Here is a 57,009-nt window from a genome sequence, read left to right as displayed (position 1 = left end):
TTAGACTTCCTTTTGTATTTTAGGTGAGATAGTAACCTCTCTACAGAATGGAGTATATTTCTCTTAATTTGACTGCAATTTAGTTTAATTTTTCTAAATAGTTTGCTTGCTATGGAATGGGAAAATGGGGTGCAAGCCTATACCATTGACTAAATAGGATAGGGCACAATGGGTCCAATTATCTTTTATGATGCTACTTTTCATTCTCCCACTCATAATGGATCTTTTTCCTGTTATCCTTTTCTCTCAGGGCTAGATAGTTTCATGTTCAACAGAAGCATAGGTTTTTCATTTCACACCCTTGTCTTCACACACCTGCATGGTCCCATCTCTGACTTCGTTCTACATTTCAAAAGTTGAAATCTCAAAAGTTTAAAGTGATTTTATTATCAGAGTACATATATGTCACTATATACCACCCTGAGATTCGATTTCTTATGGGCATACTCTATAAATCCAATAATCATCATAAAATAAATGAAAAACCACACCCAACAGGGTGGACAACAATTTGTGCAAATACAAAAGAATTCATAATAATAATAAAATATCCAGACAAGTCTGTAAGCAGATTGGGCGATGCTCTGGCCAGCGTCTGTTCTCCACGTTAGGGGCAGCTGAACCTAAAACCTGGCAGTAGGTATTAAAAGCAATACCTTTTCACTTTAGAAATGGAGAGAAGTCTTTGGAATAGTGATACAGCCGCTGCCTGGAGCTAGCGCTGGGCATAACAGTAAGTGATCTGCAAGTGGTGCACTGCTGAATGGGCAGGCAGGCACTGGGAAGCACGAAAAAAGATACTGCCAGCACTCATAGTAACCCCCAATCCCACAGGCTACAACTGCTGCAAGAGTTTCTCAGGGGAGAAGTGCACTTACAACTGAGACCACTCAAGCAGTTAAGAGAAAAATGACATGCATGGAGTGGTCATTAGAAGTAAACACATTCACAATGCAGGTATACTACAGAGTAATGGAACCTGAGACTGACATGACATGATACAGGGACAAACTTCATCAACAGTTACATAGTGATATCAACGCAATTCTTCACTGTACTAAACACCACTAGAATAGTCTGAAAGTTCTTGGCAATTGACAAATGAGCGTGCTTGGCTATGCTTATACCTCAAGTTTTACCAGTTTGAACTGAGAAAATAAATAAATAAATAATAATAAAATCAATAAACAATAATTATTGAGAACATGTAGGTGAAGAATCCTTGAAAGTGAGTTCATAGGTTGTGGGAACAGTTTAGATATGGGGCAAGTGAAATTGAGTGAAGTTATGAAGTTATCCACTCTGATTGAAGCGATTGATGGTTGAAGGGTAATAACTGTTCCTGAATCTGGTGGTGTGAAGTTTGAGGCTGCTGTACCCTTTTCCTGATGGCAGCACCGAGAAGAGAGCTTGACTTGGTTGGTGGTGGTTCCAGATGATAGATGCTGCTTTCCTGCAACAACGCTCTGTGTAGATGTGCTCAATGGTGCGGAGAACTTTACCACTGATGGACTGGGCAGAATCCACTACTTTTTGTAGGATTTTCCGTTCAAGGGCATTAATGTTTCCATAATAGGCTGTAACACGGCCAGTCAATATACTCTCCACCACATATCTATAAAATTTTTTCGAAGTTTTAGATGTCATGCGGAATTTTCTTACTGTGGAAGTAGAAGCGCTGCCATGCTTTCTTTGTAATTGCCCAGGACAGGTCCTCTGAAATAATAACACTGAGGAATTTAATGTTGTTGACCCTCTCCACCTCTGATACTCTGATGAAGATTGGCTGAAGGACCTCTGGTTTCCTCGTCCCAAAGTTAATAACCAGCTCCTTTGTCTTGCTGACAGAGTGAGAGGTTGTTGTCGTGGCACCACTCAGCTAGATTTTCAATCTCCCTCTTATATACTGATTCATCACCACCTTTGATTCGGTCAATGATAGTGTTGTCATCAGCAAATATATATGGCATTGGAGCTGTGCTTAGCCACACAGTCATAAGTGTAAAACAAGTAGAGCAGGGCACTCAGTACACAGCCTTGTGGTGCAGCTGTGCTGATGGAGCCCATGGGGGAGATGTTGTTACGAATCCAAACTGACTGGGGTCTGCAAGTGAGGAAATCAAAGATCCAGTTGCACAAGGAGGTACTTGGGCCAAGGATTTGAAGCTCATTGATTAGTTTTGAGGGGATGATAGTATTGAATGCAAAGCTGTGGTCATTAAAGAGCATCCTGATTGTAGACTTCAGGAAAGAGAAACCAGAGGACCATGAGTCAGTCCTCATCGGAGGATCAGGGGTGGAGAGGGTCAACAACTTTAAATTCCTCAGTGTCATCAGCTGTCCTGGGCCCAGCATTTAAGTGCAATTGCTTAGAAAACACAGCAATGCCTCTACTTCCTTAGGAGTCTGCAGAGGTTCGGCATAACATCTAAAACTTTGACAAACTTCTATAGATTTGTAGTAGAGAGTGTATTGACTGGCTACATCACATTCTGGTATGGAAACACCAATGCCTCTGAATAGAAAATCCTACAAGAGGTGGTGGATTTGGCCCAGTACATCACAGGCAAAATTTTAGCTCAAATGAGAACTATTACAGAATATCTTCTCACTTCTTGGCCCACATGATCCCTTGAGCTTACTTGTCCACAATTTCCATTTGCATATGGCCCCACTTCCAAATTTCTTATTTTCACACTTAGAAAACAGTTGAGATAAATCACAATAAGAACTAAAGACATATCTGTTACTATGATCATCTCATCCAAGCACACGAGGAGTTTCATGAAAGATTCAAGTGGCAATGCTTTATTTGTGTTAAAGAAAATGCATTTTAGTTTTCACAGACAAAACACGTTAAAACTGTAGGTTATAAGAAATATATTTACAAAATTCTGTCAGTGGTTTTGCATATCTAACCAGTGAACATTACATCAAATACTTAGTTTTCTAACAGTTTAAGAGGGCCGACAGAAAAACCAGGAAGCCTAACAATGAGGAGCAGCACACCAATGCCACTTGTCTTCCCTATATTTCCACAGTTTCTGGAAGGATTGCCAGGATCCTGAATTCAGATTAATACCACCTGCAAACCTGTAAGGAACCTCAAATCTCAGATTATGTGGGTGAAAGATGAACTGGGATTCAGGACGGCTAGCATTTACAGGATTACTTGTGAATGCAGAGCAACGTATATCAGCCACGTAAGAAAACTGCATCAAGGAGCATAGGAGGTGTATCCGTTTGGGATACCCAGATAAATCGGTGTTAGGGGAACACTGCATATGCAATAACCACAGGATTGACTTCAACTGCACAAAACTACAGTGCCACATCAATGGCTTTTGGGAGTGCCTAGTGAAGGAGGCCACTGAAATAAGATGAGAGAATAAGAATTTTAAGAAAGACAAAGATCCCGTTCTAAGAAAGAACCGGAATACAATTTTTAGCAAGGTGGGATAGTGGAAACCTGATTGGTTGAGGACTAATCTATCAGGAGGGATGGACGATGGGAGTTGAGTATATACACCACTGGGCTAGACGTGCCTAGGCATCATCCCTGATGAAGATGGTTGAATTTGTCATCAAAACATTGGTTAAGAACAACGCCTGTACCCAGCTGGAACTCAAGAACAGTTTATGCATCGTATATGCCAGGGAAGAACTAAATCCTTTCTCTAATAGCTAGTTTGAAATTAAATCTGCTGTCCCTTGATGAATCATCACTGGAATCATTTCCTATGTGAATATGAAGCTAATATAAAAAGTCAAAAATTGCTTCAATTTGTAATTTACAAATTATCTTTCAATGAAGTTAGCAGTTAAACCAATCCCCAGAAAATACCTTGATCTGAATTATACCTGTTTCTTTGTAACCTTGGCTTAACTGTAGTCCAACTCAAACACGAGGAATTCTGCAGATGCTGGAAATTCAAGCAACACACATCAAAGTTGCTGGTGAACGCAGCAGGCCAGGCAGCATCTCTAGGAAGAGGTACAGTCGACGTTTCAGGCTGAGACCCTTCGTCAGGACTAACTGAAGGAAGAACTAGTAAGAGATTTGAAAGTGGGAGGGGAAGGGGGAGATCCAAAATGATAGGAAAAGACAGGAGGGGGAGGGATGGCTCCAACCTGATGGCATGAACATTGACTTCTCCAACTTCCGCTAATGCCCCACCTCCCCCTTGTACCCCATCCGTTATTTATATACACACTTTCTTTCTCTCACTCTCCTTTTTCTCCCTCTGTCCCTCTGACTATACCCCTTGCCCATCCTCTGGGTTTTCTCCCCCCCCTCCCCCTTTTCCTTTTCCCTGGGCCTCCTGTCCCATGATCCTCTCATATCCCTTTTGCCAATCACCTGTCCAGCTCTTGCCTCCATCCCTCCCCCTCCTGTCTTTTCCTATCATTTTGGATCTCCCCCTCCCACTTTCAAATCTCTTATTAGTTCTTCCTTCAGTTAGTCCTGACGAAGGGTCTCGGCCTGAAACGTTGACTGTACCTCTTCCTAGAGATGCTGCCTGGCCTGCTGCGTTCACCAGCAACTTTGATGTGTGTTGCTTGTAGTCCAACTTTTGCCTTGGTTGAAATTATAGCTTGGATGTTGGTGACACCCAGGTTTAGTTCACATCTTCAACCCTGAACTACCTCTAAATTGTTAGATTGTTTGCTAGAATATAGCACTGGATGGCCTACAGTTTTCTCCAACATAACTTTAAAAAGAGCATCATCTTCAATTCCCATCACAATCTCCGATCCCTAGCCTCTGATTCTATCATTCACCCTCATGTATGACTGAAACTAAACCAGACAAAACGATACTTGACTCTAAGATGAGCTCCAGACCACATATCCATACTGTCACGAAAATCACCTATTCTACTTCCAAACTCCGCCCTATCCTTATTTCACCTCATTCTGAAACTCCCATGCTGCCTTTATTCCCTCTTGATTCTGACTGTTTCAAAGTCTTCCTGCCAATCTTCCTCATTCCACCCACTAATCAAAACTTTGTGTGCCTATCTGAATGTCTTGTTCATGTGTCACTCCTGTGCTTGCTGACTTAAACTGGGATACCATTTAAATATTACCTCAATTTTGATAAGGGACCATTGACTATGTTCTCTGCTGGCTGGAATATGAATTCAACATAAGTACACTCTCCACTATAACTTCGGATTTAGTTGGCAGAACAACATTAATATGACACACATTAGTGAAATATACTTTTCCATGCTCATTCTGAAAATATGACCATTCACCTCAAATATAAGGTTTCTGTTTGGCATTTGATCAAAATAAATTAGTTCTAAATTGAAATGCATATTATATTATTAATAAATGAGAAAGTAACACAGCCTGCATTTAACAGATAATGGTCTGGAGTAACTAAGAGAACTGAAACATGGATCAATGCCGCTTTTTTGAGGCTACTGAGTAACAAAATAGATTAGTACACTATCTATTCCCCTCTCAAAATTGGAATTTAATACAGCGCATAAGATTTTGTTTTCCTAATTTTGAAGGACCTAAATTAAATAAAGTTGTAATATGCAAGTTGAGTTTCCCATAAATATATATCCATTAATTTCAAGTTTAACATATTTTAGCCTAAAAGCAGTAGCTTTCTTAGAGGTTACAACAATAATTTAATGCACATAATTTTAGATATATTTATGTGTAATCATAAATGGTATTGTTCATCTGTTTACCATAACTATTACGTTACAGAGAGAACTGAAAAAGTGCTTTGCCTGACTATTCAAATACTATAACCAAATTTAGTGAAACACTGCATAAAATACAATTATATCTAAATACTTCAGAATTTTGAAAATCAAGACATTTATGTTAATCATGCCTAAAAAAAAAAACCTGTACTGATTTGGCAGTTTAAACTATGTGAAATATTCCAAGGCAATGAAATGAGGTTAAAGAAAATATTAGAATTGCTGATTAAAAGCTTAGACAAAGAGGATCTTTGAAGAAGAGAAGAACATTTATACTCACCAAGGGTAGCATAATTTGAAACAGTAACGTAGATAAGGAAAAATTGAGCTGTGTAATACATTCTCTGAAAAAATGTTATCTTATTTTCCCCATTGACTACAGCCATGTTAGCTTATGTAATTTATCAACTCGTTGTGAGTGAGGCAATATATCTACCCCACATAGGACAAGGGGATTACTCAAGACACATTGTTGCACCCATCAGTAGCAAACACAACTGATGTATTATTTAAAAATATTGTATCTTTAAATCTATTTGGATAGTGTAAGTCAAGTAATGTAATGACATTTTATCATAGCTACATTAAAAGTACTATATACATTACCTGCAAGTACTGCAGTGCTTCACCACTATCTCAGAGACAATTAAGCATTGGGACAGCCTGTGAAACCACATCACTCGAATGAATAATAACAAATAATAAAAGAAATTATAATTTTGAATAATCTTGAGAGAAATTCAAGGCAGGTCACACAAACTATGAATAAGTTAATCTTAACATAGCAAGTTCTTACTTAAGAGCAAAATGCAAACGATCTGCTTCAGTGATGTTGATCTTGAGACATAGAGTTGTACAGCACAAAAAAAGCCCTTTGGCCCATATTTGTCTGTGCTGACCATGATGTATATTCAAGCTAATCCACTTACTCACTTGGCCCACCTTCCTCTGAACTCTTGTCATTGATACACTTGCCAACGTACTTCTTCAATAATCTATTGTACCTGGCATAACAACTCTCTCTAGCAGTTGGTTCCATATACAAAATTGCCTCTCAGGCTTCTGTTAACCCTGCCACCTCCAGCCTAAAAACCATGTCTTTCAAATCTCTTACTATCTCTTCTTTCAGTTAGTCCTGACGAAGGGTCTCGGCCCAAAACATCGACTGTACCTCTTCCTAGAGATGCTGCGTAGCCTGCTGCGTTCACCAGCAATTTTTATGTGTGTTCCTATTTATTTTGATTCCCCAATCTTGGAAAATCTGCCCCTCATGATTTTATATATCTCCATGAGATCATTGCTTTGACTTCTGAACTCTAATGAACAAAGAGCCAGCCTGTCTAACCTCTCCCTATAACCCAGTCGCCTAAATCCTGCTAACATCCTTGTAAATCTTTACTCTAAATACTTGTTAGGATTCTGGAGATAACCATTCTGCTCATCAGCAAAACAGTATTAAGATATTTTAATATCCACTTGTAAGGGATTCAGGACTTCAGTTTGACATCTCACCCAAACATTAGTTGTACTGTCAGTTTGATTCAACTTTCAGCATCTGCAGTCTTTTGGTTTTCACTTACTGAAGCTGAATATCTGTGGTAGTGTTTTCTAGGCAGCTTGGCATGAAATTTAACATTCTAGTACTTCTTGAAATGAAAAGGGTAACTTCAAGATATATGGCTGCTTGCACAGGAATTAATTCCAGTAAGGGAATAGAGCTGATCGGGTTGTTAAGAAAGCATATGGTATGTTGGCCTTCATTAATCAAAGGATTGAGTTCAACATCTACAAGCGAATGTTGCAGCTCTGTAGAACCTCAGTTAGACCACATTGAAATATTGTGTTCAGTTCTGGTCACCTTATAGGAATTATGTACAAGAATTAGACAGGGTGCAAAAGAAATTTACCAGGATACTGCCTTGATTAGAGAGCATGTCTTAGGTTAAGTGAGCTAGGGCCTTCCCCTTTGGAGCAAAGAAGGATGAGAGGCAACTTGATAGAAGTGCACAAGATAATAAGAGGCATAGATCAAGTGGATAGCCAGAGACTTTTTCCCAGACAGAAATGGCTAATATGAGGGGACATAAATTTAAGTCGATTGGAGGAAAGTAAAGGGTCAGAGGTAAGTTTTGTTTTACACAAAGAGTGCTGGGTGCCAGGGTGTGGTGGAGACAGATACATTAGGGACATTTAGGAGACTCTTACATAGACACATGGAAGATAGAAAAATGGAAGGCTACGTAGGTGGGAAGGGTTAGATTGAGCTTTGAATATGCTAAAAGGTTGGCACAACATAAGGGCCTGTACTGTGCTGTATATTTCTATGTTATTTGTTCTAAATGATCTCTGCAGGGATGGAAAAGAGGAATGGCAGCTTTGAGAGAAAGCATAATGAAGTCATTTTACTTTCAATATTTATTCAATTTAAAGAGAAATGCCAAGGATAAAAGCTGCATACAGAACTAATAGCCTACTTTCAAGTTGTCTTTGAGCCTAAGAATAGAATCAGAGGCAGTATAAAGCTATTTAAATAGTCTGAGGCAAATCTGTAATATGCAAAAGTTCAAAATATTTTGAATTAGATTTGGCTATGAGCTCCTCCTAATGGAATGTTATATAAGCTAAAACACTTAAATGGCATATCTTAAGGTGCATTTAATTTGTTACATGTTGAGTCTTATGAATATTAAACAGTTGTAACACATGAGCAAATAGAGACCATAATTCCTTTCTGCTATTTTATCTAACATAAAGTGTAATTTAAACTTGTAAGGCTGCTTTTCCAATATCAAAAATTGGATGAAATAAAATTTTTTCCAGCCTAATAAACTTGAGATCATCCAAATTTCTGATGATTTTCTAACTTATTCTGCTCGCTTATCACTCCCATGCTTTCTGACCTACACAAAGGCTTTTGGTTAAATAATGCCACAATCTTAAAATTCCTGTCTTTACAAACTCTGTCACCCCTACATTCTTTAACAATCACCAGCCAATAACTGCCCATACATTTAGATATCAAAACCAGAATTTCTGAAATACCTTTTTCAAAATTTCTCTTTCTGCAAATATTAAAGTCTATCATTTTAACCAAACTTCTTGTTGGAATATCTACTTAGGAGGCTTGTCCACTTTCTATTGGAAAAACCCTCCCAAGTACTTTGGAGCAATATTTATCATAGCAAAGGCCTTTATAAATACAAGTTATTGATGTAATATCTCAGTAAGTGGATGAAGTACAGTAATTTCTATGTGAAATATCCACTGGATTCTTTATTAAAAGACACTGCATCAGGAAACAGAAAGTAACAGTCAACAGCAATTTATGAAAGAGACATCATTTCTGGCAATGAGAATGTATTAAGTACAGTGGATGAATGGGAATGAGTGCATGTGCTTTATATGGAATTTCAGAAGGCTTTCAATCAAGCCTTATCTGAAAGACTCATGAACAAAGTTAGAACATGTGGAATTGGGAAAATATGTTGGTGTGAATTTAGTGTTGGAAAACAAAGATTAGGATTAAATGTGTCCTTGTTAAATTGAAAGGCTGTGACTAGTGTGGGCTAAATGCAATATTTCCAGGCTTGTTGCTAATATGAAATGAAATGAGAATGTGACACATGATGAGGATATACTGACTTCAAGATGATATAGAAAAGCTAATGGGCAACAACGTGGCAGGAGCACAAAGTGAAAAAGCACCAAGTTATGTATCCACTTGAATAGAAAAAAAAGTACAGGAACACTGAGTATTTTTAAGTGGTGAGAAATTGTAAGATAGCTTGGTGTTCTTGCACAAAACTCATTGGAAGCCAGTGCATAGTTGTAGCAGGCGATTAGGAAGGTCTCTATTGCAAAAGGATTTCATTACGAGTCTAAAGGTATCTTACTATTAACCTTAAGCAATGCCAAGACTACTCTTGGAAAATATGTAAAATTTTTATCTTCTTACTTAGAAGATACTTCTTATAGGAGTGCAGCAAAGAGTCCTAAGACTAGTTCTGGGAATTACATCTGTCACACTAGAAGATGTCTAACGAGGTAATGTTGCTATGCTTTAGATCTCAGTAGAACGAGAAGTGACCTCCTGGAAACATGCAAACTTGACAAAGTAGATGCAGAAAGAATACTTCCCCAGGCTAACAAGTCTTAAACTTAGGTCACGGTTACCAAGGGGTAGATCAACGAGAAATTTCTTTACCCAAAAGAGATCTTTGAACTCTTTTTTCCCTGAAGAATTGTGGGGATTGTGCATAAAACTGGTATCAATAGATTTCTAGATATTAAATACATCAAGAGAACCGGAGAGGGCAGAAAATGGAGTTTGGAGTCAAAGGTCATCCACGATCCTATTGACTAGCAGAGTATGGTCAAAGAGGCGAATAGTTCCGATATTCTATTGTTTTAATGGGATATAACATTTTGTATTCCAATTCGTTTACCCGGTGACTCCTACAAGGCCGAAGAACTAGTGTGTGGAGTTTACGTGATTTACCCTTCAATTTTAGTAAGTTGTTTCCTGTCTGAAGGACTGCAGTGTGTATAAAATGACATACTGTACATAAAACTCGCACTGAAACTGGGGAAGGTCCAGGCTTGCGCACACTTCTGCACACCGAGCCCTGAACCTCCAGCGGAAAAAAAACTTAAGCTTTTAGATTGCGCCCGTAAGAGGCCAGATGCCCACGAAACAATAAAATGACCACTAAAACCTCACTCCGTTTTAATTCTCTTCCGTTTCTTGCACCCCCGCGACAATACCGCTGATTCTTCAAAATCTATCTAACGGGATAGGCACTCAACAGTTTTAGCGGCGAGGTCATGCACCCAGGGTGTTACCGCGGGCCTCTCTGGTTAATGTAGTTCCGAGCGCCAGAAGGGCGCGCAGAGTCGGTGGTCGGTGAAACTACAGTTCCCACGGCGCTGTGCCTGCCGATCGCACAGGCGCAGAAGCCGCCGTTTATCTCCAGTCTATCACGTAAGCGTACGTCAGCCCTTTCGGGATACACACGAGGACCGAGCTGAGTTGAGGCGGCTCTCGGCTTGTTACCGGCGGAGCCATATCCCTGGTCTGAGGCCTCCTTCAGACGCGCGTCAACGGTGTCGGAGGGGGGAGAGAGAGTTGAAGGGAAGAGGGGAAAAGACACGTTATTTTTAAATCTAGCAACATTTCTCAGTACAGCCATGGATTCGAAAGACGTGGCGGATTACGCCCCTGATTCCTGGGAGCTGGCGGCCGACACGGATGTCGAGGCCCAGATGAACTCCTCTTTTTCTAAGCTCAACGTGAACGCCAAACCTTTCGTTCCCAATGTCCACGCAGCAGAATTCGTTCCCTCGTTCCTGAGGGGCTCGGATGAGGCCGCCGAGTCGCCAGAAGGTAATAAATTTTATTTTTTATCCGGGGGAGTGGGGGGGGGGGAGAGAAGGGAGAGCACTGGGAGAAAAGTGAGTGCGGCAGCGGTAGGGCAACTTGGGGCCTTTGTTCATTTGTCCATAACAGCAGGGTTATGGCGATAGGGTGGGTAAAGGTGGCTCCGAGGCGGAAAGAGGCTGATCGCTTGAGTTCCATCGTTTGTCCAAAATACCGCTGCATTTATCTTCGGCTAATCGTGTCGACCAAGAAAAGGTAAAAAGCTGTTTTGCAACCCATGTCAACTTTAGGCCTCATTACTTTAAACGTAGTTGGCTTTCAACGCCAGTTTTTTAAGCATAATTCTCTCAAGGTGTGTGTGTATATATTTTTTTATATTCTTGCGAAACGTTCCATATGTTGGTCGGGGAACTTGTTACAGAAAGGCTCGAGGCCCATATGTGGAAACCGACGTCAATCTGAATGTGTCGTCAGTTTGCACTTCATCTAGATGTGAAGCTCCTGTTCTTTTTTTGAGATAATGACGGAGTGATATATTCATAGAAAGGAGAGCTAAAGTACTGAATTACAGAATAAAACTTATGAATTCGTTTATTTTATGTAAATTCTTTACTCTTTGAAGATTCAAATCAGAATAAACTTTGTTCAGCTTTTGTCGAGTAATGGCTTAACTTCGTGGGTGCACATTTCAGAAACCTTTAGTTCAAATTCGCATGGGGTGAAATTATTAGCTGTTGAATCAGCACTTTAATATGCAACCACAGCTAAGATGCATGCTGGTATGCTGTTTAGGAGTACTGTACGGTAATTGTCATGTTGGCTACTTTCAGCACATTTTGAAGACATCATGCTACAAACAGCTTGCATTTAATGCACATGGATTTATTAGACGGTATGTATTTGTGCTACAGTTAATGACGATTCTAGTGGTTAGTCTGTTATAGTAATTAAAGTAGCAATGTAATAGCCAAAACTGAATCTAAAGGTTGGATTTTATTTCGCCAGAAACAATACTCCAACAGTATCCTGTGTTCGTATAATAATACTCAGAAACTTGTTCACACAAATGAACTGCTAGTGAGTTTCAAAATGCTAAGGTAGTTAATAAAAAATGGTCAGAAGAGATGATTATAAGGAGGGACAGGCACAGAAGAGTTAGAAAGGATTCCAGGACTTTGGCAGTTGAAGACATGCCACCAATACTGGAATGACATTTCATGATTACGTGAAATTTCAGTGTCAGGGAAGTTTTAGAGCCGGGGGGGGGTGGGGGGGGGGGGGCCAAGTGTGAATTTCATGATCATGGAATTTGAAATTGAGTAATTGATTAACCAGGAGTCAGTTTGTCAGCCAGTAGGGATCACAATGGTAAATGTAAGTTGATGCATTTTGAGAAATGGGTAGTAGTTTTAGATGATTTGGGATTAAATAAGGGATCAAGAAAAATCAACCAGTAGAGTGCTGTGTTTCAGGACCAAATGTGCAAAAAAAAAAAAGGACATTTCTAGAATAGAAGGAAATGGGTGTTCTTTATCGAGGCATAGATCTGAGGCTCTACAGCGTGATTGCATATGGTCTGGGGGAGGGAGGCAGCACCTTGCTTGAGGTGGAGTTAAATAGAATTGTTTGATCTACTGAATGTGGGCCAGTTAGATCATGTTCAGTGAAGTAGCAAATAGTGGGTATTGTCAGTGAACATTTAGAATGAAAGCTTAATGATTGTTTTTGGACTAAGGCAAAACCTTGGACTCATGATCTGGATATCAGCGTTGAAATCTCACCATGACAACATGATTTAAAGCTAATTAAGGAAAATAGAAGAGAGAAAAAAAACATAACAATGGTGATCATTAAACTGCCATATTAATTAAAAGGAATTCATTGGATCTTGGAGGTTCTTAACCTGGGGTCTGTAGATAGATTCCAGGAAGTCTGTGAACTTGGATGGGAAAATATTGACGAGGTTACATTACCAACCTCTATCTGAAATTTAGGATTTCCTTCAATTATGGACGTAGGCAACAAACCACAGTAATATTAGCAGTACCTTTGACTTTGTCACCAATAGAATTCCCAGATATTTTCATATCACATTACCTCTGTTACAAATATCTCAATGTTGTTTACAGCAGTCATCACTACTTGTTATTTAATGCGTTAATAAAGAGGCGCATACATTACCACATCACAAATTTGTTTTTAAAATATTTTGAACTGTTATGTCAATGTAATTAGTTTCTTTTGTAACCCAATGTATTTTATTTTGTGTATTTAAATACATTATTCTGAGAAAAGGTCCATAAGCTTCACTGGACTGCCAAAGTGGTCCATGGCATTAAAAAAATTAAGGGCCCCTGTCTTAAAGGATGAATTCTTTGCCTAACCTGTCTTCAAGAGCTTAGTCCCACATCAACATAGTTAACTTGTAACAATTGCTGAAAGTGTCAATTGTTTGTTTCAAGACAACTATGACAATATATAGGAACTAGTAGACCATGTGACTGAGCTCTTGGCATCAAATTTAGACGTGTATGTGCCCTTAAATAATGTGAAGCCCTGCTTTTGGGTTTCCAGTGGTTTACATCTGATGGAGGTGTCCAACAAAGTTGTCTGGGAATTATTTGACAGATTTACAGAAACTTTTCTGTCACCTTGAATCCCAGACTATGTGATCAATGAAGTGCACACACGCATACCCCGCAGGGGAACTTAGCAGATCAGGCAGCATCCATGGAGGGAAGCAAACAGTCAGTGTTTCAAACAAGAGAAAATCTGCAGATGTTGGAAACCCAGGGAACGTACACAAAATACTGGAGGAGCTCAGCAGGCCAGGCACCACCTATGGAAAAAGAGTACAGTTGATGTTTCAGGCCGAGACTCTTCATCGGGACATTTCATACTGAGGCCCTTCATCAGGACTGAAAAGGAAGGGACAGGGGCCAAAATGAGAGGTGGAAGGGAGGGAGAGGATTACAAGCTGGCAGGTGGTAGGTAAGATCAGCTGAGAGGGGAAGATGGGGGGAGAGTGAATGATATGAGAAGCTGACAGGACAGATGAGTGGAAATAGTAGTGAGCTAATGGAGGAGGAATCCAGTAATAGAGGACAGTGGAATAAAGGATATGCTTACCAACAAGGTGAATAAGAGAAATAGCAGCACAGTTCTTGAAACTTGCTAGATCACTTTGGATCTTGTACTGACTGATAATGTCTGGTCAGATACAGCATTGAATTCTCCTGATTACCATCTTCTGAATTATTATTGCTCTATGTAAATGCCTTTTGAAGTAATGCTGGGAGATGCAAGCAACAAGTGAGAATTCGTTGTCTATCAGGAGTTGGTGATGCAGTTCCCAAATGTTGTCAGGTGGATCTGCTGTAGAATTTGGAAGGGAGAACACTTCTCCCAAACTCACTTCAATATTACCTTTTAAGTCGTATGTTTCAGTCTCTGGCACATTGGGCAAGAGCAATGCTAGCATAGTCCCTGCTGTGACAAAGTTAGAGCACATCTCATTGTGTTGTCTCAAGCTGTATTAATTCATGAAATCTTAAATAGCTTTAAACTGAAAGCACATTTGTGGACAACCAGAACTATAAACCATGATGGATATATTTACCTGGTGAAGCTACAATGCAGAAACCCAAGGATCAAAACTTTTCTGTGACATATTGTCATGGGTAATCATTTTAAACAACCCTTGGGAGTAGGATGCTCATGAAGAATATTGCTATCCTCTGTGGTGCTGGTATCCAGCATTAAGTGTAAAAGCTAGTCTGGAGCATTTATTGTCTTCAGAGACATGTCCCCCGCTACTACAGAGGTAAGCATTTGGTTGCTTTGTCTTGAATTACCAAGAAATTGCCATCTCCAACTGGATAGTCTTGACTCTCTAACTTCAGAGCTCTTTGACGTACTGGAAAGGTTCATCTACATGGAAAAAGTCACAAATATAGTGAAATACACTTCTCTTTAGAGTGATTGCATTTTCCACTACGGATGAATGTCATGACAATATTCAGTGTGATAGTTACTCAATCCTCTGGCTCTATATTCACTCTCTGTGCCATATACCAAACTTTGGCAAGTTTGTTTGTGCATGTGCGCTCCCTTAATTCCTGGTGGAGATGTCGGGCGCTGTCGTGACAAGCTTTTTGCACCGATCTTTTTGGTATGCTTGTCATACGGCGTGTCTTGGCCATCTGAAACCTGGCGGTGGCTGTCCCTCTCCAGGTTTTTTTTTACAAGGTCAAGTTGTTAGCTTGACACTCAACCCAGGCACGGATGGAGAGTGCAAGGGAATTGGCCAGATTCGAACTCGGGACCTCTCGCCCCGAAGTCCAGCGCTGATGCCACTACACCACCAGCCATAAAGTTTAGCATTTCACAATTGGACAACTCCCAACTCTTCACCACCATCGATGGAAAAAGATGGTGGAAGGAAGCACTTGCAAAATTTCAAGCATGTTAACACCTACATTTTCATAATTTCCTTCATTAACACAAGATCAAAGTTCAACACAAAGTTAAATATTCAAAGGTCCAAATTAATGTCAGAGAAATGTGTACAATATAAATCCTGAAATGCTTTTTCTTCACAAACATCCACGAAAACAGAAGTGCCCCAAAGAATGAATGACAGTTAAATGTAAGAACCCCAAAGTCCTCCCAGCTCCCCTCTCTCCTGCACATAAGTGTCAGCAAGCAACAATCCCTCCTCCCTCCACTGACCAAAAAGAAGCAAGCATCGGTACCGCCACCGAGCACTCAAGCGTGAGCAAAGCAGTAGCAAAGCCGCAGACTTACAGTTATCCCAAAGACTTCGCATTTCACCCAGCATTTGACATACCACAGGTTCTTTCTCTCCCACGTAAGGGAGAAGGAGGTGTCCCTCTTTTCCCAGGGAGTGGGGAGACATAACAAACAACTCGCTGGTTTACGATGTTAAAAGTCATTACGTCGCTTTTTTTTGAGTTCTGTTCCCAAAGATTGCAAAGATCCCGGGTCCTTGGGCATATGGCAGTAGATTTTCTGACTCCCCTGACGACACACGGGTCTCCTGCCTTTACACCAATCCTCTCCAGAGCCCCGAGATCTTAGGCTTCCAGTTCCGAGCTGAGTTCTCAGGCTGAACAGTGGCTAGTCTTGAAACCCCGAGAATGGGTCCCGTTCCCGCAAAGAACCAAAGTCAGCGTGTAAATCCAGGTCAGGGTCTTCAAAAGAACCCTGAAAGGGGAAAATAAAGATATTAAAGATGGAAATAGAGCTGTTTCTGAAGATGCAAGCAAAGGAGGTGCTGTTAAGTGCCATCTTAACTTCACTCCACCTCCACCTGTCATACCTTAAAATATTCTTGGGCAGAGGATTTCTGCATTGAACTTCGGTTATGATTCTTGGTAATTATACCAGAAAACATGGTATAAGGTAGCTTTATACTGGGAATAGCTTTATAGAACTCCTAGCCAACAAATACTTGTAAAACATTAATTGTCTTTTTCAATCTTAAAAGGTTGAATTACAAAGGTAAGGGATCAACTAGCCAACTTTTGCCATTTAGTTTCACTATTCCCTTCACATCTCATACAAAATCTTTACAGGTGAAATGTGTATTTTGCAAATAATGTATCAAGCACAGAGACATGGGTATTTGCCAGACTTTTGTACCTCTGTTTGCTAAAATGCTAACTTTGGAGAACCACATCTGGAGTGTCAGTTCCCTGTCTACTTCAGCAATTGAAAGCTGCACTGGATGGTAGCAATCTTTCAAAAGTGGTCTCTCTCTTCAAATAAGTGAACATATTGTAGTCAACCTATTTTACAATTTCAGTGTGATTCCATGTAAGTTCATGGTGAAAGCTAAATAATACAATAGTTTGTAAAGTTATTCAGTGATCTGAAGCCCAAATTGTTAACTTCAGCTACCTTGTAACAAGTCTAAGAAGTGAGGTCACTTTAAACAGTTCTTCAAATTTGCATTTACGAAGGTTTTTGAACTTCTGAAGAGATGATGAATTGAAATGAGGCTATCAGATTTCAGTGGAGATATTGCTGGTAGTGCAAATAATATGGTTACAATAGTCGCCATAAAGGTGAAACAGAAATTTGAAAATAGCCTGGCATAAGTAATAGGATTCCACCCCACACCCCCACTATCACCACTTTTATAGTTGTATTTCACTGGACATCACAGAATCCATTTATCTATTACATACTGCAAAATGTGCATTCCTGGCATGTTGTGTCAATCTGTGCTTGTTTATAGACAGATATGATAAACCCCATTTGAGATCAGTTCCTGGAAGGTGGCGCAAGCTCACAGTTGAGTTGTGCATGGTAAAGGGTAAGTCACTGGTTTTTAGATGTTAAGTTGTGTGGTCTAACATACCCACTGTTTAGGGGGGTGCTCACTGAAAGCCCAGATTGGCATGTTTTTAAATAGGGATGTGAAATTGAGATGGAGGTAGGAAGCAGTTAAATTCTTGAGTTTATATCTTGGCTTCAAATAGTTTAAATAAAGGTAACATTGAAAGCTAATGGTGCCAACTTTATGATGGAAATGGCTGTTCCATTGTGGGGGGGTGGGGATATCTGGCTCATTTATCGCAATGTCTTGGGCACAGCTAGAATAACAGTGGTCACCTCGCTTGAATTTTAGCCGTTGACACGGAATTTGTTGGTACGGAGTTTAAAACTATTCTGATTTTCAAACATGCTTAACATCAGGAAGGAGACTAGTTACTGATATCTTCCAGTATTAGCCTTGGTAGCCTTATTATCAAAAGACATACTGGAATGGAAGCAAAATTATATTTAAATCCCATTTAAATGTGTGGTCCCAGCCATGTTTGAAGCATTTTTTTTTTGGACAAGCTAAATTCAGGTTATGAGTAAAAATGTCTTTATTCCCTGGAATGATTTTTGCAATTTTGAGTGAGATATTTCTGATTTGAAGTTGTGGGTTGGAAGTGCAGGTAGCGCAAGATATAACTTCAATGAATTATGTGAAAATGTAATTTTTATAAAATAAGTTTGTTCTTTAAGGTTGACATTGCCAGGGGAGGGGCTGTAGTGGGGATAAGCTCTCACTACTTATCAAATGCTCCCGATGGTGTGTGTCTCAAATAGCCTCTAACAGCCAAGTTCTGCTCTTGGCATTCATGTGTGCCTTAGCTGCTAAGTCCAGTAGAACTGTTTCGACTGACAGGAGAAGGGGCAAAGCCGGGTTACTGGCACCTGTAAAACCAGTCCCTTAGGGCAGATGGGGTTCATCAGCTGTGGTTGACAGCTCATCCAGAAGGAAAACTCTGACCTTAAACCTCGGCTGCCTTTCAACTGCACCCACTCAAGGGGAAGGCTTCTGGAGTAAACCCTGAGGAAAAATCCAGAGCTTGAGTCTCTGAGGCAGTCATATGTTGAGTTCATTGCTGACTGGCAACTCCTGTGACACCGCTGGTGCCAAACTGTATCAGTCTCTGTCATTCCTTTGGATTCATCAGCTGTGTAGAGAGGCGGAGCCTGCTGCATGGGCAACAGCTTGCTCTCCATATCGTAAGTGTCCTAGCTTGAGTATCAACTTCGACAGTTAGGATGCCATATCCGGGTCAGATCCATTTCCTGACCAACAAGAGGCCATCATTATGTGAAAGTGTTCTCAGAGTATCAACCGGTCTTTTCTATGACAGTGATGTCATGTTATCATATATGATGAGTCAGAAAATATAGTACAATAGTGTGGTGTCAGTAACACTATAGTGTAATTAAATGTCTCAGTGCATCACAGGAAAGTTAGTGCAAATTTTTCCATCTCTTTAGATATAACTTTTGTTTTTCTTAGCAAAACTGATTTTTATTTTGAATACATTTAAGAGCTGAAGTGCATTACAAACATGTGCATGAATATTGAGACTTTGAAGAATAAGCTTGGAAAACAAGTTGAAGCACGTGTGCTTGTGCAACATTGAAATATGCCTGGGCTAGCATTGAGTCTCTTTTATACCATTGTCACTGGTCTTGATTATATGGTTTCAAAAGTCATATACATCCAGCTTGTAAGCTGTGGCACTTTTAATTTACTTTCAAAATGAGGTTACTGCCATGAATTTAGGCATTTTATTTGGCTGTTAATATATAATGTACTGGTGCTAAATCTTTTGATTTTAGCTTTAAATATTGGATTGGAAGCTAAACATCGATTTTAACTTGCTGTATTTGTAGTTCTTAGAGTTGCTGTTGTTTGTTTTTGATCCATTACCTGCATAGTGAAGCTATTTTAGTTTCAGGATAGACTTCTAAGCTTAGCCAACTCTGTTCGTAAATTAAAAGCACAAAAATGCATTCAGCCCATTATGTCCTGTGGGAGACAAAAACGAAACTATCAGTGTTACTCCCACTTCACAGCTCTTTGCAGCCTTGTAGGTTAAGTCTCAAGTGTTCACTGGGTAGCTTTTAAATTTCAAGAGGGCTTTGCCTCCACTTGAGGCTTATTATGTACCAAGCCTGATGAGATCTGATTAGGTTGCTGATTCAGATCTTCAGTGATAAATTTAAATCAAACTGTCTTCCCATCTAGTCAGATTGTGCTGGGAAGGGTCCGTACATGTATGTAGAGCTGTGATGGTGGTCACATGGAGTTTTGTAAGACATCTGACAAGGTCCCACATAAGGGTCTTGTCCAAAAGATTTATATGTATGGGATCCAAGGTGAGTTGGCTATTCAGATTCGAAATTGGCTTTCCATGGAAAGTGGTCGAAGGGACCTATTCTTGTTTGAGGTCTATGACTAGTGATATTCCACATGAATCCTTACTGGAACCTCTGCTCTTTGTAATGTATATAAATGACCTAGATCCTAGATGAAAACATAGATGGGTGGTTTAGTAAGTTTGCAGCTGAAATATGGATTGGTGGCATTGTGGATAACGTAGAAGACTGGCAGGGGATACAGTAGGCTATATTGTAGATAAGTTACAGATGGCGGGGGGCAGGGTAGAGCTTAACCCAGCTAAATGTATAGTGTTGCAATTCAGGACTTCAAATGTAAAAAGACAGAATACTGTTAATGGCAAGAACCTTAATAGTGATGAGCAGAGGGATCTTGAGGTCTTAACTCACAGCTCCCTGAAAAATGGTTACACGGCTTGTTGAGAAATTGAATTCAAGATTCTGGAAGTTATGTTGTAGCTTTATGAAACTCTAGTTAGGTCACTTCTGTAGTATTGCACTGAATTGAATTCTGGTGTACCCATTATAGGAATGACGATGAGGCTTTGGAGTGGATGCAGAGAGCTTTGCCAGGATGCTCCCTGGATTGGAGGGCATGTTCTTTGAGGAGAGATTGGATAAACCAGAGTAGGTTTTTCTGAAGTGGCAGTGGTTATGGGGAGATGTGATGGAGTTGTATAATATGAGAGGTATTGGTAGAGTAAACAGCAAGTATATTTTACCCCAAGGTTGAAATATATAATCTGAGATGGCATGCAGTTGAAGTGAGAGAGGGTAAGTTTAAAGAAGATGTGTGGGCAAGTTTTTTTTTAAGAGTTGTGGGTGCCTGGAGTGTGCTGCCTGGGGTGGTGCTAAAAACAAATATGATAGAGGCATTTAAGAAGCTGTTAGTTGGGTTTATGAATGCACAGGTCTAAGGTCTATAGGCAAAAGGGGCATTTGTTTGCTAATTAGTTCAGCCAAAACATTGTGTGCCAAATTGCCTGTGCTGTACAATTCTATGTTCTATAACAATAAAAAAAAACAAATTGCGGCATTTGTCATCTTTTGCTGGATGGTGGTGTGTGTGTTGTACCCTGGCTTGGGAGTTCTGTTCATTGGTGAGTCAGGAAGGAACACAAAGGAACCGTGGTTAGTAGGTGGCTGCAAGTTGGGGGACACCACGATAAAATGTGTTGGGGTCACCTGTCCCAAGATAGTAGTGGCAGCCCAGAGAAAGCTGCTGAACTGGCAAGGTCACGAAGAGGACTGTAAAATGAAGGTCCCAAGGTTTTCTTGTGTTTGTAAAATTATAATACTTGGATCAATTTTAATTTTAATCTGGCCATATTTGGGTTTTGTTTTGAAATTTAGTTGGACTTCTAGTCTCCAACATATCAGTCAATGAATTTAGGCCCCAATTATTTGATGGAACAAAATTTTCATTCAGCTTTTTCCTTTTACCAATTTTAATCATTCTCTCTTAATCAACTTTTCTACCAAAGCAGCAATGTCCTTTTATAATTTTGTGTACACAGCCTCACTCATCTCAATATTTTATTTCTTCTGTCTTGGCAACATCCTTTATAAATCGCTTCTATGTCCTCTGATGCTACACGGCCTTCTTGTATTGTTCGAATAAAATTGTACATAGTTCTCTGGATGTGATTTTTACCATTTTTGTATAGTTTTAGCATGATCCCCTGGCAAGAAAACCAAGTTTCATAAAGATCATCTTAGCCACTTTATCCACTTATCTTGCTGTATTCATTGATCTGTGGATATTAACTCCAAAAACCATCTTTTCTGCCATTCAAATAACATTGCACCTATGTGCTGCCTTTTCCACAATTCATGTGTTCAATTAAATATGACTTTAGTGCTTGGAAAAGGTGTGTGCTCAATGCAGATAGATTTATTTCATCAATAAATGCCAAGTTATGCATTAAAAATTGTTAATAGCATCAGTTTCTCTACTTTGCTGTTCCACAGATAATCTGCCCAAAATCATTTTAGGTAAAGTTATTTCCTCCCATTGAACTTAGAATTTGGGTTCACCTCAGCAAACTTTGCACTTGCTGGCAAATACATTTCTTTTCGGAGGTTGCTGCTTCAGAATTCAATTCAGCTCTGAGCTGAGTTTATATTCTCTCCATGTTGTACTTTGTCAGTTGAATACATTTCCTGGTTGTTGGTGGAACATCTGCCCTCTGCATAGTTCTGCACATTAAATGTTTTATTCTATCCCACATTAAGATCTATTCAGCCCTGTTTTTGGTGAAGTACAATGGTTTCTGTTCTATGGTTGCTCATTTTAAAAACAAAATCATCCATTTGATTGTCTTGACAGCTCCTACATAAACTCTTTTAGTCCTTTAAACTATTGGCTCAACTCTGTCTTTATGTTCTACTCTGTTATACCCTTTGGTCTGCTATTAGATTCCATGTGTTAAACTGCCAAGGCCTGATTGTTTGACATTATCTCCCAAAACTGCATCTCCATTTTGAAGATTCATTTTGATCATGCTTTTTTAATCCCATCTTCTCCAGCTTTTTCTCCACTTGGCTTGCACTCCGAATACCTCAAAGAACTTCACCAAATTTCTTCGGGAGATTTGTAAATTCATGTCATTTGTAGGATTGTACAAATGAATCAATTTTCAGAACATTTTTCCTTTCACCTTTGTTACACTGACCTTGGTGGAATTGGCGCTGAATTTATCTCTAATGAAGGCATTAATTCTTTCTCTGTTTTAATCTCTTAGTATTATATTCCTAGTTTTTAGCTACAACTGCATTTATTACCTGTCAGATAATTGCTGGGTGGTCTTTCCCTTTAATTAGTCAGTTCAATACTACACAAGAATCGTAAACTGGTGTTTTCCACCTTCCTTTCCAGTCCTGAAGAAGGATCATCTTGTACATTATGGAGCTAACTTCAAATCTAAATTTGAAGCAGGTTCTTCAGTGTTATAGTTTAAAATGTTCCAATATCAACAGTTTAAGCAATGAGTGGTTTTGATTATTGATTCATGGATGAACAAATGGAGTAGAAAGGAAAAGTTATTTTGGGATTAGTAAGGATATATAGACTGGAAGTGACACCAAATGAATTGAGAAGGTCATGCTGTTTCTTGTGGATTATGTTAAGACATTGGACTGGAAGAACTATAAAATTTAAGAAGCATGCAAAGCATACGTCAGTGCGACAGTGAAAATGGCAGGATTGGCTTCAGTGAGTATAGTGAATAGACCCATAAATGCTTAATAAATATAACTGGTTATACATGTCTACTTGTCAATGGGGAAAACTGAATAAAGAAAAATGACAAAGTTAAAATGCCATTTGGAGAAAGTTACAAAGCATATCTTTCCCTCCCGCTGCCCCCACACCTTCTGCTTTGCACAGGGATCGCTCTCTACGTGACTCCCTTGTCCATTCATCGCTCCCCACTGATCTCCCTCCTGGCACTTATCCTTGCAAGTGGAACAAGTGCTACAACTGCATCTACAGCACCTCCCTGGCCACTATTCAGGGTCCAAACAGTCCTTCCAGGTGAGGTGACACTTCACCTGTGGGTCTTTGGGGTCATCTATTGTATCGAGTGCTCCCAATGTGGCCTCTTGTATATCGATAAGACCCGATGTAGGTTGGGAGACCGTTTTCCCCAAGCACCTACACTCCACCCACCAGAAAAAGAGGGATCTCCCAGTGGCCACCCATTTTAATTCCTCTTCCCATTCCCATTCTGATATGTCCATCCATGGCTTCCTCTACTCAGTAGAGTCTACTGTAACAATGAGGCCACACTTGGGTTGGAGGAACAACACCTTGTATTCCGTTGGGTAGCCTCCAACCTGATGGCATGAACATCAATTTCTTGAACTTCTGGTATGGACCCTCCCCTACCCCCCCACTCTATACTCCTCATTCCCCTTCCCTCTATCAGGTACTGTCCTTGCCTGCCCATCGCTTCCCTCTGGTGCTTCTTCCCCTTTTTCTTTCTTCCATGGCCCTCTGTCCTCTCCTATTAGACTTCCTCTTCTCCAGCCCTATATCTCTTTCACCTATCACCCTGTGTTTCTCTGTCCCCTCCCCCCACCTTCTGACTCCTCATCATTTTTTTTTCTCCAGCTCTGCTGTGTTTCTCCAGCATTTTCTTGTGTGTTATTTGGATTTCCAGCATCTGTGGATTTTCTCTTGTTTGTAAATGTAATATTACTTTCAAGTAAAGACAAAGTAATAGATGGACAAATCTCAAGGAGCTAATGTTTTCTACCCTTATCAAGCAATAGGTAAGAAGAGTGCAGGTAACTTTCCATTGTGTTCCAAATTCAGGAATTACACTTTTATGGATGAGAAAATGTGAATTATTTCATTACTAGTTGGAAAGAATTGGTGTTTTCTATGATGAACTGTAAAAATTGGTTTTCTCTGGAAAACAACATCAGATTATGAGGACACTCAGTCCTCGTTTATTGTCATTTAGAAATGCATGCATTAAAAAATGATACAATGGTCCTCCAGAATGATATCACAAGAAACACAGGACAAACCAAGACTAAAACTGACAAAACCACATAATTATATCATACAACAGTGCAAAGCAATACCGTAATTTGATAAAGAGCAGGCCATGGGCACGGTAAAAAATAGTCTCAAAGTCCCGATAGCCTCATCATCTCACGCAGACGGTAAAAGGGAGAAACTCTCCCTGCCACCAACCTCCAAGCGCCGCAAACTTGCCAATGCAGCACCATTGGAAGCACCTGACTGCAGCGGACTCTGAGTCCGTCTGAAAACTTAGAGCCTCTGACCAGCCCTTCAACAACAAGCACCATCCTCTGCCGAGCGCTTCGACCCCACCCTGGCTGCTGAGCAACAAATAAAACCAAGGACTCGGTGCCTTCTCCTCCGGAGATTTCAGACCACACAGTAGCAGCAGCAGCGAAGCAGGCGTTTCAGAAGTTTCACCAGATGTTCCTCTGTACTCTCACATCCGTCTCCATCAAATCAGGATTGTGCACGGCACCCTACTTGACAAATAACAGACATCACCACTGGAGTGGCCGCTGCAAGCTGCATCGTGTCGCCATCTTCTCCTCTTTATGCTCAAGTTCTTAACAAATATTTAACTTGTATAAAGCATTAAGTGACACTGTAATTTTTACAGAACAGCCTTTGAGGGCTTAGTGGACATCTTTTTTCTGTTCAGTTTGTCTTAAACTTTGACCCATATTTACCTCTTGTGTTTGGGTTTTCTTGAGTATTTGATTAAGCTAATTAGGGTTTGGGTTGAGCATTTCACATAATATCTTTATAAAATCTGCATTAGTGCTGTATTTCATTCTGTAAAAGTGTTATCTTTTGGGATGAGACAAGAAAATGCTGGAAATGGCAGATCAGGAGCGTGATGAGTTAATGTTTTAATCCACAACTTTTCAAGCTCAGAACTTCACTTCTGGTCATGAGGTTGAAAGATCAGCTGTTTCTCTTGACACAGTTGCTTACCTGAGTATTTTCTATTTTGTTTTTATTTTCAGCATGCGGAGTATTTTTACATTTTTAAGGGATCATTTAATGTTCTCGAAGTTATAAGTATATTGTCTCTCAAAAGGTAATGAGTCTCTGGAATTCTTTGTCCCTGGGGGTGATGGAGGCCAGATCATCAGATACATTTATCTCAACCTTAAATATTCAAAATATCGAGGAATTAAGGCATGTAGGGCTCTGGCACAGAAGAGGAGTAGAGGCCATTGTAAATTGGCTGCCATACTGAATACTAGTGCAGGAATGAGGGACCAATAGTCTATTCCTGCTCCCAGATTATTGTTTTCTTGTGCAGGTTTGTATGGTGAAATCTGCTTTTAAAATCTGTCCTAATGGTCATTTGCATCTTAAAGGTGGTTTTCAAGTTGTAGAAGAATCACTGTTGTGTTATATTTCAAGGGAAATTTAAGCAGCATTGTGATTCAAATGGAAAGTATCTATCCAGGTGAGATCAGCTGACATGTAAGTGAGAGGAATGGGATTGAAGGTTGTAATCATTCATCTGAAAGACATTTGTAGAGTACCCTTTGGCTTCAAGTCTTTTCCAGCCAGTTAGTGCTTTGGAAATCACATTCAATTAAATTCTGTTGGGACTTTGTCAGGTTGCAGATTTTCCGGACTATTAGATGTCATTCTATTGATATTCCAACACAATCTTAATTCACTTTTTGTTTTAAGATTTGGAGTGGAATGAATGTTCCAATGTACTTGAAGTGTGCATAGGAAACAAGAGCCCATGATTTCAGGAAAGCATGGCCAACAGAACTGGTTGCACTTCAAATGAATGCAGGAGTTGTGGCTTGACAATAGATGGGGAATGAAGGAGCCAAGGCTCCAGGGTGTTGATGGGGAGCTCAGCAAATATTTCCTGTTGAGCTCCTTGGCAAGCCATTTGGGATTTTTGAGCAATCAGATAACATTTCCTTTACTGTATTTATGCACATGCCTATTAAATTAGGCTATTAAGATTCTATAATTATATTAAACTTGCCCTTCAGTGAAAAGGTGGGCAATTTTTTTTTGGGTTAGTACAGCAAAAATGTGATTGAGATAACATCTAAAATAATTGAAGTATTTCTGTGCCAAATTGCAGTTAGTTCATCTCAATGGGTTTTAGTTGCACATGGGTCAAGTGAAGAAACTTCACCTGACCAAAGGGGCATGCTTTCCTGGTTTTTGGCTGCAGCCAGAAAAGTATCTCTACAAAATGACTTCAGTTTGAGGAAATACTTAGATTGCTGGCATGTCTGCCAGAGTGAATTTTACTTCCATGCTTCATTGTACGTTATTGTCAAGAAAGGTTAACTTTGAGGCTGCACTAGATCAGCATCATATTAAACCAAAATCTTGAAACGTTGCTGCATGGATTTCTCCAGCATTCCTAAATCTATAGATTAGTAGAATAATTGGTCACATGGGTGTAATTGAGTAGTATGTGCTCATTGGGCTGAAAGGGCCTATTGCTGTGCTGTAAATTTATAAGACTTAAAACATCTAACAAGTTGAACGACAGTAGCCGTGCAGATGAAATATTTTTGACTGTTGCACAAGCTATTGTACTGAGCATAATAGAGTTGTGCAGGTAGTTAGTATAGTATCAACATCCACCTGTGTTTGTATATAACAATCCATTAGAAATATATGAAGCTGAGACCTTTGGAAATGGAAATGTCAAATCCATCATTGGTTGCACATCTTGAAATATGCTTGCCTAGTACTCATCTCAGATCTTGTTAACTTTTATGAGGAAGAAAAAAACTCAAGCTGCTGACAAGAGAAATCGAACAGACAATAGTAAAGAGGCCTGTGTGAAATGAAAAATTGATCACAAGTCAAAAGCTCGGGGGTCAGACTTTGTGGTCAACCTCTTGTTTGTGAATGGAAGAGAGTGGAGAGCTAAAAATGGGATTTTGAAAGGAAGTACACTTGGCTCATCATGTGAACAGTTGTCAGATCCAGTCTACTGCAGGAGTCAATGAACAATCACCTCAAATGATGCAAGTGACTCTGAACTTGAGATTGTTATCATAATTTAAAGTTAACTATAGGTATAAGTTATAGACTTTCTGTCATGGGGGTTTATAAGAATTTGGAATCAAAGGGAGAAATTAACTTGTCAAAGCAAGTAACAGCTGATTTTAACAATTTTCCCACAGTCCTTGAATATCAAATTGACATTGATTAAGCTGAGGGGAATTGGCACCAAAAGGATCTGTAAAGCAAAAGGATCTGCTGCTTTATACCTTTAGAGTCATGCATGTTGTACAGGCTACATTTGATGTGCTATTCCACTCGCATGGACAAATAGCTGTTTCCTATTCATCAGTCAGTAATAAATCAGAATATAGCAACCAGAGGTAGGACTGAAATTACTGAAGGTTATGAAGGGTGTCTGAAGCTGATGGCTTAGCAATACCGATAACAAAGCAAAAAAGATAAGGGCAAACAATAGAGTCAACAAATTTTTGGTCAATTCAATTTTCTTGTGGTAGTGATAGACTCTGTTTAAATTGTCCAAGGATATAAAAATGTCAGACATTTTCAGATGTATTCTCCATGACCCAGTACCTAAATTTTTTATTTCTCCGAGAACTTTGCCAACTTTGAAGGACAAGTTGTTGTATGTACAAAGACAGGTGCATTGTACCATGTGACATCATCATAGCTTGTCACACCAGACAGCCAGCCACTCTAGTGTTGTTTGGTTGATGTTGAGCAGGTCAGTGTCAACTAAACCATGTGACGAACAATATTCTGTGCTGCGAGACGGCTGTGGATAAAGTGCTATTAAATGACAAACTTTTCACTGCACTCTTTCTAACTTGTATTTTCAACTGGGTGATGTCTTGATTCTCTACTGGTTAATATTAAAAGTACCCTGATTTTGTTGCTGTATACTCGGCTTCCATTTCTGCTATATGGTAGCCAGATATTTGCTCCTGATTTTGTTACTTCAGAAGACTCTTACTTCTGGAGTTTGGCTTCATGCTCTCTTAAAGCAGAATCTGAATATTATGTGTTTTGAATATTGAACAACAGTTCAGGTCAGATTTGAAAGAATGCTAACAATGGTTAGGTTAGTTTAGTCATAGGAACCAAGAAGCTTAATGTCATCCACGCAAAAACAGTTTGCTTTGCCCTGTCTCCGTACTACAAAACTTGCTGTCATTTCTCGTATTAACCCAAAAATGAACAGAAGGAAGAGAGTGTCCTGATCAGGATACTGTGAATCTGCTATAGGGTATAGATTGGGTAAGTAGGCAAAAGACTAGCAGATGGAGTTTAATGTAGCAAAGTGTGAGGTCATTCACTTCAGTAAGAGGTATCAAAAAGCAGATTATAATCTAAATGGAGAGAGAGATATCAATTGAGTACAAAAAGCTAGCGGGCAGGTTTAATATTCTTGGCCCTTGTTGCAGAGATTGGGGTTTAAATATAAGGTGTTAGGCTTATCCTGAAATGTGTACAATACTGTTCCCCTTACAAAAGAAAATAATTTAGTAACATTAGAACTGGTTGAAAGAAGATTTACCAGGATAAATCCTTGGATGAGAGGATTTCCTACCAAGAGTTTGGGTTTGTATTTCTTTAAGTTTAGAAGAAGGATAACCTTATTCAAACATATAAGATCATTAAGGGATTTGACAAGGAAGATATTGGAAAGTTTTCACTAGTGGTAGACTCTAGTACAAGGAAACCTAACTATAAGTAAGAGGTCAGTTATTTAAAACTGAGATATATAGAAATTCTTCTCACGGAAAGTGAACCTCTGGAATTTTCTGCCTTGGCTGAAGGTGGGGCTGAATCAATAAAAATATTTAAATAAGACAAATGTTTGATTAGTACTCGGGTATGGAGAACTGTACAAAAGATATGTTGAGCCCAATTTAAATTGTATCATATTAAATGCTGGGGCAGGCTTGAAGAGCTTGATGGTCTGCTCTTATTTTCATGTGTTGTTCTTTAGATAGCAATATGTTAATAACATGGTGATCTATACATTAAAGTCGAATCTGAATAAAACTTGGGAGACCAGCTTCTTATCATCACCACAGTTTATTGTGCACTCTCCTGCAGGAGTTTGAGACCCAGTTGTCAAAAAGGGAAGGCACGTAAGTACTGCCACCATCTGACAAGTGGACTCACTTAGTCAGGTTACAGCCGTATATTTATACATAGGAAGTCCCATACATTACTGTTGCAAGATGTCATTTGAACTGGTATGCCCACCAAGTCTGTTGGTGCAAAACTTACAGATAAGAGAGTCCACTAGATCAAGGTTTAATTACAGATGGATGTGCTGTCCAGTCCTCATCAGTTGTTCCCTTTGCTAGGCCCTGACTTAAATACAGATGGATATTCATTTCTGTCCTTATCGGTGTGTCCCCCTCTCCCCCCCCACTCAAACGAGGGTACAATGTACAATTTATCAAATTCTCAATGCCTCTCTGCAAATTAAGTGAGAACTGATATAAGCCGGGGTTTTTTTTTGCTAACTGCTGAAGACAGTTTACTTCAGTTCAAAAATTCCTGTTCAGTCCCAATTATTCTTTTAGCCAGAGGTTACATAGGTTCAAAATGATTTTTTTATATCCTCAATTGCTCATATATACTCTAAAGAGTTAATTACAAGTGTCTCCCTTCCCTGATATTCCAGTGGGTAAATGGTGAACATCAGCTTTAGCATGTCCTCAGTTTATCTTTGCAGCCGCAAGAGACTGCAGATGTTGGAGTATGAAGCAACCAACAATCTGTGAAAAGAACTTGGTGGGTTGAGCAGCTACTGTGGGGAAGGAGAAGGAATTCTAAATACCGGTTGCAGTCCTGCATCAACACTCAGTGGAGAAGCAGATTACTGGTGTCAAGTGGTGATGTGGGAAGTGGGGGGGTGGGGGGCGTGGAAATGGGTTGTTGATGGGAGAGTATAGTTAAGGTTAGTCAGCAGGTGATTTTTGGTGGGGTAAGGACAGGATAAAGATGAAAAGTAGGTGGAGCAAGTAGGGGAGAGGCAGACTGGACTTGGGACACTTCCAAATTGGGGGAGTATTCCAAGTCTTTCCCCTCATCATTCATACACGTGCTCACAGACACCTGCCTGTCATCAGTCACCCTACCGTCTCATCTCAGGCCTTTCTTTCATTCTTTTACTGACCATCTTCCCTCTGTGCTCACACCTAATGCAGGGTTTTGGCCTGAAAAGCGTTATTTCCTTTCACCCCAATAGATGCTGCTCAACCTGTTGAATTGTTACAGCCAGTTGTTTTTTCTATCACTTTATTGGTGTTGAGTCAGATTGCAGCAGGTCCTGATTTCAAGAAGTCATCATATCATTATACATCAGGCATTGAACTGCAGCAGATCAGGGAGACTGATCACCTCTCCTGTGAAGTTAAGGTTCAACAATAAACTTGGATTTTTCTCTTTTCTTCCAATACACTAGATGCTGCATCTGAAGTGACTATTTAAGAAGTCCCTAAAACTTGAGATTGATTGCTACACTTGCAGGTCTTAATCCTTTTGTTTGTGAAGATGGGTATGAGGCCCACAAGATTTTATAGATCTGTTGAGCACCTACAGGAGTTAGAGCCAGCCCTTCCTCCAATCTGCAATCAAAGGTGAAACCTCCATTAATATCCTGAACTTTTTGCAAAGGGTAGTACAGATGAATATTCTTTATCCAACATGTTTGCTATCATCTGGAAAACTGAATATTCACTGTTAACCATCACGATTTATTTGATAAATTAGTGATACTGGCATAGAGCTCACTCTGCAGGCAAGCTGGTAAATTGCATATATAAGATTTTTTTTTCCATCACTCAAGGGCATTATAAAAACCAATCCTGAAAGATTCCTTAGTTTTGATACTAATGTTGTAGCATTCACTCTGCAAAAGTGGAAGGTTAATATAGCTGATGTTTCTAGTCCACAAAATTGGCAGTAAACTCGTGAAATGCAAGTATAAGGTGGGGTTGCTCTTGTTGGGATTTCAGCTGGTCCCATCTGTGTTGTGTTTTTACTTGGCATTTGGTAGTATAAATGCACATATTCTCTGTATCTCCATGCATGTGAATCTGAGCTCTTTTGTCAAACTAAAAACAAAGTCAATTTTGCTGCAAAGCAAGCATGACATGGAGCTTCCGTTTGTAAGTAATTTTAATTCTCTGATCCTGGGTCCTTGGACTTCAGTTTCTTGCATTATAGGGTGGGGCTCAATATCAACTTCAATAGTGCCTCACTTTTTTAAGGTACATGGCAGCTTTGCAATCTCAACAAAATCTAAATTTTCAGTTAATTCGGCTATTTCCATTTATGTTTGCTAGACCCATTATTACTTATCCATTTAGCACTCCCTTAGTGTTTTGCACAATTTCCCAAATGTCACTAGCTCCTTGCATTTCACGACTGGCACTTTCTTTTTGCTCTTTCTACCCTGTTTTCTTCTCTTTTTCCTCTTACCTCTCACCCACCTTCATTACTTCTGCCACTTTGAACTCATTTAAACTAATCAAAACTCAGAGTTCTTCAATAGGAAATGTTAGCACTTCCTCCTCTATCACTCTCTACTGAAGCTTTCTAACCCTAACTGTAGTTTCCAATCTTATTGCATCATGGCTGTCTGTCTGAAAATTTGTGAGTGTGTGCATAACCTTGATGTTTATAAGCAGTGGACGAAGACTAGAAATTAATTGGTCTATTTGCATATTTTAAAAGATCAGAAATGGTGGGGAGGTCTGAAGCACTGTTGGGTCTGTATATGCTACACAATTCAGAGAAATAATTGAACACATCATTAATAAGTTCGATGGGGCAAGGCAGATATTGTGAGGTAGAGTCCAGGGTTGTCCAGAACCAGTTGTCATAGTTTCAACATAAGACATTTAGAACTCAATGAGCAGAAATTTCTTTATGGAGTAATGAGCTGGTGGAATTTGGCACAACAGAAGGCGGAAGGGACAAAGTTTAATGTGTTTTTAGAGAGATTTCTAAATGTACCACGAAGGGATACGAGGAGAAAGTGTGAATATGGTATTGCAATAGTGGCTGATATCAAATGGGAGAATGGCCTTGAAGCATGTTTCTTTTTTCAATATTTCTACATGGATTCTAATGTCTTGGCTGAATATCAATAGTTTCACATTGGGAAGTAGTGCATTAAAGCTCATGTTTTATTTTTAATTCTGAAACTGCCAGTTTGTGGTAATAAATTAAGCTTCAAATGAAGTAAATTTGGATTTTTTTGTCTTTATAAAACTTAAGAATATATAGTGAATTTCATATTAGTGCCAAGATTCAATGAGGCCTTGAATTTGAGCTATATATTGAGATATTGTTACACTATATCTGGATCTATGTGAGCAGTCTTGGGTATTGTGCTTTGTACATTTCTTGTGCTTGGATTAGAGTAGGTTGCTAACTCTGCCTCAGATTTAACTTAGTAAGATTATACAAACTGCCTTTGTATTTCTGCGGTATTACGAGAAAGCCTTGGGAATAAAACCCTGAAAGGTCTGAAGGTAGATATGTCACTGTACCAGATGGAATACACTTCACGGTTCTGAAAGAGGTAGATGACAAGATTGCAGAGGCATTAGTAATGATTTTTCAAGAATCAATAGATGTGATTACTCCAGTATGGTTCTGGAGACTGGAAAATTGCAAATGTCTCTCCACTCTTCGAGAAGGGATGGGGGATGGAGGAAGGAAGAAAGGAAATTGCAGCCAGTTAGCCTGGCCTCAGTGGTTGGAAAGATGTTGGAGTCAATTGTTAAGAATGAAGTTTTGGAGTACTTGGAGGCACATGATAAAATAGGCCATAGTCAGCATAGCTTTCTGAAGGGAAGATCTTGCCTCACAAATCTGTTGCAAGTCTTTGAGGAAATAGCAAGCAGGATGGACAAAGGTAAAATGGGTGCATGTTGTGTAGTTGGATTTTCAGAAGGCCTTTGACGAGTTGTGGCACATGAGGCTGCTGAACAAGCTAAGAGCCCATGGTATTACAGGGAAGATACTAGCATTGATTGGCAGAAAGCAAAGAGTGGGAATAAGAGGGCCTTTTTCTGATTGGCTGCCGGTGACCAGTGGTGTTTTATACAAGTCAGTGTTGGGACCGCTTCTTTTTACTTTGTACATCAATGATTCGGGTGATGGAATTGATGGCTTTGTGGCCAAGTGTGCAGACTGTACAAAAATAGGTTGAGGGGCAGGTGATGTTGAGGAAGAAAGAAGGGTGCAGAAGGACTGAGACATTAGGAGAATGGGCAAAGAAGTGGCAGATGGGAAAGTGTTGGGAAGTGTGTGGTCATGTATTTTGTTAGAAGGAATAGAAGCATAGACTATTTGCTAAATGGGGGGGGGGGATTCAAAAATCAGATTCCCTCAAGGTTAACTTTCAGATTGAGTCAGTAGTGCAACAGGCAATTGCAATGTTTGCATTTCTTTTTTTGAAGGACTAGATTATAAAAACAAGGCTGTAATGCTGAGGCTTTATAGGGCATTGGTGAGGCCTCATTTGGAGTATTGTGAGCAGTTTTGGGTCTGTTATCGAAGAAAAGAAGTGCTGACATTGGAGAGAGTTCAAAGAAGGTTCAAGAAAATGATTTAGATAATGACTTATCATATGAAGAATATTTGATGGCTCTGACCCTGTACTCATTGGAACTTAGAAGAATGGGAGGGAGATCTCTTAAACCTCATAAAAATATTGAAAGGTCTAGATAGAGTGGATATGGAGAGGATGTTTTCTTTCGTGGGGGAATGTGGAACCAGAGAGCATGGCCTCAGAATAGATGTGATGAGAAGGGATTTCTTTAGCCAGAGGTGAATCTGTGTGGAATTTGTTGCCACAGGTGACTGTGGAGGCCAGGTCATTGGGTGTATTTAAGATGGAGATTGATAGTTTCTTGATTAGTTAGTTCGATGGGAATTCAGGAGAATGGGTTTGAGTAGGGAAACAGATCAGCCATGATCAAATGGTGGAGCAGACTCGATGGGCCAAATGGCCCGATTCTGTTCCAATGTCCCATGGTATGTTTTTGGACTGTTGGGGGGAATCTGGAGCACCTGGAGGAAACACATGCAGTCACGGGGAGAACATACTCCGTATGGGCAGCAGAGGGAATTGAACTTGAGTTGCTGGTACAGTAAAGTGTTGTGCTAACCACTACGCTACTGTACCACCCTAAATTATAGTCAAAGGTATTTGAGACCTAAGAGGAAAAGTCTAGGTCAGTTGCTTTCTCACAAATGCAGGCTGCAATATGAAGTGGTTCCTTTCCTCAATTGCCAAGTTCGTAAGTACAGGGAAGAAGTATTGATCTATGAATAATTTGACAACTGGTAACCTTTTTCCTGGTTTTGCCCACTGACATATTTAACTTTTAAAAGAATATAATTTTGCTAAGAGTGCAAAATATTTAGTAGAATCTGCAGCTCAACTACCTGCTTTGAAATCACCGGGATATCAGATTGTGCCAGGTGTAGATTGAAATATGACCTGAGATGTGATTACTCCAGCTGTAAATCCTGATCAGCAAGCTGAGTTGCCCCCTGGACAACGTGTAAAGAGTGGTGAATTAATCTGTCAGTGTGTAAATCTGTCACTAAGTCTGGAATTCAAATATTAGACTGATTTGGATTAACTTCTTCCCTACAGATTTGTCAGCAAAGCCAGTAGAGCGGCTGCCTTACAGCTCCAGCAAACTGGGTTTGGTCCCAATTTCTAGTGTTATATGTATGGAGATTTCACTTCTTCGTTGTCATTACATGGCGTTACGCGTGCTCTGTTTTCTTCCACTTCCTAAAGGTGTGGGTTAGTATATTATTTGAAGCAGAGGTTCAATCTGGGGAATGTTTATATTTATGTGAGGAAAAAGGTAATGAGATTAATCTTTGATTCACACAAATGGGTATTTGACAGTCAGTAATATCTTGGTGGATTGAAGGGCCCCTTTCCCATTATATATAACACTGACTGTATCTATGACTTGAAATGGATTGTTTACTATGATCTAAGTATAAAGAAGCTTCAGAAATGTCTGATGAATGCTTCATCAGATTTTGAGAATGCAACTTTAAATTATTGAGATTTTGAAGCAGATGTAGATCAGCAAAGTTCCCTCCAAGTTGAGTTTTTCTATTGGATTTTGATATTCATTTATGAATCCGGTAAAACTCATTGCCCAAATAAATTAGCCAAGGTGCCATTGTGCGCCAAGAACTTTTGATTCTTAACAATTCTGCCCACGCCATGTGTGTAAAAATATTTTTTCAACAGAGACTAGAACCAAATACTTTAGGTGTTGGAGTTTTTTTTTAACCCTTTCTCAACTATATTTGCACAGTTGAAGAGCACAAGTAGCCACCTTAGCAAACGTTAAATACTTCACTTTGGATTAAATTCAACTTGAAGGCTTTAACTGTCAAGTGTTTTTCATTTTATTAAACTGACTTCTAATTTTTTAAAGAAGTTTCCTTGTGCCTTGTTTGAGATAACGTATTTCTCCTGCTCTTTTGGCAACTTTGCAACAATTAATTCTCCCATGGACCTTTGGACAGAATATTGTTTCATGATCTCCAATTTTCCATTTGTTAATGTCACAGGTACTGTGGCAATGTAAACACAATTGGGTTATGTTTTTTCTTTTACTGTAATAATAAACTGGTGCATTAATTTGCTGAAAATTTGAGGCTATTACTTCACTATCATTTGAGTATTTTGTTAGTACTTCAGCGGTAATGAAAGTAAGACGTGCAAAACTCCAGATTTTCCTTTAATATTCAAGTCATTATTTTGATGTACATTGTGTAAGAATTTTATTAGATCAATGGTTTAGTTTACAGTACAAAGAATACTCCACTTTTGGAATCTGTGTTGGCTGTTTCAATGTACGTATTTTTAAATCTAACTAAAGCAGGCTGCTTCACTTTGTCTTATCCACACTCTTTAAAAGATTAATTATTTCAGCCTCAGCCAGATTGCAGAGGAGCTCAGTTAAATATACTTTGTCAAAATGCTTTTAAATCTTCCTCAAAATACTCTTTCCTACATTTCCCTATCATTCTTGAAGAATCCATTTTTTAAAAAAATTTTGAATCTGCTTCATCAGTGATTGGCAAATTTTGTTTTTTTTTTAACTTCCAAGTATGCTTCCAAAGTCTGCCATTTTGAACTTGTACCTTGTTAGAATGGCATCTGGAGATATGGTCCTCATTACCTTAACCATAGAATTAATACAGCATGGAAGTAGGCCCATTGTGACCATGCTGACCATCAGGCACCCTGTGTTCCCTTAAAGTCATCAATCTGAAGGATAGCTTCTATCCCATGGTTACAAGACTATTGAACAATTCTTAGAACGCTAAGGGTGGATTCTTGTCCTTGCAATCTACCTTGTCATGGTTTTCATCTTATTGTTTTCCCTATACTATCTCAATGCATGGCATCCATATGTATTTTCATTGTAGCTCTGTACCTATGACAAATATAAACACACACACACACACACACACACACACACACACACACACACACACACACACACACACACACACACACACACACACACACCACCCTGCTAGTCATGAGGGTGTGGGTGAAAATGGGAGTGCCTAGAGGAATCTGGGAGAATGTGTGAATTCCACGCTTGACATTGTTGAAACAATGAGGCAGCAGCCTTTCTGCCTCTGCTAGTCAGCTACCTGCAGGTCTGTTTGGTCAACCCCCAACCTTAACATCAATATTCAGTCTCAAGTTCTCAGGTCTACTTTGATGATTTTAATTTTGTTTAAACTACCGTGTTTCATGATTTTTTAAAATACTTCTCTCCTAAAATAATTTCTTCAGAACTGCAAATTATCCTCCAAGTGCAAGCCCAATGTTTTGGAAGACTTCATCAGTGTATCAGTACCTCTTCAGTATTCTGCATTGAGGCTCATATTTACCTTATTTAATGGTTTTAGATGCATGTCCAGCCTTCTAATGATGTATGGTGTAATTACAGTGCTTCTCCTCGACAGTATGTCATAAATGTTACCAGTAAGATTAATTTCTTTTCCAGTGTAACCTTCCAACAGTTGTATCGTCAGTATTCCAAGGCAGTTCAATAACTTTAGTTGCTATTTCAACCAAATAATTCTTTTGTCTTGCAGGGTCCGATGCTATTGATCCCAGCATGGAAGTTTCAGAACCTGCTGGTAAGAAACCTTTGGCTAGATTTTAGCCTTAAAAAGTTATGATTTGGCATAATTAACCAGGACTTAAATGGAAAATAAATCTTACAATTTTTATCTATTGTATCTTTCAAAAATTGAGCTTACTCCATTTTCATTTCTGTTTTTGATTTGGATAAATATAGTGACCATAGATGCTCACTCAAGTAACAGAATTTTATTATTTCTAAATTGAATGACCATTTTGAATTTTGCAGCATTAGTAGAAAATGGAGATACAGAGGCAGGACCTGAAGAATCATGGGAACAGAAAGCAGAACCAAGTGAAGCAGAACCAGGAGGTGGTCCTGCTGGTGATGGAGGTCCACCTTTGGCTACTTCAGTGGAAATGGAAGAGGAGGAGGAGGTACCTTCACCAAAGGTTGCAGTGGTGGAGCCAGGTGCTCCAAGGAAGGAGCATGTGAATGTTGTATTTATAGGTCATGTAGGTAAGTTCATAAATAAAATACCATGATAGTATAATGCCTAATTTAAAAATTGATTTGGTAAACTAGTTTTCTCACAAAAAATGGTTGAGGGGGTTGTTAAGGCATATTGTATGTTGGCTTTCATTAATTGGGGGCCAAGTTCGAGGCGTGAGGTATTGTTGCAACTCTGCAAAACCCTGGTTAGACCATACTTGAAATATTGTTTGAGTTCTGGTTGTGTCATTATAGGAAGGTTGTGGAAGCTTTAGGGAGGGTGCAGAGGAGATTTATCCAGGATGCTGCCTGGACTAGAGACCATGTCTGTGAGGATAGGTTGAGCGAGCTAGGGCTTTTCCTCATGGAGTGAAGGAGGGTGAGAAGTGTACAAAATGATAAAAGCATAGACCCGAGTGGATAGCCGGAGAATTTTTTTCCCAGGATGTAAGTGGGTAACACATGGGGTATAATTAGAAGAAAGTAGAGGAATAATGTCAGATTTTTTTTTACACCGAGTGGTCGGTCCATGCAATACCCTGCTAGAGACTATGGTAGAGGCAGACAATTAGGGACATTTAAGGAACTCTTAGATCGGCATATGGATGACAGAAAAATGGAGGGCTATATAGGAAGAAAGGGTTAGATAGATCTGAGAGTAGGTTTTAAAAAGTCGGCACATGGGCTGAAAAGCCTGTACTATGCTGTACTGTTCTATCCCCTATGTAAAATGCTGTATTGACATTCAGTCATTGTTGCAGCCAGAAATTCATTGTTTATATATCAACAGATCTTTTGTTAATGGAAAATTCTTCTCTTGCCAATACACACAATATGAAATTTGTTCAGCCTTTTCTGCAATAACTGTTTTTATTTTTTTACAGATGCTGGAAAATCCACTATTGGTGGGCAAATAATGTAAGTTACTGTTTGTGTTCTAAAAAGTATAGACGTGGAGTAAGAAGTCCTCTAATTGAACTTCTCCATTGATTGTCTTGTTACCAAATAGAATACAATATTAGGCTATTACTTCTTGTAACTTCTGTATGAAAGGGAGACTTTCACTCTGGTGATGTCCATTTTTCTTCAGTGTAATACAGTGTGTGGAATTTAGACTTGTATGTAGATTTGTATTGAAAACTTTTGCTTTGACTATAGTTTGTAAAATGCAGAATTTTCTGCTTGCTAAAGATGATTAGAGAAAGCCATCATATTCTCGTGTCCTGTGGAAAATTCTACTATCAACTGGCACTGCTTGAAAGCAAAAAGAAAATCAGCTGATTACTTATCCCACAGGACATCTGCTTTTTTTTTTATGTCTGTGTAAGAATTGTTAGTTTGCATTGAGAGGGTATCTTGATGTAAATAACATACCTTACAATTTTTTTCTCCCTCTGTCCCTCTGACTATACCCCTTGCCCATCCTCTGGTTCTCTCCCCCCCTTGTCTTTCTCCCCGGACCTCCTGTCCCATGATCCTCTCATATCCCCTTTGCCAATCACCTGTCCAGCTCTTGGCTCCATCCCTCCCTCTCCTGTCTTCTCCTATCATTTTGGATCTCCCCCTCCCCCTCCCACTTTCAAATCTCTTACTAACTCGTCCTTCAGTTAGTCCTGACGAAGGGTCTCGGCCTGAAACGTCGACTGTACCTCTTCCTAGAGATGCTGCCTGGCCTGCTGCGTTCACCAGCAACTTTGATGTGTGTTGCTTGAATTTCCAGCATCTGCAGAATTCCTGTTGTTTACCTTAAAATCTAGAAGCTTTGTATTTCTTGCAGTTCATTCTATCATGGATACTAAGAAATTGTAACTAATTTTGAGTCTTGGAAGTCATTTCAGACTTGGAATAAAATAACATTTGAATTACACTCAAACCAAATGAAGCTTAAGTCTTTCAGCTTTTTAAACTGCTTGAGAGTTGTTTGTTCATCTGAATGAAAGTTGGTATCTCAGATCAGCCATTTTGTCAGTCTTGTGCAAGTTATGTTGGTGTGAGAGTTTCATATTTAAAGTCCTGTGCGCAAAAGTCTTGGACACAGATAGGGTGCCTAAGACTTTTGTACAGTACTGTATTTGTCAACATGGAATGGAGAGCAAGTTTGTAAATCTGGAATGAGGGGTGTGGGGCACGTGGCAGAGGAGGAGTGCCAGGGTTTGGTGGGGGTTGGGGGCAAACACACCCAGCCCTGAAACAGCAGACAAGGTAATTTGTTTCCAAACAGTTGGATTATTGATCATTGCAGAACATTTCTCTGGTGCTTCCCACTCCATCCCCTGTCACTGCCGCCTTCCCCCTCTCAGTGCACAATAGAGATCCATATTAGAATCAGGTTAATCATGAATTTCGTGGGTTTTTTGTGGTAGCAGTACAGTGCATTAAGTGAAATTACTACAGTACTATGCAAAAGTCTTGGGCAGCCTAGCTATATATATATGTGCCTAAGGCTTTTGCATAGTAGTACTGGCAACTTATCTCTTGGGTAAACTTATTCAAATAGAAATCCCAGTCATCATTTTTATAATTGAAAATGTGCTTAGGATGCCACTATTTTCTGGAATATTGATGTTTACAATACCTGAATTTATGTAGGAATATAAAAAAGCCAAGTAAAGAATAATTATGCATATCTTTTGTCATTTGACTTTACCTGCTTTTTATTGTGATTAACAATATAGAAATTGATGTAGAAAATGAAGTAAAATTGAAAGAGTGAAGAGGTGTTCAGTTTTCATGGGCAGTTTTTTTTATATATATATATATATAAAGGTATCTTACTGGTATGGTGGACAAACGAACACTGGAAAAGTATGAAAGGGAAGCCAAGGAGAAAAATAGAGAAACATGGTAAGATTATTTAGCAGTTTCAACCTGCAAGATGATTCCTGAATTGGAGTTTGGTATCCATTCCTATATTTATGTAATTGTTTTGTTTTGTTTTAAGTCTGTATTTGGACACTCCAGCTGTCAACACAATTCATCCATTGAGAATTAAGTAAATAAATAGGCCACCATTACGGTATCCACTTTCTATTTGATGTTACAGTTCATATGGTTGGCTTAAGCATGTCAGGAAAAGCTGTATTGGCATTGTCTGCTGAATGATCCTTGTTAGAGAGGTGTACTTATGCAATGTCTTCCTGTTGTCATAATAGTTTAAGTATTTTTTTGAAAATTATGCCTGCCTGCTCCAATGAAGTTGCAGATGGCAGCTGGGAACTTTGGATTATGCCCCCTGCACGATGGCACTGGCAATTTACAGCAACATTTTCTGGACAGCTCACAAGCCGATTAGATATACATCTTCTGGGCTGCTATCACTGCAATCTGCAGCCCTCTAATTTACCTTTAAGAAATATACTTTCAACCCAGTCATATTTACTTTTAATTATGGCAAAATTAAAAATAAGGCTACTAGGTGGAGGTTTAACTCTACCCTTCTAAAAAAAAAATGATGAATTTCTATCACAACTGAGAACAAAACTGACACAATTTATAAATTTAAATAAAAATAGTGTCTTCGATGTGAAAGTGATTTGGGCCTCCATCAAGGGTTTCTTACGAAATAACGCTATATGGTTCAGTTCCCATCTACGTAGAAGCCGGCTTCAGAAGATTTCCACCTTAGAAGAAGAATGTAAGGTTTTGGAGAATGATCTCAAAAGGAGATGCACCATAACAAAAGAAAACGAGCTCAAAACAAAACAAGCAGAATTAAATGACTTATTAAGAAGCAGGGCAGAATATATGATCCATATAACCAAACATAAGTAATTACGCAGAAGGCAGCAGACCGAGCCATCTTTTAGCTCTAACGCTCAAACAACAGGAAGCTGAAAGGTCTATACCACCGATTAGATGTGCTGAACATGGAGTAGTATCTTCAACAGAGGAAATAAACGAGACAATGAAGAATTACTTTAAAGAGCTGTATACAAGTGGTTCAGTTCCTTCTGAGAATGCTTCACAGATTTTTTTAGTAGATTAATCCTCTTTACGTTGTCATTAGAGGACACCAAAACTCTAGACTCTCCTATTACACTGGATGAGCTACTTAAAGCAGTCAAATAAGGGCAGTATGCCAGGTATAGATGGCATACCTGCAGAACTTTACCGAGCACTTTGGGATATTCTTGGACCAGTATGGTTAGAAACATTAAATTACGCTTTTGGAAATGGTGCTTTCCATAGAGATCTAAACACAGACAGCCCTGATCACAGTTATACCTAAGCCCGGTAAGGACCCTTTGGAGTGTGCCAATTACCATCCAATCTCCTTGATCAATGCCGACCTGGAGATATTTTCCGAAGTCTTAGCCAGTAGACTTGAGACAGTAATTGGGAAAATAATTAGCCCAGATCAAACGGGCTTTATCAGGGGGCATCTGGCATCTGATAATATTCACCAGCTCTTACACATACTGAGTGCAACACATAAAATTCTGCCTGCCTGTGGCCTGCTATTTCTAGACGCTGAAAAAGCGTTCGATCGCCTTGAATGGCCATATTTTTGCAGAGTTCTAAAAGGATCTAAGTCCAGCGATAAATTTATCAATATTATTCAAACACTGTATGCTAATCCTTCAGCCCGTGTATGTGTGGGAGGAGGTTTCTCAGAGTTATTTGACATAGTACGGGGCACACGACAAGGGGTGTCTCCTTTAATCTCCTTTGTCTCCTTTAATTTTTACTATATCTATTGAACCGCTTGCACATTTAATTAGAAACTCCTCAGATCTCCCCTATTACAATAGGTACAACATCACATTCAATATCACTTTACGCGGACGACACGCTAGTTTATATGGCAAATGTTCAACAAACTCTCCCCTATGTTTTAAAAGCACTGGAGCAATTTGAATTTCTTTCAGAATACAAAGTTAATTTGTCAAAATCAGCACTGATGCTGGTTAATACGGATAAAAGTAAGGTGTCTCTTCCTCCCCAGATTAAAGTTACAAATGAGGTCCTCTGCTTGGGTATTAAAGTTAATACTTTCCTATCATCTGTGGCTAAAACAAATTACTCTTTAATTCTAAAAAAAAAATAGAGGAAGATATTAATAGATGGAGACACCTGCCAGCATCAGTCCCGGCCCGTATTTTGGTCTTTAAAATGAACATCTTACTCCGCATTAATTTTATCAGCTCAGTGATCCCACTTGCACCTCCAGCAGGATATTGGCAAAAACTGGACTCCTTACTATGAATGCTATGTTTGGAATGGTAAACGACCCAATATAAAATGGTCAGTTCTACAATTCAAAAAGTCGAATGGAGGATTGGCATGTCCAAATTTTAAATTATATCACTGGGCATTTGTATTAAAAAGTCTTAGCTATTGGATGGAAGAGGATAAAGTTTCGTCATGGAAAAATATAGAACAAGAGCTAATAGCACCAATAAGGTTGAAGGACTTTCTCCTTATAGGTACGTCTACTAAAAAATGTGATTTGTATTATGGTCCAGTTTTAACCCATATGCTACAAGTGTTTAGAGCAGCAAAAAATTCCTAAAATTTAAAAGCGTATGGTGCAAATCATCTCCATGATGGAACAATAATCGTTTTCTATCTGGGGGGAAGCCATTCACTAACAGAACTTGGGAGGATAAAGGTATTACTACTCTTCGAGATATTAATGGGGCAAGTACTATCCTTAGATTTCAAGAGCTGGTATCTCGATATAATGACAAAAACAATCTTCTATTTTCAAGTAAGTTCAGCTTGTAAAGCCTATGGCGTTCCCTGGGGTTCAGATTTAAAGGACATTTTAAGGTGGATACAGAGTGCTCCAGGACAGATAGTGTCATATATCTATGATAAATTAAACTCCCAGAAATATATGCCCACATCGGAATGAAAGCCTGGAATAGGGACATATCTGAATTGGGACAAGACTTAGACTGGGATGCGATTTGGGATAATGCTGCCAGTGCTTCAAAAAACCCAAATCATCGGTATATACACTTGAAATTTTGTCATAGAGCATATTTAACACTGAGAATTAGATATCAAATGGGACTGGTTTCTGACCCTTATTGCTCATTTTGTCCCCATGGAGCCATTGGCTCTTTTATACATGTTGTATGGGGATGTCCAGGGGTTTTTGGTTTGTGGGGGAAGGTATCAGTACTCTTACAGAACTAACAGGGGTACAATTACCAATGGACCCCGCTGTACATCTTCTAAATAATGACTCCCACCTTTCCCTTACGGAAAAAACACGCAAAATCTGGCTGGCAGGCCTGACTGCAGCTAAGAAGATTGTAGTCCAGCGTTGGAAACCTCCCCATATTTCAAATACTCACTGGCTGTGGAGCTTTTTGGACATTTCTTACCTGGAACTTTCATCGGCAAGAGTAAATGATGCATGACCAAACACAATCTTAATGTGGACAAATTTGATATCTGACTTAAAAGATCTTTTGTTAAAATAGGAATGCTTTGTCTGTGTATGTACTACTATTCAGTTGATTGGTGGAGAGGAGAAGGATGGGGGGAGAGAGGGGTGGAGGGGGGATGGTGATGAAGGTTGGGGGGTGGCTGGGTTAAACAGTCAAAATGTAATTGGCAACTGGTTGTATTGAATGTAATTTGTTGGTGTTGCAATAAAAAATTAATAATAAATATACCTTGAACCATTTAAATGCAAGGGGTGACTGTATTTCCAGAGAATAAAGTGAGGGAATTAAAGTTTCCAATATGCAGCCACAAGATTTAATTGCCAAGAACTAAAATCCATTATATAAAAAAAACACAAATCATTCTAGTTTCTTCCCTTTTCATGTTGCTTGATTACATTGTTACGACTTGGAAATTTATTCGTATTGAGAGTACATAACCATTCAGTGTATGTGTTTAATGTTGAATAAAGCATTTTTGATTATAGTTGTACTTATCCTATCAGTTATGCGAAATTGTAGGCTTGATTTATCTTTGTACTCCTTTTAATGAAATGTCATTATATTTAGGTATTTGTCCTGGGCCTTGGACACAAACCAAGAGGAGAGGGACAAGGGGAAAACAGTTGAAGTGGGTCGTGCATATTTTGAGACTGAGAAAAAGCACTTCACCATTTTAGATGCACCAGGACACAAAAGCTTTGTACCAAATATGATTGGTGGAGCATCTCAAGCTGATCTTGCTGTCTTGGTAAGCTATAAAGTCTCTACTTGTTCTATAGTGACAGATATGCATTCAGTGATTTGACATAAGAAGAGTTGGAAACCATTTGTTCCACTTTTTTTGTAAATTCAATTTTTGTAAATAAGTTAAGAGCTAGGAAACCAGAGCAAAAATTTAACGTGCCAGATTTAAAAAAAATAATTAACAAATATTTCTATGAAGTTTGGTAGATCTTAATTGTTGGGAGTTCACAAGAAGGAATGAGTATTTGTTCTGTGGTAGAGAAGTTAATTTCAGTACAAGACTCAAGTCTGAGTCTCAATCATTTTATAATCTCATTTGGCCATTATCAATAATTGTGAATTTTCCTGTTTTGAGGTGGTGACGCGAGCCAGTTTAGGTTTCTTCTGTTCAATTGTACCTGTTGGTAATTGAACAAATCCCTATTCTTAAAGAAATTTGTTTTTGTATCTAAAAGCAAATACATCACTGTCTTTTTCTTTAGGTTATCTCAGCCAGGAAAGGTGAATTTGAAACTGGCTTTGAGAAAGGAGGGCAAACACGCGAACATGCTATGTTAGCAAAAACAGCAGGAGTAAAACATCTGATAGTTCTCATCAATAAAATGGATGACCCAACAGTAAGCTGGAGCCAAGATAGGTATGACTGGTGCATTGTTTGTTCTTAGAGAGGTGTTTATTTTAACAGTACACAATTAATTACTTGTAATGCTTTGCAACATTGTAGATTTTGACAAAATGGTTGTATGGCACAGGTATGCAATTGCATGCTGAATAATTGGTTGCTTGAAAATTATATTGAGGGGAACATTTTTCCAGGTGTATAAGCGTTATTCGGTGTCGTTCCTTACATATTGTTACATTCTTTTCCGTTCTTTACAGTCCATTTATCTAAATTAAATGTTTGGAATTAGGTTGTCCATTTCTTTGGTACCTCTAAATCTGATTTGCATTTGATTAGTTTTCTACTGTCATTGCTTTTCTGTGGTTTTTGCTATTTGCCGCCACCACACTTCCAACACAGCTGTCCACATGAATAAGGACAGCAGTGATGGGTTTAAGTTCTGATTCCTGGGGCAGGTTCATGGCTCCACGCTGAAACAAGCTCATTATCAACATTCCTTTGCTCACACATTCCTAATTATGTGTACAAAATGGTTTTTAATTTTGTGCCTTGAAAAACATGATTCTTGCCAATTATCTCTTTCATTTCATAGGTGCAGTTAACGTGCTAGTACAAAGTGCTAAAAGTGATCTTTCCAGTTATTTTGGAGAGTATGCATTCCTGTCTATTTTTGCACATTTCTCCATGGCAGAGAAAATTAGCTTGACTTGATCATATCTGATTTTTTTAAAAAATGATTAAAGTTCATGCAATGATAAAAATTTCTATGGTTTCTTATTAAACTGTAGATAGTACCCAAGTTAAAACAGGGTTCCGTTCCTGGGAACTGTCTGTAGAATGAACTCTTTCAGTTGGAAATGAATAAAAACAGTATTTGGAAGAGGATGACAGAGACAGGAGACTACAAGTGCAGGGAGAGTGACCACCAGATGGCCTCACTGATTCAGCGAGTCTGCTCCAGCTCAGCTTGACTCAATCTATCCTTCAATTGCTGTGGGGAGAGAAGGCATGCAAAAATACACTATTCCCACTCAAGAGGAGATGCCTGCAGCAGCAGATAAATCCATCCTCTTCCATCCTGCCAGTCCCCAAAAGGCTTATCTGTGTGTATGAAGTGACAAGAAGTTGGGCCTTTCTTCTTACTTACAAGCATGACCTGTATTAAATTTATCTGTTGCTCACTGTCTTTTTTTTAAACCTAGTAAGAAAGGTTTGAAACTATCTGGAACAGTTTAACTGAGTGTGATGTACATGTTTTAATCAACACAGCTGAATGGAGTAGTTAAGATTTTGTATTTTAAGCGCATTTGTGCAACAAATAGGAACAAGTGTAAGGCATCTAGGCTTCCTCTGTCTTTCATCAGGGTTGTCTAATAGACCATAATTTTCCAGTTTTCTCAAAATGCCTTTAATCTTTTAATGTCCGGTGTCATATCATTCTGTCAATATGCTATACCTTGTACTCAAGAACATGGAAACTGGACAGTGAACTTGTTGAGGTACTTGATGAGCCTTCATACTCATTGGATAACATCGACTGCAAAGGAAGCCGGAATAAATGGAAATGTTTATCTTAATTTTGCTTCATATTGATTTAGGTGATTGTTGAAGTTCAAACAGAAGATTACAGAAGTTGAATGTAATACTGATTATATTTAGTTATAATACATTTCTTGGCTTCAGAGCTACAGTGTGGTCCTCTGGACTGGTTAAAAGAGAAACCAAGAAGTGAGCCTGTTGTAATAATGCAGAACACTGTGTGAGATACTGAAATGTGATGTTTTCAAAAACAAAAACACCTAAAGGTGCAGTTTTATTTGCAACTTGGAGAAATTTTAGGTGATTAAATTTTAGAAATGAGCTCACATATGATTAATTCTACAGTATCACCTTTTAATTCATAGTATTAAAAATTATTATTTTTTGTTACTAAACTTAATGGAATCAACAAATCGTTAGCCTGACAAAGCACCTTTTCTCAATAAATTTTTGATCATATATGGTTTAGACTGCATTTGAAAGTATGTTAGAGAAGCTGTTTACTTGCGCACATAACCCCTGCTGGAGCATAGGCCACTAACAGTAGCTTACCGGAGTTCTGTGTCTTGGATCAGTCTTTCACATTGTCTCCAGGTGTAGCCCTTCTTTGTGTATCCTTCCTCTCCCAGGGATGAGGTCTTTGTAGCTTCTGTTGGTGTTTCTGTAGTATGGGGTTGGTAGCTCTGTGCCCAACCCTCCTCCTCTTGCAGCCGGCCTTTGGACCATTCATGGCGAAGTTGAGAGAAGCTTTGCCCAATGGTTATCTTTGCTTTTTGAACCTTGATCTAAAATAAGACATTTTATCAATTCCAATTATCCTTGTCTTCGTGTAGATCCAATTATACTATTTTCTCTCCTACCATCTCCCCTCTTTCCCCTTCCACCCCACTCCCCACACACATACACACCCCACTTCAGATATGAGGAATGCAAAGAAAAACTGGTGCCATTTTTAAAGAAAGTTGGTTTCAATCCGAAGAAGGACATCTATTTTATGCCTTGCTCTGGACTGACTGGTGCAAACCTAAAAGAACGAGCTGAGAACTGCGCTTGGTACACGTAAGTCTTAACTGTCTCTTGCTTTATCTATCACAGGCCAAAGATCAGACCCAGAATAGAATGATGGTTAAAAAAGATGAAGATGGTAAATATTTGTTGGACTTGATATGGAAAGGAAAACACAAACAATTGCAGTGCTACTTGAGTTCAATGTTGTTGAAGGTTTGAGTACAGTTTGATTGGTAAGGATACCAATATTTTAGTTCCAATAATATTTAAATATTGGCCTACGATATGCTGGATGAAACTTCTTGCTAAGCTTCGTTTAGTCATGTCATCTATCAAACTGTTCATGATTCTGATCACTGCAAATGTTTCTGAATGCCCTGACAGAATAAAAAAAATTAAATAAACTCTTCATGTAAAGCACTTAACAATTGCAGGATAATAGCACAATCAATTCTAAAAATAATTTTTTAAAAACCATACTGAAAATCTGTGAAACTAAATTGCTGCCAGGCAGCATCTATACAGCTATCTATCAAACATCTATCTCTACAACCTGAAGTGGCAGTCATTTCCTGTATTAGCAGAGAGAAAAAAGTTAATATTGCAATTCGGTATAACAGAATTACTGAGAATTACACAAAGAAAGAACGTAAATTCCCTGAAACTGACTTCAAAAAAAAAAGTTCCTAATGGCTTCAACATGCCCCAGCGTGTTCTGTGAGAATGTGGCTGGTGGAGATGGAAAACCAAACCAGGGAGCAGTGAAGGATGCAGGCCTTTTTGGTATCTGAAAGGGGCATACTAGACGTCTATGGTCATGACTCTCATTGACGTTGATGAAAATTATGAAGACGTCAGCACAGATACTAAGGAGATAAAGCAACTGGGAGAATGAAATAGTCCTCAGGAAAGTCCTTGAGGAAATGGAAAATGGCAATAGAACTAACAAAATCTTTGGATTCTATATGAGTGCAGGAAGCATTTTCCAGTACAATGGGAAATGAGTTGAGGGAAGAATTAGCAGAAGCCTATGCACATTTGGGAGATAGTTGAGGGATGGAAGAGCTCCCCAGGAAATGAGATCCATAATGGTCTGGGAGAGAATGGCCTGAAGGTAAGTGGTGGAGTTATGGTCCAGAGGGAGAAGTGAGGGGGGTCTCAGAGTTATGTTTGGCCTCCACAAAAGAGAGGTAAGTTTTGCAACAGCACTCTTAATATGCTGGAAATTTTCTATAGTATGATCTGCATTTCACAGCTTTTCAAAATCCCTTTGTTTTCTGTCTTAACACTAGAAGTATTTGCTTTGGATTTAAGAACAAAATAGTACTATACTATTATTAAAACTCAGGCTATATCTACTGATCTGTAATAATTCTTACTTCTCTCTTTCACAGTTCATCCCTTTTCCCTACCCTCATCAGAGTTCGATGTGGAAAAATATCACATCCATCTTTCCACGTCCAAGTCTGAAGATGGGAGTCAGAGGGATGAATATGAAGGAACCTAAAATATTAATTAAAATAGGCATATTTTCCTAATATATTGGATGGGGAAGTAAACGATACTTAAAGGTTTTATGGTCAGTGTTTCAATTATTGTGCATATAATATTGAAGACTTATTTGATTTAACATCATTGTGTTTTGGAATTTTATTGATTACCATGGACACCAAGCTGGAGTTTTTTTTTAGTTATCATGAAATGCTTTTTGAAAGTGTAATTACAAAGATGCTATAGTCCTGAACATTGCTAATTAACATGACTGATTAAAAATAGTTTTTTTCTTGTGTAAAAAGTCTGACTTTGTTGTGGTTTACATCTTACAGTGGTTTACCATTTATACCATATCTGGACAACTTGCCACATTTCAATAGGACAGCCAGTGGACCTGTGCGAGTACCAATAGTAGATAAATATAAGGTAAGATTAAGGTTATTAAATTCAAAAGTAGTCGTGACAATGTTTACTATTATCCATTAGTTCTGGCAACAGCAAGGACACATTTTAAACTAGAAGCAGTCTAAAAGGAAAACAAGCTGGCTAAGTGGACTGGAGAAGTAAAGTTGGGTGAAAATATGCACTTTTTTTTTTGCATATGAGATCAGAAACTGGCCCTAATTGGCCACAATATTAAAGATCCTTGTTCGGAATTTTCTCTCATTAAGAAGTGTCGAAACTGATGTCCCAAAAAAAAGTTCATAGAAAGTAGATGATCTGATATAACCATGCTCAGAGTAATGGCAAACTGCATATATTTGATTTTTTTTTTACTTTTGTATACTGGTGAAGATGTAAATAAGAAATTGCGTAAATCCACAATGTAATGATAAGTTCTATTCCAAAAGTGTCTGAGTATTAATCATCTCTCTCATGGAACAGTGATGTTGATGATAAACAAGTGGAAGGTGGTGATATTGTATTTAAATTATTTAAGAACAAATTATTTTTTTTTAAATGTAGGACATGGGTACTGTGGTTCTGGGCAAACTAGAATCTGGATTAATTGGAAAGGGACACCAACTTGTAATGATGCCAAATAGAGTAAGTAAGCTTTCATGGATATCTATAAAATATACCAATTAAATATTAACATTCTACTTGTTATATGCATTATTTAGTATATGCCAGTATCGGTTCAATTCATCTCTCTAATACTGAAGTATTTTTGCAGCAAGGTATTTCTCGAGGAACACCATGATCTTTTTAGCCAGTGCAACTTTTTTAATTGCTCGAGTTATTAATGGCCTGAACATGATTGAATTTATTACTTGCCCCTGCTTTTGCTGAAAAGCTGATAGCCTGCTGCATTTAATTGTCTTTGTGTAATGGCTCTTGTGAGAATGTCTTTTAAAACTGTGCCGATATGTTAAAAAAACAGACGCTTTTTAATGCTCATTTGCCTTTGTATCTGATGGTTAAAACTAATGTTTTGAGCATAATTTTCTTTTGGAATTTCATTGTTTCTCAATTTTTATGTTTTGAGTCAGAATGTCCATTTTTAGTTGATCAGCCAGTTCCGTAGCTGCTACGGTTTGATGTAACTTGAGTAAAGTCAGATAGCCAGTGGATGCAGGGAGGTCATAAATATTAAATACTCGATTTTATTTTGCAGCACAATGTTGAAGTTCTGGGACTTTTGTCTGATGATGTGGAGACTGATTCAGCAGACCCAGGTGAAAATCTGAAGATACGACTGAAAGGGATTGAAGAGGAAGAGATCCTGCCAGGATTCATTCTGTGTGATCATGGCAACCTTTGTCACTCAGGACGTACATTTGATGCACAGGTAACTTTTCACTTGGAGCGTAGTATTTGCCGCTTTCCATGATCAGAAATTCATCATAATATTCAGTAGACCCTCAATTTGGAGAACTATATAAAAGAAAAAGTTACCTAGAATCATGTTACATTATCTTAGCTTGGTTGTATTAAAACTGATCATAGTTATTGTACATTTGATTTACTTATGCTTGCTGGGTCTGCAGTACCCATCTTAAACTTGTTCTCCTTATAAACACACACACACACACACACACACACACACACACACACACACACACACACACACACACACACACACACACACACACACACACACACACACACTGTTTTGCATGTTACTGCGTTTAGGGTGCATTGGAGAAAAATGGTTCAGCTTTTTCAGTAGTACATTCCAAACCAGCCACTGTGTCAATAGCTTCACAACTGAGGATGCTGCTGCTGCCTGGAGCAGATAAAGGCCGAGAGAATAAACACTATATTTGACAGAACAGTCACATTTTGAAAAACTATGACATTACTGTGTTCTGCAACTTAATGATATATTGTCTGAAATCTTGCGTTCAAAAGATTTATGTACATTCTGGATTTGAATCAGTGCCATGTTAAACTCTATTTTCTAAAAGATCTGCTAAAACTAGTGATAAAAATCTTTTTTTAATTGCAGATAGTTATAATTGAGCACAAATCCATCATCTGCCCAGGTTACAATGCAGTGCTGCACATCCATACTTGCATTGAAGAAGTACAAATAGCGGTAAGTCACACATTATGAGTCTCTTAAAATTATATGTTTCCATAATACAGACAGATTTATAAAGTTCGTACTTAAAAAGTTACAAATAGTATAATAAATATCAACCTTGTGCACAAAAAGTACAGAGCGTTGCCTGTTGTTCACCTTTCAGCAGAAACTGGATTTATTTCAGTTCATAGCACAAGGTTAAAAACTGTTTTGAAGGATAGAATTTATCTGAATTAAAGGATCATAAAACAGGAGCAATTTGCCTAGTGTTCCCATATTCCTTTACATGTTTTGACAGAATTTAGTTATCATAACTCCAACAATACAAGTTCAATGTATCCCTTTATCATTCCTTCAATCAAATAACTTCATTTTCTAAATTCCACAAATAGAACTGAGTTTATGTACTTCCTTGATTTAATGAATGTGTTTAATCCCTGTGAAATCCATGATAAAGTCAGACTGGAAACTAGAGGGTTCAATAGAAATTGAATACTTTTTATAGTTTTGCTCGTACTGCCTCCTCACCAAGATCTGTCATTTAGATACTGCTGAAAATGTTGGTGCGCTTCATATTATCCTCCTTTCAACAAAAGCTTGGTGGCAAGTTTTATTTTATATGTACTATATAGAACTTTAACCAGGAATATTTCTTTGAGACATCACAGCTTTAAATATGCATATATCTCTTGTCTGCCTGTCAGCGAAATGTGTGGCTTCAACTGAGCAACTTCCTGTAATGTTCAGTGTCAATAACAGTTTGCATTCTATGGTGTGAGTCTATCCTTTGGTCAGAGTTGACCATGGATATTGCTTCCTAGCTGTCCAGATACACAAGCCTGGGCAGTATGATATGGAGAGCAAACTGCTGCCTGTGTAACAAGCTCCCCTTCTCAATATATCTGATGAACCAACCCAAAGGAACATAGAAATCTACAGCACATTACAGGCCCTTCAGCCCACAATGCTGTGCTGACCATGTAACCTACGCTAGAAACTGCCTAGAATTTCTCTAGTGCATAGCCCTCTATTTTTCTATTTTCTATTTCAAAGGAACAACAGAGACCGATACAGTTTGGTACCAGATGCATTGCAGGAGTTGCCAGTCAACATTGAAATCAATGTAGGACTGCCTTGGGGACTCTAGCTCCAGATTTTTCTCTTGGGGTTTACTCCCGAAGCCTTCCCCTGAGTGGGTATAGTCACAGGGCAGTAGTGGTTTGAGATCAGAGTTTTCCTTCTCCTGGATGAACTGCCAACCACGGCTAACGAGTGCCAGTAAGCTGCTTTTTCCCCAGTTCCACCGGGCTTATAGCTAAGCCATAGATGAAGGCCAGGAGCTGTACTTAGTTGTCAGAGGCTATTTGAGGCACACACCATTGGGAGCATTTAATAAGTAGTAGGAGCTTGTCCCCGTTACCACCTCCAGCTATAACAACCTTCAGGAATCTATCCTAGTACTCTAATATTGGAGTCCAAATTTTAGGCACCTTAAGTGGAATAGGAATTCAATCTTATGGAAGTGAAACATAATGTCAGTTGATTTTTGGAGGTTGCAAAATGTTGATATTAAATAATTCATGTGCAATAATCCTTTGCCTAGGCCTTACTCTGTCTGGTGGATAAGAGAACTGGAGAGAAAAGCAAGACGCGGCCTCGCTTTGTTAAACAAGATCAGGTTTGCATTGCTCGCTTAAGGACAGCAGGCACTATCTGCCTTGAGACCTTCAAAGATTTTCCTCAGATGGGACGTTTTACCTTGAGAGATGAAGGTTAGCTACTGAAACTTTGCAGATGTAAACTTGTTTAACTCCAGTCTTCCCATGATGGTTTTAGTCTTGAATTGTTCTGCTTTTTAAGTGCTTTGAATGTGTTTAAGCTTTTTGGGTCAAATATTAGACCGATGGTAATCTGGTCATTGAAAGAAATAATTTTGTTGAGCTCACAAAGGAATAGGTTTTGTATGTCGTAAATAAGTTAAAATATACTCAGTGCAACTATTTCCCTTGCATTTTGCCTTGAACAAACTTGTGTGACTTGTGCATTTACTTCTAGAAAAATGTCAATAAATTTGAAGTTGCCAAATCAACTTTGTGAGCAAATTAGTTTTGTTCTCCTTGAATTTGGCATATTAAATCTATTTAATTATGAAACTTGAAATGAAATCAGCTTTATTTATATATTTTATGAGTACACAATGACATTTTAAGTGGTGTTTTCATGCCATTTTCATAGAACTCCAGGAAAGAATTGAGTTTTGTGTATTATCATTGGTTCTGGTGAAACTTGAATTGGCACTTTTTAAAATCATAGTTAAGCAAGTTTATTGCATCTCACGTTGTAGGTTTTTTAAAAAACCGAATTTCTTCTTTTTTCAAAAGGTAAAACTATTGCAATTGGAAAGGTCCTGAAGTTGATCCCTGAAAAGGATTGAAGATCCACTATCTAAAGCTGCACAATACTGTGATGAAAAAGGACTCAGCAACAGCCTACTTCACGCCTTCTTTTCTTGGTTCTCATAGTTCCTCTGCCCATCAATACTTTCATTTTCCCATGTACTGCAAATTGCTGTAAACATGTCCACATTTTACGTCAGCTTTCTCATATTGAGAGCTCTGCTATGCCATTGTTAAAAGTTCCTATTTTAAATCCTTCTTCTGAAATCTGCTTCCTTAGAATTGCGGCAGTAGCTATCTAACTGATGTGGACAGAATTGCCTGCAAAAATAAAATTAAACCAAAAAAGTTTATTTTATTCTGGCATCATTCTCTTTTGTGTGCATTCTGGCTCACCTGTGTTTTCCAACTGGATCAGATTATTCAACAGATCAGTGTGAGTGTTCCTGTGTTAGAAAGGAGTCTAGAGACAATAAAATCGATTTTGAAATATTTTTGGCATTTGAATTATTTTAGAACGGATTCTTATGAAATGAACCTTGCATCCGCCTGTTAGCTAGTTTTCCAGCAAATTATCTCTTAATTTTATTTTTTCCTTCCATCTTGAATATATTTTATAAATTTTGTCATGTTATCCACTCGGTATGCCCTGTGTGGTATTCCTCAGCATTCACGAAAGCATGATGCATTTTATTGTAAATGTTTGCTTGCTGGAAAACAAAACATCAATATTTCAGCTTTTAGGGTGCAAGCGCAGTAGTTAATTTTGAACCAATTGCTTCTGTTTAATTTATGCCATCTCTAAAAGAATCAAATCTTTTCTAAGCATGTAAAGGTACATAACAGCAATCTGATAAATGATGTGAATTGTTTGGGAAAACTTCGGGGTTAAAGAACAAATGATTGCTGCATGAGCTTATGGTGTTCCACTTTGAACATACAGAATATTAATTAGAGTATCTAGGTTTGATTCTTTTGACTTGAAATATTTAAAAAAACATTAGAATATCTACAGCTGCATTTGTTATTTTCTGGCTTATAAGTGCATTACATAAACCAGTTAACATGTGGATGCACATATAACAACATTACCACTTTGGGTGGGAATTCCAACACTTGCTACAACTTTCACATCAACTATTAATTTTATAAGGAGTGAATATTTCTTGGATTAATAATGAAGAGAAAAATTCTGAAATAAAACCTGTGTGGTTGGTATACACAATGTGAGAAAATATAGTCCTTGTACATATTTGAAAACCATGTAATTGTGACAACTTATTTAATATAATACTAAATTTGCTACTGTTATAGGGTCAAAATGAGGATTTCTTAAAATAAGTCCCTAGCCTAGTTAAATTATGGTTCTATTTAAAAAAAGGGATTTACGAATGATGACAATTAGCTGAAAGATATGAAACAGATAGTGTGATGAATGGGATGAATTTAGGAATGGATACAATTAAGTGTTATTTTGCAGTAAGTCAACAAATTACATTCGGGCTTGGAACTAAGATGCACCTGAAATCTAAAACAGCAAATTCCCCTGGGCCACCACTTAAGGCAGCTCTGTCCTGCCAATGATTTGTATGCAATTCCCAAAATAATTTAATCTATTCTAATGATTCAAATGTTTAAGTAATAACAAGTTTTCTTTGTGTTATTTCAGCTATGCATGGAAATGAAAATCTCACTTATTTCGATTGTTTGAAAACCTATGGGAATTTGCTGTTCCGGGGGGGGGGAGGTGGCTTTGGGGAGTGGGGACAAAGAAGACAGCACTATATTAATAGTAAAATTTTCATGAGTTTCTATAGCAGTCATTATTTAATCAGTTAATTTAAGTGTAACAAAGATATAAATTGCTGCCATATGAAATACCCTTGTTTTTAATTGGAGAAATGTTGGCTTTCCCACTCGAAGTTGTCTGTTTTGTAATGAAATATTATTGGTAATACACAACTTGGTGTAAGTCAGCCCAGCTGTTAAATATGACCACAGTATTGTATAGTATACAGATTTATTGTATGTGTTCTTAATCTTGCCAAATAAAATTTGATTTCATTTCCCTTGGAATATAGTCTCTAACTGCAGAGATACAGCTGTTATTTTTATTCTCTCCCCCCTGCCATGTAAATTTTTTAAGACTAGCAGAGGGACATAATGAAGCTTTCACAGGAAAGGCTTTGTGTGTTGTGACCCTCTCCCAAAAGGATATTGATATGCTGGTTTCATACGGGCTGCTGCTTTACCCAGGTTTTGGAAAGACACTCTGATCTCTAGCAT

The 57,009-nt window shown here is 38.6% G+C and overlaps 1 protein-coding gene across 1 annotated transcript; it reads left to right on the top strand.

Annotated features, from left to right (window-relative positions):
- The first annotated feature begins 10,712 nt into the window (after positions 1-10,712).
- LOC140203075 (eukaryotic peptide chain release factor GTP-binding subunit ERF3A) lies at positions 10,713-56,799 on the top strand. The gene is made up of 14 exons (XM_072268841.1): positions 10,713-11,112; positions 37,508-37,552; positions 37,786-38,016; positions 38,874-38,907; positions 40,756-40,833; positions 44,958-45,138; positions 45,617-45,771; positions 48,214-48,354; positions 50,130-50,223; positions 50,764-50,844; positions 51,416-51,589; positions 52,250-52,339; positions 53,931-54,099; positions 54,709-56,799. The coding sequence occupies exons 1-14, from the start codon at positions 10,917-10,919 to the stop codon at positions 54,759-54,761; spliced, it is 1,722 nt and encodes a 573-aa protein (XP_072124942.1). The 5' UTR covers positions 10,713-10,916; the 3' UTR covers positions 54,762-56,799.
- The last annotated feature ends 210 nt before the right edge of the window (positions 56,800-57,009 follow it).

The sequence above is a fragment of the Mobula birostris genome, chromosome 9 (assembly GCF_030028105.1).
Source record: "Mobula birostris isolate sMobBir1 chromosome 9, sMobBir1.hap1, whole genome shotgun sequence".
Lineage (NCBI taxonomy): Eukaryota > Metazoa > Chordata > Chondrichthyes > Myliobatiformes > Myliobatidae > Mobula > Mobula birostris.
Note: the sequence above shows the minus strand (reverse complement) of the source record. Positions and strands in the feature narration are given on the sequence as shown.

What these genes read in the sequence shown, in the direction of transcription:
- LOC140203075 (XM_072268841.1), top strand. Translation starts at nt 10,917, where the DNA reads ATGGATTCGAAAGACGTGGCGGATTACGCCCCTGATTCCTGGGAGCTG. An exon ending in AAGCTGATCTTGCTGTCTTG is followed by an intron (nt 45,139 to 45,616) that starts GTAAGCTATAAA and finishes CTTTTTCTTTAG; the next exon opens with GTTATCTCAGCCAGGAAAGG. An exon ending in CAATAGTAGATAAATATAAG is followed by an intron (nt 50,224 to 50,763) that starts GTAAGATTAAGG and finishes TTTTAAATGTAG; the next exon opens with GACATGGGTACTGTGGTTCT.